At 39.1% G+C, this 72,089-nt stretch overlaps 1 long non-coding RNA gene across 1 annotated transcript; it reads left to right on the top strand.

The window, feature by feature from the left end:
* The first annotated feature begins 21,564 nt into the window (after positions 1 to 21,564).
* LOC135312679 (uncharacterized) lies at positions 21,565 to 52,903 on the top strand. Its single transcript, XR_010372372.1, has 3 exons — positions 21,565 to 21,669; positions 48,095 to 48,329; positions 51,280 to 52,903. It is a non-coding gene; the product is annotated as an uncharacterized LOC135312679 (long non-coding RNA).
* The last annotated feature ends 19,186 nt before the right edge of the window (positions 52,904 to 72,089 follow it).

Genomic DNA, 72,089 nt, shown 5'->3' with positions numbered 1-72,089 from the left:
GACTGAGATGTTGTTTGGTTCAATTTTTTAAAAAAAAACCCAAAACAATTCATCATAAGCTCTTTGTAAGATTTTATAACCATCATTGGAAATGGTTATGTACACATAGAAGAAATACTTTACTAATTCTGTTGGCTTACTGTGTCCAGTTCTGATTTAAAGGATGCAGACTTCAAGGCAACAGGTGATGCCTTTTTCTCATGTCAAAAGTGATCTCTTTACTTTTACATCTGTACAGGTCTAAGTTTTAACTCAACCCAGAGTGTATCACTTTGCAACTTAAATGTCTTCTTTGGGACCAATATAGTTTTTAGCTTTAAATATATAGTGTTTGTATCTATCTATATAGACACGCACACACATTGAGCACAATTGCATGTGTGTGTATGTATATGTACAGTTTAATGTACATTTTACAGTCAAAGGCACACAGCACAGAGAACACTTTAATTATTAATATCCACTTCTAGCACCTAAATTAAGCTGTAAATGAAAGAAAGCAGACATAATTCTTTTTCATCAGCAGTTTATGTTTACATATGCACTAGAATCTTTGTGTAAGGTCACTGTGATTGGTCCCATAATAATCTTCTGCTTTGAGTTCCTTTGAGGCCATCAAGTCCAACCTCCTGCTCAGAGCTGGTCACATTAGATCACTAACAAATACTGGAAGAAAAAAAAAAATTTCCAAGGCTCAAAACTGATTATAGTCTTTAAAACTCTGAGCTATGTGTTCTCTTGATAGAAAGTGCTACCACAGGAAATGTTCTTTTAACAGGAATTAAAACTTAATCTCTTTAGTACTCTAAATCACAAAGTAAAAAGGCCAGTGACCAATGTAAATACTTCAGTCAGATTATTCTAATAGAGAAATACTTATTGCTGTTTTATTACAAGCTACATTTAAAAATCTGTGTTAATAGCAACTCTAGAGCACTTTTCAAAACCTTAATTTATTCAACTACATCAAAGGAAAATAACATTTTCTGCTTTAAATTTCTCTTGTTTGGCATGTAATAATGTAGGGATGCATTAGATTCTAACATCTGATTAAAGAAATCAAGGGATAAAATATTCAGAATAAATTGCTCTGCTGTAGCTTGCTATTTATCTTTTTCTAGAACAATCCAGCTTATTCTTTTATTTGTACAGGCATCTTTGGAAATATCAGCCACTGTGGAAAGTATTCTGGCTCTCTCACGTTTACACACACAGAGTCCATGTTCAGCTGCAGTGTTACCTGTATCCTCATGCTGCTGCATTCTTGATCTTTTAATGTTTTCAAAGGGCACATCTATTTCCAAGGTCCAAGTAAAGTAAACATTTCAGACCATGCTCAGAAATACTAGCACTGCTATTTTTTGTCGTCTGGCTATGCTCTTAGCATGTAATCTGGTCATGTCTTTGGCACTCTGTTGCGCTGCAGACCCTCTGTTCTGCCAGTCTTTGCAGAGACAGAAGTCTTTGCAGGAGGCAGGAAAACCCCACTGAATGTTTTTATTCATGGGAACACTGGTGTACAGCTGATGAACATGTAGACCTCAGTGGCTCCAGAGGACAAGAGTGGATTTTTGGATGCTATCCTGTGTGCTTGCTTCAAAGGTGGGTGATCTTTTCAAGATTCCTTGAAGAGATTTGATCTACAAAAAACATATCCCATGTGAACAAGGCTTTTTTTTGAACTGGACATTCATACTAGCAATCAGTAATTATCTTTCTCAATGGATGCTTGAAGCAAGGACCTCATATAAAAATAGAGTATTTTTTTTTTTGACAGTTGTCCCTTCCTGGTTGGTGGATCACAAAACCAGAAAAATCAAAGTGCTAGTTAATAGACTTCAGGAGTTGTACTACAGTTTTTGGGCAGAATGTGATACATTTTCTATTCTCTTTAATCACTTAAAAAACCTGTCCTTTTCCAGGACAGTAGAAATCCTGGAAGATATTCTTATGAAAGAAACATGACCTGCCTAGCTGAACATAATTTTTGTCCTTCATAATTTCTTTAAGCAAGAGCCATTGGCCCAGATTGTCATATGCCTAAATCTGCATATGAAGAAAATGTTCAGCATAAACCTCTTTCTAAAAGGAGCAATAAGGGGATGGAAACTTGAAGCTATCTATATTATTTGTTAGTACAGCATCTTGCACTTCTCCTCCTAGAATTGTCAGAAACCTGCAGTGGGTGTCCAGAGTTCCATGCAGGGTATAGAGGAGAGAGAAGGGTGGAGAGAGAAATGAGCTAGATATACTTTAGGGAAGGGAAGATCATGTCTTTCTCATGTCCCTCCACCATCATGAAACATGTCAGGAAAAAAGTCTCAGATACTAATTTGGTTTCCTTTTCTGTAGAATATATTAAAGGTTGTGAAGAAGCTGTATTTATCCTTGCTATAGCCTTGTGAGACTGACTAGTCTGTAATCACATAGGAAGCCTGTGGCAAAACATAATTTGAACTTGTGCCTTCTGGTTTCTAGTTCAACCATTGGCTTTGCCTTTTTTCCTCTTTTTCTGTGGGGCTCCTTGGGGGCAAGGGAGAGGGATCAACTGGTGGTACAGAGCTGTAAAGCGATAGACAGTCAGTTCAGAGGCAATGTGCCTGAATCAGCTTTGCATTTGATAAAGTCTCAGATCTGTTATAACTTCAGATCTTTTTGTGGGGGTAAGCCTACTTCTCTACAGTAGACCAACACTGAAAATGGGGTTAGCAGGTTCCCAAAGAATACATTCTAGGCTAATATATTTAGAGTGGGCTTTGTGCACTCACAAACTCAGTCTGCTTTCTTCTCCTCCAGGACCAGCGTATAGTCTTCAGTTGTTTTTGTTTAAGTTAACAACTGGAAGAAACGCCCTTCCTCTGAGATCATTGATGGCTTACAAACTTTGTCATAATGTTCTAACTTTCCCCTTTAGAGCAGCATTTGCTGCATCAGCAGTTAAGCTGAGTATGGTAATTTAATTATAACTCTATCAAATGTGAATCATCACAATCCAAACCTAAAAAGGCTCTTGTTACCCTTTTTAACAAAATACCAGTTCTAAATAACAACAGTAAGATTCATAGGGAATATAAAAGTTATAAAAAAATCTTTTGGTATGGTTTTCATGCTACAATAAAGGTTCTTCCTTTGATAATCCCAAGCACAAACAGTCAATAAAGGCTTTGTGCAAAATGTCTTATTTATAGTGGCTAGAATCCTTTTTATTACATCAATAATACCATACATCATCCTGACATTTATCAGTCATTTAATCTAGGTAAACTTATTATGTCTGATGTAATTGCACTGAGGTAAATCTTTGAGGCTGTATGCTTTTTGTGCTACTTCTAGCATGGAAGGGGCTTAGAACCATGTTAATTGGAAGTAGGAATACTTTTTTGGTACTAATTAGCCCACTATTATTTTGAAACCATGAACTGTATTCTCATTGCACAATTTCCTAAGGAGATTCTTCTATTGTTTAGAGGAAAAAGTTATAGAAAACTACTTATGACTCATCTCTTCTATTTCAGTGTGATGTATGGCATATTGCTTTCTCAGTTTCAGCAAAAAAAATCCTTCATATTTTTTAACTTTCCTACTAAAAGTCAGAATCCCATGAAATTTCAGAATGAAATGGCAAACACAGGGTGTGCTCCTGAATTTTCTAAATTAATACACAGTTGTTCATATCCAATGTAGCAAATATTTCTCCAGGTGAGTTATTCGCTGTGAAGTTTTTTTATAAATACAGTGATGCCAGACTCAGGAAATGCTACAATTCTTTTAGTTTTCCTGGTCTCCACATAACCAATCTCACTCAGTCACATAGACTCATAAAATAATTTAGGCTAAAAAAGACCTTTGGAGATCAGCTGATCTAGTCCCTGCTTAAAACAGGGCCAACTTTTAAGTTAGGTTCGAATATTGCTTAGGGTCATATGCAGTCAGGTTTGGAATATCACTCTGGATGGAGAAGCTAAAACCTCCCCAAGTAACCTGTTCCAGCATTTGATTGCTCTCATAGTGAAAAAATTTTCCCAGGAAGGAGTGGCTGAAGATACAGAATTTGCACAAAAACTTTCGGCACAATATCAGTTGTTTCAGAGAAGGAGAGAAACTGAGACCGACTCTGTGAGGTGATTTATGGTTTGGTATTTTGCAGTTATTCTAAAGGACGCTACCACTGGATGCTCAGCAATAAAAAGTGGAAAGTTCCGTTTTCATGGGGTAGCTATTTAAAACTTGACTTACACTGGCTGAAACCACTGCCCAGAACTCCTCCCTCCAGCACACACAGTAAAACCCAAAACCACATTTTATAAGTGCTTGGGATAAGAAAGCAGTTCTCCATCCATCATCTGAAATCAGAGTGTGGAAAGGTGTCTCTGAGCAGCAAAGCAATGCCAGACTCAAAAGAAGTCAAAGCTGGGGCTAGGCTGTAGCTGAGACCCCCAGTCCAGAGCAGCAGCCTAGGTGGAGGATTTGGGTGAGACCCCTTTCTTCCCACATCTGTGTATTTTTATTGCTGCTCTAGGTACTGAGTTTCCGTTTTATCACCTGGGGCTGTTCCCATTCCTGTCCTACCTTTTGAATGCTACGGACATCAAATTAAAACTAATGCTTCTTTTTGTTCGCTATTGTGCTATTGATGTCATTCCTATCTCCCTGTTGCCATGCAGGAACTGATTGCGGGTCCATGCTCCTGCCTGTGCAGAGTTAGTCAGCTGTGTTGGGCATTTCTTCCCTTCTCCTGTGGGAAAGATTACATGATCCAGCAGGGTTTTATATACTCTGTGCTGAGAAATCACATATAGTGATAATAAACTTGTAGCCAATCTGGCTTTTTCTGAGAGACTATTTACAGAGAGGAAAGAGGTTGTAGCCTTAGGCAGAGAGATCAACTTTGTGGTGACAGTTTAAGATTTATTCCCTCCTGTTCTACAAAGCTACCCCTAGTAGTCAGAGAAAGGAGTAGACATGCAGGGAAGGCATATGTGATTCATCCCTCTCCCATCCCAGAAGAGCGCAGCAGGACAGACCCCAGAGTCTGTCTCGTCTTCAGGGAACTTCCTTGTCATCCATAGCTTCTTTCTTCCCACCCTCATAGCTTTTACTGGGGCTGGGTAACAGTCCCAAGTCAGCAAACACTCAGGGTTTTTTTTCTGTCTTACAGCATTCCCTAAATCTGTACAACCCCTTAGTCTATAAATTAATGAGTAGCACCCTATTTACCTATCTGTGCTAATAATGTTGCTTTACATTAAAATGGACATACTAAAGAAAACATTGTATTGCTGTTGCTTAAACACTCAACTGTACCCACAGCAAAATGGTAAAGTACAGCATCAGACTGTCTTTCAGGATGAAGAGCATCTTCTGTCTAAAAAGGAAGCAGAAACTGTAAGCAAAAAAAGGAATGGGAAGGGGCTCCTTTTCTGTGATTTGAGTCAGTAAAGCACAGGGTTAATACTTTGCCTTTCAGGTACTGAATGTGCTCCTTGAATACTTCCTCTGATGACCTAAACATGGCCTACAATAGTCCTCATAGTTTCCTATCTTAAATAACTAGCAGCTTGATTGTGATTTTATCTTCTTTTTTACTGAGACAGTTATATGAGAGTGCTGACCTTCAGTTAACTGCCTGTTTCCTCTGCACAGGGTACACAGGACGTGGGAGCTTGGTTTAATTAGGCACGTTGAGCTGCATGTAAGTGGAGGCCTTGATTTCCACAAGTGATAGAATTGTTTTAGTTCACATGTTATGGTATCTTTGTGGTCTGCTTGTTACAACAGGGCAGTCCCTGACTCATTTCTACCTTGCCAGTGTACATACAATGATTGATATGGTAAAAATAAGGCCATGCTTTCCAGTGTGGCTAGAAACAACCACAATTTAAATGTGTTAACAGCTCTTCGGCATCTCAGGCTGTACTGATATTTAGCTATTTAAAACAATTTGTACACAACTTGAACAACTGAAAATGCCATGACAGGTTATTTCCTTTAGGAGAAGGAAAGGTTGGAGCCTACCAAGATAATTTTTTTCTAGCTGAGGGTCCATCAGGAGATTCTGCACAGTGTGAAACGAACATAGCTTTTATGTGGCACTGGGAGATAACATGGAATGAGATAGGGATTTTTTAAAGTACTATTATACATGCAGCTGAGCCAGCATAAGGCAACCAATGTTGTAAAGACAAGAGTTTGGATGAACTGTAAACTCAGGACTTAACATTGTCCTCTCTATCAAACAGACGGTTGGACTTGGAGGTTCATATCCACAACTAGGCTTTAGGTTTTGATGGGTTGCATTTTGGAATATTTAATTTCCCCCAAATATTGTGCAGGAGCACAGGTCCCTAAGCTGGAATAATAGATCCCACCAGACAGCTGCCTAAAAATTAGCTAATATAGTGCTTGAAGTTTCAGTGTTTACTTTACTTTTGCATCCGGACTGCAAGACCTACTACACCTGTGAGGCTGGAAGGGAAACAGCTAGATAAGTTCACCTCTGTGTCGTGGCCTAGAAGGGTATCTCTGCACTTTTGGAAAGAAACACAGCCCTTGGTACATTTACCAGGTGGGGAAGGAGAGAACAAATTTGGCCCACAGCTCTGATGATTAAATCACTTCTCAGGGGTGGAGTATGCATTATAAAGAAAAAATATTTTTTACAATCTTCCAACTTGCCCCTTAATTCTGCTACATCAATTTCTTAAGGTTGGTTCCCCAATGTTTTAGATTGCTTACACAATGCTTTGTGATAGGTCAGTGGGGAAAGAGGCAAGACAACAGAAGCTACATAAGCAGCTATTCATTAATTCTGTCATTATGGCATAAATCGGTCAGTCTGGCTGATTGAGAGGGAATGGTCATTCCTTATCAAATTATATATTTTTGCTTTCATTGCTTCCATGGTCATTTTTAATTAAAGTAAAATATTCCTCAAAAACACTTCTAAACATGGTATTCTGTAGCTTTCTAGTGTCTCTTAAAATGAGAATTGACACACTTTGTTAGTAGATTGTGTGATGTGACAGTTAAGGTAAGAAGGGACTCATCTTATCTAGTCATATTGCCTCATCTTACAGCAATGCAGACAGGCGGATGCTATAGTAACTTCAGCAACCACTGCCCACTCTGTCCTAGAGGACTTAATAGATCAATACCAAAAAAGGAAACTCTCATGTGCTCTGAAGATAACTGTTGAATGAATGGAAATCAGCAAAAATGATGGAAAGTCCCTGTCTTTCTGTACAGTTTTAGCATAGCTTTTAATGGTAAAACCGGCTTAATTTATAGGGGTTAGCTGAAAAATTATCTGACATCTATAAAGTACTTCAAACTTCTTTAAAATAAGGTGTGCCAGGGGCACTGTGTATTAATATTATTTAGTTGCTGTAAAAAGGCAGTCACAGTGTTTCATCGTTATCTTGCTCCTTGTCTCACTCTTTTCCCAATTCCTCAGGCTAATAGCATTCCTCAGTAGCATCAGATATTAATATCTTTCAATATCAGATATTAGCAGTAAAATGATTTCACCTAAAGGGTTTTTCCCGGACTGGGGTCTCCATTTGCTACCACTGCAATGACACAGAAGAAGCTGACGAGCCATGACTTACAGAGCTCAGGACTGGAATCACGTTGCTTAATTTTAATTTGCCTGTTCAGTCCTGTAATCAATGGAGAGGAATAATTACTTCCAAAGAGCAATGATCCCATTTACAGTCTGAATCAGGGTCTGAAAATGACCATCTTCTTTGACAGTGCAGAAATCTGGGATGATTAGGCTTCTATTTTATGTTACTAACTAAATGCTTATACGGGGAAGGAATGAATTTATAAAGCCTTACCCATAAATGCTAGACGGACCTAGATACAGGAGAGTAATTGGAAGGTCTTGGAAGAATTAACAGGAAAACAATATTGTGAATGTATTCAGAAGCATTTTTGTGCTCTGTTTATAACTGTTGAACATATGATACTGGCCCATTGCAGGAAACCTTTTTTTGCCTTATCTCACTGTTAATTCTGTTTCTGCCCTTTCAGATCAGTAAATGGCTGACACATATTCCTGTTTCTCACTATCAAATCTTCCAGACTGAGCTATTGTGCTTTATATGAACGCTGTTGCTGTGAGAGTTGGGATTAACTTCCCAAGCTAATGCCAAATGCATCAGTGAATATTGATGGAAACCTGCATTCACTAGTACAAAAGAACTAGCAGTAGGTAAAAAGCCTATTTTAGCCTCCTGCAGGACGTCAGATCACCTGTAACTAAACTGTGTCTTTTAAGCTTTCCTTGTCTGCCATGTGTCGTCTTAATTACTGTACAGTGTGTATCACACACTTTTGCAACAGCATTTTACCTTACACTTCCTTACAGTGGCAAAAAGTATTGATATAATAGATCCTAATGTCTTAGCAGGAAATTAGAGAATTCAAGTGGTATATTCTTATCTTTATAAGACTGATTTATCATTATCTAACTAGTTTATCTTTCACTCATGAGAACTGTGGTTGAATTATTTGGTGATATGATTTTCCCCTGTATGACTACGCACATGTGACTGTGGTTTCCTTTTAACTCTGCTTAGCTATATCCAAAAGAAAGCATGAAAGGAAGACAATAATTTAACTGGGGGAAAGAAGGAGAATATGTAAGAAAAAAAAGCAACAGAAAGACTAGCTGGTCTTCTGAATTCGACTTGCCTGAGCATACCTGTAAACACTGTTTCTATATCCTCAGATTGTATACTGGTAATCTTGCCAGCATATACATAGAGCTGCAATGTTACTAGCATGGACTCAGATTAGCTACTGTAATATGTTTATTCCTTTCATTTCTCTATGCTATAGGTTATACCCACTTATTAATTCAAACTGCCTAGGGAAGGTGGCAGGAGACCTCACACAACTAAGAGATATAATTAGACTAGTAAAATGTAAGTGTAAGCTTGGGGCTTGGGTTGGACAGTGACTTTCAGGAGGGAATGGGCAGCAGCGCTATGTGATCATGTGGTTCAACCCTTATGTTTTGGTAACATACCACATCAAATTGCATTATAGAAGGAGGTGATGAAAGGGCCATGGGGAGACACCTTTGCCCCATGCTCCACCAGAAGTTCTTATAGATAACACAGTGCAGAATTTGCCATAGGGCACAACAGTGCTCCCAGATGTGTCCTGCAGAGTAAATGGGATTGGTGTTAGATCAGCTAGTAGCCAGTAACAGGTCAGCTCTGAATAGCCACTGAGATAAATCTCACTGTAGTGCTGTCCCGTCAAGAACATGAGGCGTGGATTGGTTTTCTTTTTGTTGAGGTTTTTTTTTTCTTCTCCTTAAGGCTACTCTTTGGTTTAAATTCACTTTGGAATACTTGTGCTCACCAGTTACCCAGAAATTCATTCCAGCATTGCAGAATGAATTATCACATACCTAATGTGATTAATGTGTATATGAAAATAAGCTTTCCTAGAAGTGAAGAAATATAAAAGTAAACTTCCCGTGGCCATTTGTGATTACAAAGACTACATCCATCTTATTCAGGAAATCCATGTAATTTCACATTCAAATAAAATTTAGTGTGTGTGTGCATCACATTTAACAAAGGTAATATGAAAATCACTTTGTCATATCTACAGTGAACCAGTGTTACTATGTATTATGATTGTCAAAATCAATATGCATGCTAAATATTGCAGTATAGCTTTAAGTACCCACATTTTTCATATTCCATTGAAGAAATCATATTTTCAAAATGCATTTGCTTGTCATCATAAAGATATATATATATATATAAAATGTTGTTGGATTGTTTCCAGCTGAGACTATTGCTTTACTGTGTTAGGTGCTGCACACTTTTAGGAGGTAAAATAGAACTGTTGCTATGAAGTACTGGTAGTATAGGGACATAAGGAATATTTTCTCTCCTTGTTCTTTGTCTAAAGTAGTCTTACCTGTATATTTGGATGGTAACTAGGGAACGCGGGCTAGATCTTCACAGCTGTAGAGTTCACTGTAATTTCTAACTTTAGCACTTTCACCTACTGGAGCCATCCCCAAAGCACTCGTGAAAGTTAAACACCCCTGAAACACATCCTCAGAATCTGACTAAGCTAGCCAGGAGGCAAAGATAAGATATATTTGTCTGATAGGACCAAATAAAGTAGGATCCTTCTGCTCAGGGTTATGAATGATATCTGAATGTCCTCCTAAGCTGGACAACTAAGCTTCATTGCTGAAGGGGAGGAGAGACTGATCCCATGACACTCACTAAGCTAGGGGTTAGACCCTGCCTTACAGGAAGCAGAAAATCAGAATTAAAACCTAAATCAGGTTGGAGGCCCAAACTCACATCCTACCCTAGCTGTAGGAAGCAGCTTCTGGGATGTATTTACACACAAACCTTCTCACCCCTCTGTGGAGCCACCACTTCTTCTGGCAGGTGGCTCCAGGGCTATTCTCACCCCTGTGAACTGAGGGACTGCAAAGACGACTCTGTCTAACCTCAACTTCCATCTCTAAAGTTCCTGTTATTAATTTGTCTGCAGAATAATTCTTTGCTTTCAGTTCATTCTGCCACATCAAAGTACCCTACATACAAATGAACAAGTTTTTCCTTCACTCAGCCTTTTCTTTGAATAGCTGAGTTGACTGAGCTCCTCACAAGCCTCTGAAAAAAATTTTGTGACTCTTTCAAAACTTCCTGAAGATTCCCAGACTTTTTCAGACACTAGTACTGGGTACAATATTCTGGTAAAAGTCTTCCCAGCTCCGTGTGCAGAGGGAAGGTCATTTCCCTAATTTCTAGATATCGCTATTTATGCATCCAAAAATTGCATTAGGCTTCCTAGCTTCCACACAGCACTTGAGAGCCCATGCTGAGGTGATTATCTGTGAAGATGATTTCTGCTTTAGCTGGAGATCTTGCTGTGATATGCTGCACTACTGCCTTTTCCTACCATTATTTCTAACTTATGTTTGTTACTTGCTTTTAAAAAGAGTTGTGCCTACATTGAATTTGCTTCTATTCCTTACACTTTCGGAATCCAGAATCAGATGAAACAAATATGTCATATAGGTTTTAATATTTTGTATTATCTTAAATACCCAGTCCAGCATTTCTGGTATAAGCCTGTTCTGTAAGAATTTTTCCAGATTTTTTTCAGAATGTCAATGAGGTCAGCATGTTCAAAAAGAGGATTTTAAGTTACTTATGCACCAATGTGTGAATCAAGAGAGATCAGATCTAATTCAAGCCACTCCCACTAATTTAGATGGGCTTTAGATAAAGGGTGAAACAGCAAGATTTTTCAGAACTCCAAGCACACAAAACACATCTGCAATGGTACGTGGGGTGAACAAAATAGTATATCACCCATTGGACTATTTCAGTTCACTTGGCAGACTTTGCCCAAAGATGTGCACAGTATGGTTGGTTATTACCATCCCGTAGTTAAAGATTTCATTTTCTCAGAATTAATTTTAGCTGAAAGCCTTGCTCAAATTACTAGGACCTGATTTTCAGACCCACTAGAAAGCAGCTTTATAGGCTTTTATGGATTTAAACCTACCTTACATTTGATAGATTTGGCAAGTACATGATCTCTCCCTCGCTCTCTTAAGTACTTAGGAGCCAACAATTGTGAGAGTTAAGCCCTGTATGCTCTCCCTCGTTCTTAACCCAATTCAAAAGAGAGACACACAATATATCTTGGATATTCTTGTAGTGGAGATAGCCCTGTTTGAAGTCTGGTTCTAGGCTTGGGGTGAACAGTAAAGATAATTTTTTTTAATGTCTTTATCCTGGCTTTTTGCAAAGCTCTGTGTGGCAGCTTCGCATCTCCCACGTACAGCAATGTGATTAGGTTGGTTGATGTGTTTTGAGGTTATTCAAGGGCACATGGGTTTTTGTGTGCAATTATGGCAAATGATTGAATTAGTTCAATCTAATAGGAATTACCTAATTACAGTAAGAATTGGTACAAATTTTGTATACCCTATCACAAACAGAGTAATCACATTCTACACAGAGATCTTAATAATATAGAACTAGTTGAAAAAGGGATGTTGAATTATTTGCAGCAGAAGAAAGCTCTGCAGTTTTATCTGTTTCAGCCTTACATATCAAGTCAAGATTTGGAACTCAACAAGTATCTGGTCATTTTGGATCAGATCCAAAATGTTTTACATATTCTGAAAATCCTGGGGATGAAAGAACAGTTCAATCCTATAATGTGATACCAGTAATAAAGAGCTCTGTTAAGAAAGAGTAGGCAATTTTAAATAGACAATCTAAGCAAAAGGGTAATTATTGCCTCCTATTAAATTTCAGAAACCAACACATGGAACCCTGTTTTGGAAAGAGTTGGTCAACTTAAGTTGAATAAGTTTCAGTTCTTCATAGTATCCTATCAACAGACTAAATCCCTGGCAAGTTCAGACTTGCTTAGGCAGAAAAAAATAGTATCACTCTGAATGCACAGACTTGAATGACAATGCTGAGTCCCAGCTCTCAGCCTTTGACACAACAGCAAATTCCTTACCAGAATTGATACTGTTAAGTGACATGTTGCTGACTGATTAATGCTCTAGCACCATCTCCAATTGCACCACAGAAGTGATATTTTCTGAAGAGGTTCAACAGCATTGCACATCAATACCCAAGAAAATACAGTTATATAAAGTTGGTCTATAGAAGTTCTGTTTGCAGCAGTGTGGTCAGAAGTTTTGCGGCGCATTTAAGTGTCAAAAAAAATAGGAGGCCCATTTTGCATATATAGCCCTTAAAAAGTGAAAATATATGTTAAAAAGTATTCTTCTTTCATACACGGGGATACTGAGGGACTGAGCTTTGCAAAAGGTTGCAGATGTTACAAAAGAGACTGGACCTCAAGTTGCCTGCCATAAACTGTTCTCCAGCCACTGTGCCATGAAAACATTTTTGATTCACAGAAGTGAGACCACATTTCATGTTCTTACTTCAATTGTATCAGTAGTCTCGGAGTCAGAATGATAATGTTCTTCAGTTTCATCTTTCTAAAATTCTAAATGCTAGGAAGCTGTCTTTCAAGAATTTAATAACTTTAGTTTTATGGCACTATTATTTTTGTATGCTGCCTTGTTATACTAAGGCTTAGCCTCCAGTACACATTTCTCTTCCTCATTTTCAGTGCAACATGAGCTGTACTCATTCTAATGTTTCCTACCAGAAGTATTTATTCCTCTACTTTTAATCTTTAGGAGTAATTTTAGAGGTCTGCTTTTTCTTTGTCTGTATTTGTTTTCCTATCTCCATGCAAATCTAATTTAGCTTGTAAATCCTTGAGGACTTCATGTTTATTTTAACCTTATTTATATTTAATAATAATAATGGACTGATACCAGAAACAGCAGATCTAGACACTCTGGCGGTATAAGAATCCCTCCTTTCATTTTTATTTACACTTTGTTTTACTTTGTTAAAAACGTAGAATTCCGTTTCTGTGATTCCAGCAAGTAACCTTCTTGGAGCTTCTGACATCTTCTTTCAAACATAAAAAAAAAAAGGTAAGCTTTCCAGCATTAGGGCATGCAGTGTGATATGCTCTTCTGCTGTTCCAAATATTCTTAAAAATATCAGGCAATATCCAGGTGCCTTTCAGGGGGTGCTACCAAAACTAAGTAAAAAAGCCCTGTTGAGCCCATGATCAATTTTGTTCCCTTATTTAAAAATCTGAATTTAGTCTTGATGAGTGGTAAGACCTCCCTATGTCACTATGGGACAGGATCCATCTGTTAGAAGTGAACATCCTACCATTCCTGACCTACCGCTTTGAAGTCCTGCCAGTTCTCTTAGCACTTTTATCTAAAACCCTTAGATCATATGTGTAAAAACTTCCTCTGGAAAGGCAAAAAGTTCCACAGTACTATGACTAAAACATAACTGTGAGAGAGATAAAGGTAAATTAACACTTAATAGCTGGAAAATGTAGAAACTACCTGTTTTGTTAAAATATTTCACATCAGATTAATACATCCTGTGGGTAATAATAACAGAAAGTCTTACTATACAAAAATCTTATGACCCCAGAGAGGAAAGAATTACATAACCATGAAGTGGTCAAATCACTGCTATAGCCCCTTGCTTTTTTTGCTTTAGTCATTCTACAAGTTGCATATCAAACACTCTTCTCAGGTTTTGTAACTGGCACAACTGTGCAGTTAGCAGAAAGAACATTTTACATGGATACCCATCCTTCATCAGGTCCTCCAGCACGATCTTCTTAGTTTAGTCCCATCACAGTGTATAAGTAAAAGTGAGAATGGAGAGACACTAAAAGTAGACCAAAGCCTAAATCTTTGTTTCAGGTCTCAGTCAGACCGATGATAAGTAATAGAAGTACAAAGGTAGGGCGGATACTGGAAATGAGAATATGGATTATCGTGCTTAAATGACAGCAGAATTTGGATGTCTGCTGAAGTCAAGGCAACCGGTCACCGTGCCATGACACACACAAAAAAAATCAGACATAAACAAAATCACAGTCACAACAGCAAGGTTATAATTTGGCTCTCTGAGGAGAGTTCTTGCTCACACTGCACAACTATAGGAAAGAATAACGTATCTCTGATTTACACAAACTAGGATAAATATTTATAAAATACTTTGAGCCTCAAGTTTCATGACATAAAACATGCAAAACTAATCCCATGTTCGGAAAAGCTGACACCTTCCTCTGGAACACCTAGCATGGATTCACAACAGTGAATAACAATGACTATTGATCTGATTCACAACAAATATTTCTGTGACTTCAATGGATCATGTGAATGCAAAGCAAAAGTGTGGTTCAGAGGCTTAAAAATTGCATTGTTATAGCAGAAAATGAGGAAGAAAAATCTCAGTGCCAAACACTGGAAATCAAACATGTTCAATGATCTGATTTTCCTCTTTGTTTTTAAAGTATATGTAGCTTTAAATTCAAGTACAAATCACCATGTCTGCTCCTGCCAACATAGCTAATGGGGAAGTGTTGTGTGATTTCTGACAACATCAGAGTAGAATAACAATCATTTCAGAGCTGGACTTGAAGCCTCTTTTTGAAATCAAGTGCAGCAGAGGACATCCTGTAAGAAGTGTCCCCCTCCTGTCCTTGTGCAAAAGTATTCCTAATGACAACGAATATTCACAAGCGCTGACTACCATCAGCTAAGCTGGGCTCCAGCTCATTTAATAACCAAGTGATACTTAAGATTTCCTCCTCCTGTGCTTGAAAAGGTGTTGCCAGTAGCAGATAGGTACTGGACCTCAGAAAAAACCAGTTGGGATCTTGCGTCTGCCACTTGTTGAGTGATTGCGATTTTCTTTATGCATATTTTGAGCTCTTCTGAACAGGAATTGTCTTAATACTGTACTATGGGATGGCTCTTTTCTAAGTTGAAACACTGCTAAAATATAATAAAAGGAGACAATTCTGCTTTATGTATATCAACACGCCTTGATGTGTTTTATTGTTTTGGTTCTTTACAATGTTTTTCCTTTGTTCTTCACTGTGGATTCTTATACTGTATCCTGATCTCATTGCAATACAAAACCAACATGATATTTGCAGTGATCCAAGATAAATATTCATTGTTTCAATTACTTGGTACAGAAATAGTAAACAGAATAGTGAACAGGAACATCTGGAGCAGTCTTTGGACCAAATTACTGCAGTAATTTGACCTGTGTATTCTAAACTTGCCTGTGTCGCTTGTATTTCAAACTGTTCTTATGCCAGATCTCTATGAAGGTGAGACAATCCATCTCAACAGGACTGACTCACTGGGAAATAAAAGATCACTTTAATCACTTTAAGTTATCAGGAGACTTTATAATAAAAGATGCACTTTCTTGATTATACATCCTTGTCAGAAATAACAGGAGAGTGACTGAGTTTTGTGTGGCTTGCATATCTGCTTTAAGGCTGCTGTGACAGCAAATCTTGGCAGAATTAAATATGAATCTTTGCATGTGGTTTCTATAAATCCGACATTTTCCACTTTACAATCCAGAAAAGATGATTGAGCAGATGGTAATGCAAGCCACTGGATTTATGCAATTTTTTTGCTAAAACTGGGAGTTTTCACTCTCAAGAGCAGCTTATATATGAGGGACTGAAAAGGATGAATACTAATTTTTTGGCAAAGCACCATGTTCACATAACCTGGGTACACAAATACTAGTTATAAATAAGTTGACTGTAGAAGGTACAGAAAACAAATTCTTTCTGTGTCAATGAATTATCTCTCAAGTCACCTTCATATATGCATATATATGTGTGCAATCTTTTAATCCATTTATAAAAAAAACCCAAACCAATTTCTGCCTGCATTTAAGTAATCTAAATAAAACATGTTAAAACCAAAAAATCTAAGGACCAGAATGCATGAAGCATGTGGAAGAACATAATAATGAATGCATTTTTATTTTAGGAATTCTTCTCAGGAGCTGCTGTAATCAGTGACTCAGTGCATAACTTATTAATAATGCTTCATGAGATGCTCTTTCAGCAGGTTTTCAACTTTCCTACTGGGGCCCCATGCAAACTAAAAACAAAGCCCTGCATTTTATTATTGCTGTGTTATTCTTCCAAGTTTTCCCTGAAGGCTGAAGTGCCTCTGCTCTGCCTGGGAACCGTGTGCAGATCGAGGAGGTCCCAAAATGTTTTCAATGACTGTGCTCTCACATTTGTCACTGGATGATCCTTTTTGTCATAGCATCTTTCCAGGGTATCTGTCATGCTTATCCAAGATTTCAGTCAAAAACACTGTATTAACCTTACCATAAGTCCTCGGAAGGAAAATCCATCTCTCCTACTATCAGGTACAGCAGCAATGATGTTAAGCCTGTGCTCATGCTCAGGCACCTCTGTAGTCAGTAGGAAGCGTGGGGACCTTCCGGAAAGTAATTCAGCCAATTTAAGACCAGAGTGACTGTCCAGCAGTGCCTTTCACTCAGTCTTTAACACAGATTCCATGGGCCATCAAGTGTCCCACCAGGACCTATGGTTTTACCATGTCTGTCACCAATGTTCTTGTGTTGACAGTCTTGCTGTGGATGGACTTCTGTGCCCTATGAGAGTTAACCAGCCTTTGCATAGACACAGCAGGGGTATTTAGGACCAGCATCCTAGACTGAAAATCTTCCAGCAGGGATTGTCTTTATTTGCAACTCATACAGAGTTGAGCACATATTTTGGCTCTTTACACTGAGCAATAATTCTTAATAACAGCACTGACTGCAGGCCAGAAATGCTCTGATTCATCTCAGCTTGTAATTCTGCAGCCTGTATTAATGTTTCTACATCAGCTTTCTTCTGAATGGATTCTACATACTTTCATACCAATCAGGGTGTGATTTTTATTCTTTTTTTTTAATTGTGGCTTCCAGCCTCCCCTATCCTTTACAAATGCCTTTTAGATTTCCCATTGCCTGCTTGATGCTGCAAAAACCCAATGCACTAAAATGCCCACTAGCCTTGGAACGCTTCCTGGTAGTACTTTGCGGCATAAATCCTTGCAGAACAGTCTCAGGACTTCAGCTGTCTCCTGAAGTCTGTTGACCATTGCAAGAGTTTTGTGATTCACTTCTGCCATTCTCATGAATTTCCCCAAAGAACCGTTAAAGGATGTTGTATGGGTAGAATATTATAACTTCATAATCACATGCAGGTAATTTAAATGAAGGGCACAGCGCTTTCCCTTGCCATCAAAAACATGTCTGTTGTCTATTACCTCTGAAAGTTCCCCCCTCCCCTTCAGCCTTTACTCAGAGAGTCCACATTTCTGATCAGTAGCAGATGGAAGAAAATGATTAAACTTACACATAAGGACCAGATACTGCAGTCCTAGCTCCTTTCTTATTCTGGCAGTTTTCCCATTGACTTCAGTGCCAGAGTAATAAACGTAGAAGGACAGCTGGATCTGTAGCAAAGACATTATTGTCAGCTTCCTCTATGTATCTCCGAATATTTTTCACAGACTGATTACTGAGACGTAGGGAAGAATATTTTCCCTACCCAATTTCTTGTTTGTATTCACTATGTCTAATGAGATTCAACTGTGCCAAAGTAATGTATTTTAAATTTAACATTCAAATTGTAATTCACAATAGCTATGCTGCAAAGGGGGCAACACCATCCAAAAGACTTGATATTGGTCTGGTACAGGTGAATACTCTTTTCTGGGGGCTATCTGTGGGATCATGGGTAAATCCTTTGACTATTTTGTCCTTCTGTTTCAAGATAATAATCGTTTTCAAATATTTTTTAGTATCTGGGTAAAATGAGATTTGCAGGTAGTAAGGAGCATTGTGAATGCCATAAAGCATATTGTCCTGGTTTTAGCTGGGATAGAGTTAAATTTTTTTCCTAGTAGCTGGTACAGTGCTGTGTTTTAGATTTAGGATGAGAATAATGTTGATAGCACACTGATGTTTTAGTTGTTGCTAAGCAGTGCTTACACTAGTCAAGGACTTTTCAGCTTCTCATGCCCTGCCAGCAAGAAGCTGGGAGAGGGCACAGCCAGGACAGCTGATCCAAACTGGCCAAAGCGATATTCCATACCATATGATGTCATGCTCAGCATATAAACTGGGAGGAGTTGGCCAGGGGGTGGACCACTGCATAGGGACTGTCTGGGCATTGGTTGGTGGGTGGTGAGCAATTGCATTGTGTGTCACTTGTTCTGTATATTCTATTATTATTATTATTATCTCTTCCTTCTCTGTCCTATTAAACTGTCTTTATCTCAACCCATGATTTTTTGTTTTGTTTTGTTTTCCCAGTGCTCTCCCCCATCCCACTGTGAGGGGGAGTGAGCTGTGTGGTGTTTAGCTGCCTGCCAGGTTAAACCACAACACATATATAGATCCCATTGGCCACCCAATGGAATGTAGTTTACATCAAAGAACAATCACAGTGAATCATTCCACATGGACTTGCCTACTTTAAAAGGAGCTGATTTGTTTCCAGGGTCTAATAAACAATTCAAGTGAGTCATTATTTTAACATTGTATACCTTTCCTGTTTATAAGCAGTAGCAAGAACAATCTGGAAATTATTTCAGAAGGCATTTTCATTTTTTGCAAATCATACTCCCAGACTTTGTCTTCTACACCATGCTCTTCTGTTATACTGCAGTTTGTTTGGGGATTTGGGTTTTCTTTTACATATCATTCTAAACCCTTGGGGACAGAAATCTTGTTAAATTTCTGCATGTAAATAAGGAATGACAGCATATCCATTAACAAATATGCAATTGCTAAGTATAAATAATCAGAATTCCAGTAAACTCAGTAGAAGGCTGATCCCATGGTTAGGTTATTCGGGCAGAGTTTCCTTCTCTGTCCATATGTTTCCTGCATGACTTTGAACATCTAAGTCTCATCCTACTTCCCTTTTACTTACTTAATTGAAGCATCTAATTTTCTAGGCTCTCTCTGTTATCAATGGAGAAAAATAGGCACCTCCAGTGAGCCTACCCATTATCTGTATCTACCCTTGAAATGCGATGGGGTTGAGCTGGATTCGGCTGTTTGATTTTGATAGGTGCCTAACCACCTTCGTGAGTCCGGTCCTTACTTTCTCTCTATCTTGTCTTCATTTTTAAAATAGAAATAATTTTAATACACTCCTAAGGTTATCTTGGTGCTAACACCTAAAGAAATTATTAATAATGTATCAGTGAACTGAAACCAATGAAGTGCAGGAAGATCAGTCAACAGCTTCTTAACACAGCTTTTAAGACTGGTAAACACAACAGAGGATTTCAACATAGATGTAGCAGGGGCAAGAATTTAGCACCCACAGTGTGAGAGCATGGGAAAGATCTAGCAAAATAAATTGTACTGTGCCTTGCTGGTTTGGGCATAACTAGTGTAGATTGGATGTAATGAAACAGCTCAAGTAAGCATGACTGAGGTCCAAGCATTTCTCCTAGAGGCAAAATAAGAGGATTAGGTCACTGTAATAGTCTCAGTGCTACTGTAGATTACCCCAGACATATTCGTGAGTACGTAATTTTATTCTACTTTAAAGCCAAAGTTTCCCTCTTAGGCTTTTTTGTAAATTCATTGAACTGGTTTCACAATCAAAAGTACATGGAGTTTTTCTAAGTGTTTATGGTATTATTCATTGTTATGATTCACCATTTGCATATAGTGTCATATGTACTCATGGTTTCCACCCCACTATATGCAGATGTACTCGTTGGTCTGCAGTTTTTCAAATTGCTGCCTCCTGAAATCCAGGGGAGTTTCAATCCCTGTAAAGTAGAAATGCTTGTGAGAGGCAGAAGTAAGAGGGAATAACAAAAATAACAAAAAATATTAGCCTAAACAGGAACAATCAGATGGTATGTGAATAGTGAGGAGTAAAGGCAATTTAGCATAAGTTATTAGCTGTAATAAAATAATGAGATGAAACTAAGCAAAAGAAAATTTAGGTTGAAAACCTGGAAACTTTTCCTAATAGTGAGCTTTATTACAGTAGAAATAGTCTTCTGGGGAAGTCAGTGGAAACAGTGTCAGGTGAATCAATTCGTTACAGAATGGAAAAACTTTGAGTACAGGGAGAAATCTTCAACTAGAAATGGGTGAGTGTGTTTACCTAGTGTTTCCTTTCTTCACTGTGCAGCTGAGGGATATCTAAGAACTAGGAAACAATATGAATTGGGATGGAGAAATACAGGTTTGATTCCCAGACTTGCTACATATTTTCTGTGAGAACTTGATTAAATCACTAAAGTTCTCATTTAGAGCTGACTGCGAAATGAATTTCACTACTATGTAGAATGTCAAGGTTCAGGGAGAAAAAAATTGTCCTTAACCAGGATGAACTTTGGCATATTGCACCACAATGAAATTCTGTGGGAATAAGAAAGGCAATGACCTCCCATTCCTTGGTACTGCTGAGCTCCCTGGCTGTTCACTTGACAACCATCTGGAGCCAGCGCACCAAAGCATCCTTCCAGCAGGTGCGATTTCTGCTTACAGTGTTTCCTCTATGGCAATCCAGGTAAAGCACAAATAAGAACATGTGCCAACAGGGTTAGATGTTTGGCCTAGTCTCGCCTTGCTCTGCCTTTCTTAGATACTGGGCTGACACAGAACAAGCTTTTCCTCATGACTGCCTCCGGGAGGGCTACTTCAGATTTCACAGTGGAAGCTGGTTGGGCCTTTGTTGGCTGCTGAGAGAGGAGAGAGAGCAGCGGCATTTACATTTGCAGCTTTGCTCCCTTCTGACTTTGTGCCACTGGGAACTCTGTATCCACAGCAGCTGCCAGGATAAGGATAACTGCAGCATTGGAGCTCTCCCTGAGCTCCTTTGTGGAACAACATACAGTTGTCATATAGAAAACCCACGCCGTGATCTGCTTCTTTGGTAAATGAAGATCCAACACATTTCGCCATTACTTGCACTGTCACAGTTGCTGAGTCTTTGCTGCCTTATGGGCAATCTGTGAAACGAATGCTCCTCACAGCCCGCAGTCACTTGCACAACAAACAGCCACTAAACATTTTGCTGCCTTAGGCAACCAGGGTTTGACTGATATGTGTGAACTGGCTCTGCCTGCTTGTTCCTCCATTTGCTGTTCCAAGCTATTCGGGTTCCTTGTTCACTGCTCTGTTTGCTGTCTGAGAGCCCAGGATGAAGCAGGTATGAGGAAGAGGGGCAAAGAAACTGATAGTTCTTAGAATTTTACTAACCCTCCAGCCTCCTGCTAGGCAATGGCATTTTTGAACATACAATTTTAATTTTCCTTCCCAAAGATTTTTCTTTAACTGCCTGCCTGCGCACACTGCATTTTCTTTCCCCATCAATCACTGCCCTTACAAAATTAACTGCTTTAACTGGTCTGTGCTGTGGTTGCAGGCAACCCACTATGGGAGCATCGCTATCAGTGACTGTGCCTCTGTAACACGGATTATTTTATACCCTGGAAATGGCACAGATCTGTTCAGTTGTCAATACTAAGTCCTATGGCTTATATGGCTTATTAGAAATATATTATTAGAGTGCAAAATTTCTCTAAGATGATCACCCACAACTGGAAATTAGTAAAATATGAAGAGAACCATAGTTAGCTATATTATGTAATCTTCTGCTTATTACCCATAAGATATTAATAATAGTTGTGCCCAGAATCTCATGTGCAAAGAGGTGATATTGCATTAGGGGATGTGTTCAGATGGCATAAGTGGGCAGGACAGAGAATGGAAGAAGTGTTTGCTCATGTAAAGGTGAGTAGCAACACAGTGACAGCACATTTGACATGAGAAACAGTTAAATCTTATCTCAGTGCTTTTACAAGTCCTTCTTCTGCTCCAGTCTCATTATAGTATTTTATTCAGTTGTGTTCAAGCAGGATTTATACATGCATAATATGTATAGCTGCCAGCAACAAAGGTGACCTGCAAGAAGAATTCTTAATATCTTACTGTAGTGAGCTATATCTGTAAAATAAACCTGAAATTCAATTTGTAAATCACTACCTAAAGCTCTCTGCTACCTTCCAGTTTGGCTGATACTTGGCAAAAAAGCTTTTATTCATATCTACTAATTTTTGGACTGCAGATAATGTGATAATAGAAGCAGATATCAGGAGATGACTGGACATACATGTTAAAAATTTTGATCTGCTGCATCGACTTCTTGTATATGGGCCCATTTTTTCTTGATGAATCCCAGCACCTCTAGTCAGCCGGTACAAGGCGCCTCACACCAGCCTTCTTTTGGTAGTGGTAGCAGACATTTGACTCCCTGTGTATAGAAAGTGTCTTCAACCACAGCTACAGTCAAGAGCTCAGTATACCAAAGTACTCCTGTCTTAAGCATCTGCAGAAACAGACTCCAAGAGAAAACATCAAGGAACAGCAGTATGTGCCTTGAATGTGTCCCCTGCAACTCCAGGGTTATTAAATAACAGACAGAGGCAGGAACTGCAGTTAACTAAAGCAGAACTTGGTGCATTGCCATAACATAATAAAGGTCACTTCCATGTAGTAAGAAGAATTGCTTTTGCTCTGAGTCCGTATATCTCACCAGGATACATGGTAAATGGGGTGTGCAGTGTCAAACAGAATCCTCTTTTCAGACCACTAAATAGCAACACTGTCAATGCACTATGCCAAACATACCACCTCCAGGATTTCTGTAGGGAATGTACTATCCAATGAAATTTGGTTGGCAAAGACATATATTTTGAGTCTACTAACCCATCTTCCTGTTCAATATTTCCTGGTGTGCTGGGTTTTTCAATTAACTTTTACTGCCAGCAAAGTGAAGCAAAATACAACCAAAGTTCTCCATCCTCTTAACTGCAGCACAGATAATTTGTAATTCATTGTAAACATGCATGTATCCTCTGCAGAACAGAAGCCAAAGTAAAGAGTTCAATTTAGATCCCACATTCAGAACTCCTTAAGCATTAAGTAAAACATGACCAGTTTATTTTCTCTTTACTTTGGATTTATGCAAATTAGCTTGAATAATTTCCAAATCTCAATTTTCACCAATAGGTGGCACCAACATTTTCGACTTTCTTCATGACATGTTTCCAGTAGCTAGCTTTAAAGTCTACCCAAGTGCTAAATTATCTGTTAAATCATGACAAGTCCTGTTCTGTTCTTCTTCCTGCAGATTGTGGCTGATCACTATGCACTGGTACATGGTTTGTTCTCTGATCATTTCACAAACTTTGTGTGGGTTATTTTACTAGATACATTACCAATAATTCTGACTCCTGGTTTCTTTCATGTTGTCAGAGCCATTTTAACAATGCTTTATTGGAGTCTGGGTTCAGGATAATTTTTGGGTTTTTTATGTTTGATGTCTTTCTTCAGCCTTTCACACAAAAATTTTACTGTATGAATCAACTTTTTTTTAAAATGATCTTTCCCTCCCTTCTCCGCAGGTAATAAAATATTGAAAAGTAGGCTTGTAAAAAAAAGTCAAGCAGTATTTTTTCCTGCTTCATGAATGTATGATTGCAGCCTTTACAGCCAGGATTCTACTGAAAGTAATTTAATAGCTGTTCCCTGAAAAGTTTCAATCATGTGAATTTTATAGTTGTTTTGGAGAGTATGGTACTAAAACTCTGTCAGAGGAAAAGTCATTCGAACCAAAAGCAAGCACAGCTGCAGCAAACTCAATTAATTGATTCAGAGAATATTCACTGCCCTTTTTCAGAGGGAAGATCCTTATTCCCAGTGGACATATCCACTGCAAGTAACCAGTAACTCTGCATTAGTCCAATGGGGTTTTTTTTCAAATCATAATTTGCCAGTTCCAGATTAATTCTCCACGGCCAAAAGACTTTAGTTTTCCAACTGAGATTCACAGACAAGATTGTTTTCTTAGTCTTTTCATTTGAGGTTACAGCCATTGTTACAAGAATGTGTTTTCAGAATTATAATAGTCATTCTGTGAATCATAATCCCAAGCTTTATAACGCTCATATTTTAGAGATGTGAGGTTTGATTTGCAGACTATTCACCTGAATTTATGGCACTTCTGGTCAGGAGACAAGAATGCGGTTTCATCTACAATTTAAAGTTTAAAGCCAGCCTACATGCAAAAAACATTTCAAAGTGTTTATTCAGTTTGCTGTTCTGAGGAATGTCGTGAAAACAGAACCTATTGCATGGATGACTGCTAAGATTAATGAAAGTTTGGGCATCCAAGTGCCAATTACATAGCAGTTAGTCTCCTAACATAATTTATACACCTGACTTGTCATCTTTATGTCTTGCTTTTTCATGAATCAAACCAAACCTCTTTATTGATTCTGCACCACCTTGTTGCATTGTGAAAATTCACTTCCCCAAGCTTCATATTCAGAGACTTGTCAGGTGCTTAGGGTAATTTCTCGAACTGAACATCATGTTTGCATTTACAACATGAGCACATGAGCTGAAGGAACTCCTAAGACACACAAAAAATTAACCAGCAGTATTCTTTACATTTCTGGGAACCTTGCAGTCAAGTTTTGTTCACACGATACTAGTCAACAGGTTTGCCTAAAATCCATTGGCAACATCTGAAAATGTCCTTTGATTTGAACGTAAGTTCTTAAATTACTCTAATTACTTCAGTGGTGTGGATATGCCCTAAAATGAGAGACATTGCCTTACCCAAACTTTTCAGGAAACTCAATGCATTTAAAATAGTCATTATCCCACTCCTCAAATAATTTACAATTTTGCTGACCCTTATACAGTCTTAGTTAACCTCTCCCTTTTTTATGCTGAACATTCTGGAGTTTTCTATTTCTCTACAACTGAATGATTCCAAAACACACACCTATGGCTGAAACTTGTTTAATTTGGGATTTTAGGTGTCCACCCTGCATTGCAAAAGTAGCCTGTGTGACGCAATACTGTTTTCAGCGGCAGACTTTGTAAAACAAGTATTGACTAATCAGAATGTATCTTTATCCTTGTGTGTGCTTAGCAACCTTACAGGTCTGGATGACAAAAAGAATTTGCCCTTGGACAGCAATTTAGCAAGACACCAAACAGTCAGGAGGAAAAATAAAAGTTTTGTTTATATTTCGCAATGAACAGAGAATGAATATAGAACCTCACAGTCGCATTGTTTTATATTAGGGCAGCATTTGAAACCTTTCACTTTTAGACATGAGCAGATGCTCTAGGGAGGTCTGGAAGCGGAAACAAGAAACTCTCTTTTTGCATCCTATGGAGTAACTGTCAGAAGAACAGCTGTACAGGCACAAGATATTTCTTGACCTTGTCATTGGTACTAAACAGATATTGTTCAATAATGATTAGATTTAAAATACAATACAAGGATAAAATAAAATAAAATAAAATAAAATAAAATAAAATAAAATAAAATAAAATAAAATAAAATAAAATAAAATAAAATAACATTAAGAACATAAGTGCTACTTAATATGCTTCAGTTTCCTTCTCAAATACATCATAAAAAATAGTGTCATGAATATGGTATAGAAACCTAAGGGGATCAGATTAAGACTTGTCCAAGCAGTGATGCTTTCAAAAGAAATCCATTAGAAAAGGGCTTATTAATATCTCTCAAGTCTCACACTGTGCCCCAGAGTCCAACGAGAAGATATCATGTGGTTGAGTACTGTGTCCATTTTTGGGCCCCCCAGTTTAAGAAGCACAGGGAACTGCTTGAGCAAGTCCAGCAGAGAGCTACAAAGATGATCAAGGGACTGGAGCATCTCCCTTATGTGGAAAGGCTGAGAGACTTGGGTTTGTTCAGTCTGGAGAAGACTGAGGGGGGATCTCATCAATACCTATAAATATCTAAAGGGAAGGTGTCAGGATGATGGGACTAGGCTCTTTTCAATAGTGCCCAATGACAGGACAAGGGTCAATGGGCACAAGTTGGAACACAGGAAGTTCCAGCTAAACATGAGAAAAAAACTTCTTTCCTGTGAGGGTGCCAGAGCAGTGGGAGGTTGTGGAGTCTCCTTCCCTGGAGACATTCAAAATCTGGCTGAACACATTCCTGTGCCCCCTGCTCTGGGTGTGCCTGCTCAAGCAGGGGGTTGGACAAGGTGATCTCCAGAGGTCCCTTCCAACCCCCACCATTCTGTGATTCTGTGATACATAGTCCATATAGGAAGTAGATCAGAGCCGGAGCTACTTGTAGCTGTCTAATTATAGTCAGGCTACAGCTGGTGCTGAGGTGACTATGTTTAGGGAGTTTCCATACTCAGGAGCAGAAGAGTAAGATGTAGTCTCTTGCAGAGTACCACAACCTGAGTCTTCCTTTGCTGATGGGCACCCAAATACAGTTGGTTGAAGGAGTTATGACTAGATTTAACTGATCTCACTGGTCTGAGGCGGCACCTGAAGACAGAATTGTTGCTGACCTTGTCCTTGTTGACTGCCTTGCACTTACCCTTTATTCAGACTGCAGGCGACTCCTGCCCTCTTGCAGCAAGCAACGTTAGGAAGGACTGATTTGTCAGCCCACTAGTTTTGTAGGAGAAAAAGGGGCACATGAGGTCTTCTGAGCCAGGAAGAGTGTACACCTTACAGCTCATTATGTCCTGGAGCAGACACACTGCAGAGAAGGGAAACCCAGTTTTTCAAAAGCATATCCCCTGCTCAATCTCTTGAATATTACAAAGTGCAAGAAATGGGAAGGGCTTGCAGGTCCCATCTCAAGCTCAATGCTCAGGGTCACATCTGCCTTCCGAGCTAATGTAACTGTTGGGCAAAGGCTTCCGACTCACCCTGACTCATGCTTCTCTGTGCTCTGAAAGGAGAAAGTTTCTAAAAGAATTAAGCACACAGAGATGCAGTTTGGCACTTGGTAGGAAGAAAGTATTGCTGAAATTAGGTTCATACCCAATTTTGGAAGACAAATGCCTCCAAAAATCTGCTGCCTGTGGCTAAATAGAGCACGGTTCATGCAATCCATCTCCTCTGACTCTCACCATCTACAGTCTAGGTGTCTACGCTGGAACTAGTGACTTTAGGCTCAATAGAGGGAAAAAGATGCTTTTAAAGAGTGAGTCATCGGACCTATTTTAGATATCTCTGTTAAGATGAGAAAAATGAAGGTCTGGAAGTGCCTGGTTTTTTTCCACTGACACTTAAAGAAATCCAGATAACTAGATCAGAAACTATCCATGTAGGTGAATCTGACCTCGTGTGTCCTGGAGCACCCACTGCTAAGTTGCAATTCACATTATCCAATTTAGGCAGTGACTGACAATGCGATGCTAACATTTATAGTTTAACTAATAATCTGTGTAGAGGTGGTACAGCTGGTTGGGAAGGAACAAACAAGCAATTAAAGGAGTACATTTCCTTCCCCTGAATTCAGTCTGTGTAGTTTTGTTTTTATGACTTTGTCAGAGAAGCAGCAGTCTTTGCTAACCTAAGTCTCGCAGCAGACAGAAATGTCTACATGAGGGAAAGAAATAAAAAAATACATACTTAGTTTCTGGGGAGAAGGGGAGGAATGACAACTTTCTTTTTGACAAAGTGACCATTAAGGTAGGAACCCAGCAACTAAATTTGATTGCTGATGAACTAGTCCTTCTCAGGTAAAAGCCTAAGTTTTCAATGTGGAGTGGAGTGAGATAAGCTTGCTGAAGACATGCATAATTTAGGTACCTCTTTCTTTCCACTGACTAGAAACCTCTCAGGGTGATCCAGCTAAGTCAGATGTCAATCCACCAGAGAGCAAGGAAGCCACCAGGAGTTCCTGGGGGCATCCGCTCATAGTGAGCCTCCATCACCACATCTTCTCTCTAGTGACTGCCAGGGCCAGCTCACTCCTTGCTTAATCTGGATGGCAGTGGCACTCTTCCATGACAGATTAATGCTTATCTCCCCTTACTTCTGGGCAAGTACAGATGACTCAGTTAAGCACCTGTGAATTTTTGAGGTTAAGAAGGGAGTCATTTCAGGACTATAAGATCCTAAAGCACTAGAAAAGAGCAGACTGGACCTTTGTTTGGATCTTCACTATGTTTTACATAGCTCAGATCTCACCAGATGTAATTACGATGTTCATTACAATGCTTCAGCATAGATCGCAACTTCAGCTGCTGTTTCCCAGGGTCTGTTACATCAAGTTTTCACAATGAACTCACAGCTGTACATATATTATTCTTTCTTTTTATGTTTTTTAAGTATTTCAGTTGATCATTTTTAAATTACATTATTGCATTAGCTCATGTCAGTCTGCAATTTCTGTGTTTTCAAACAACCTTGAAAACCACAAATGCAACTGCTTTAGTTTTTATTAATGTTGCATTAATATATGTGAGGATATTCTTGTAACATCTGATCTATCACAGTTATTGCATATTTAAGACACTGTACCTTGGACTATTTTGATATTGCTTTCCCTTGTCCATCTTTGTTTTCAACAATACAGGGTGAAATTGAATGTATTCATATCTTAAGTTCCTAAAAATGAAAGTCATCTTTGTATAGGATCTAAAGTAGTGATGTCTTGGGTGACTGTACAAATACTTAATTCATACAAAAGTTTTATTATTGACGCAACATTGTTGCTAAAGATAGAAAGTCAGCTGCACTCACAGTCATCATATATACTCTAAAGATGGTCTGGCACAAACTTTTACATATCTTAGGTTTCTCCAACGAATGTCTCATCTGGTGTCAGGTTGCTGTTATACCACTTTAAGACATGTAACAAGAAGTAAGGACATGGAAACTTCTGAAATCTATCCTCCAATTTCTTCCACTGGAAAGAATATTAAAGAATACTTTAGGAATATTCTGCCTTGTAGCATTTACCAAAATCTGCCCTTTTTCATTTATATGCTGGTCTTAACTTTGTGCTTCATCTATATGCTGGTCTTAACTATTTGCTAAGAATAACCCTAGGTAATTTGTTTTCACCTTCTATGCTGTTTGTGAATGACTCAAACTCTATTAAGTATTCACTACAAAGTTTTTAGTCTAAGAACTGGTTCAATCCATCGGACTCCCTGTGTTAAACTGCCATTAAACTGTTTCCATTTCCTCCTGCACCAAGCCATGGCACACTGCTTACTGTATCTCCAACAGGGAATTTGTTCATGATATGAGGAGGTACTGAACTGAACGCTCCATCATTTCCCTCAATAGTCTACTTGAACAACATTAGTATCCCTCACAGTTAAAAACGTGTGCTTTATTTCTAATTTGTACTGTATGGTTTTATCTTCCAGTTGTTCATTCTTATTATGGCATCTGGGGTTTGTCTGTAAGCTGGTTTACATGACTTAACGACTTACCCACGTGTGACATAGCCATTTGTTTAGCTCCTGCATACTGTCAGCTCTTAAAGAAGCATTAACCTCAATTGGACGTGGTATGGGGAGCTAAGGGTACAGGGAACTGAGATTGTTTCCACCTCTTTTTAACACTGTGTGTGGAAGCTCATCCTCGAGCTGCGTTTGCAGTTGGTAGCCAACATATTCAGAGCAGGACTGGGTCCACTCCCTATATCTTCCAGGTTCTCTCTCTTTCATTACAAAATGCTGTCAGTAACCTCTAAACACAGAGGTGGAAGTCGAAAAAGTCAAAAAGCATAGCTGCTTTTACACAGCCACTTTCAGTCTGGCTTGGGCACATCGAGAGCCTGCTGTGTACAGGCACACCTGGATAGTTTGCAGCGCTTTGCATGCAAAATGTCGCCTGCTCTGTTTCCATAACTCCGACTTCTATGAACTATGACTCATGCCAGCCAGTCTGCACTAGACTAGGGGTTTTAAAAGGCAGCACTATTGATCTACCACTGTGTTACTGATAAGTGTGAAAGATTTTTTTAAAAAGTCATGTAGCAAATGTAAAACTAAACACTCCTTGGCCCGGCTGCCTTTGAACCCACTGATAAGGCACCTCCCATGGAAAGCAATGGAGGTGAAGTTTCCATTCCACCCACCCTTGTGCAATTCACCTGCTGGGACAAGGGATTTCAGTATTCCTGAATAAATTTTTACTTGCTTATGATTGACAGCAATCAAATTGCTTACAGAGGAAGAATGAGAGGGGAAAAAACCAAGAAGGATCTTCTGAAAATGTTGATATATTACGTGGGATAATCCAAGGTTAGTTTAAGTAGAGAAAAAATTTGAAAATATTCAGGGAAGAAAGAGTGTGAAAATTATATACAAACATCAGATTGACTGAAAGATCATTAAATTATACTTAAGCTAGGGCTAGCATTAGGTAGCAAAGGAATGGATATGATAGCTATGATACTGCATTGGATCTATACTTCACTTATATATAGAACTCTTACTTGAGAAACATACAGTTTTTACAGAGAAAGACAAATGTTATTATCACCATTATACTTTGGGGAAACTACAGGATCATAAACTGAGACTGTACAAATTATATGCTGAAGAACAGAGAGAACTGCTAACAGAACTAGGTCTCTTGACTCCCACTCTGTGTTCTTTCCATTGGACCTTGAATGAAGGATAAATCACAAGCACAGATCTTAAGGAATCCTTTTCTTTTGTCTTTATCAGATATTGCACTTTCTATTGTTTGCATAAATGGAAAAGAGGAACCCTTTCTATGGTGTGAATATCTTTTTTTCCACAGAGATTTAGGAAGTTTATTAGAAGTAGTTAGAGGCACTAAGGGACCAGGTGGAGTACTAATATCTGTGAGTAGTTCATATTTGTGAAATATTTTTAAATTTGAGTTCTGAGCTTCAACAAAAGCAATGATGCAATAAAGAGGGAATCCAGAGTGGGCTGTATCTTAATGAGAGATGCAGAGCATCCTTAATGTGCACATAGATAGCCTTGCTGCCCTGAGCAATGGGATTACATTACATTAAGATGGCACCTGTCTGTTGGCTTGCCTTCCTCCAAGCCTTGCTGGTCATATCTTTGCTCCTCAGACTGTCAGCTTTTTGTTTGGCTTTATGAGTCTCTATTCTGTCTGATTATAGCCTGAGCCTCAGCTGTCCCAGAGCTGCCTCTCCCAAACTTTACATTTGTGTCTGAAAGCTGCCATTCCCTCTCACCAGCTGCTTGCCCCAGCTAATAGTTCTTTTGTTTCATGCTTGCTTCTTTTGTCTATTTGCGTATACATTAATGCATGTAATTTTAGAATATACTTGTAATGTTTTTGACCAGAAGAAAAGCATCTTAATTTTGAACCTCTTACATCTATAACTTGCCTCTTCCTTGGCACTAGTTGAACCTAGTTTAATTTTCTTTCATGCTGTAAAGAAAGGGCAATTTTTTAAAAGTCTCTGTGGAGCTGTTTCTTTTCTCTGCGGAGGCTTTCGTGGTGTACCTATCTCAGCACAGTACAAATCTCAGTGAGGTTCATTTCCCCTCCGCCCACTGTTGTGCAAGCATTTGGAGCCAGGGATAGGCATATTTTATAAATTAAAAAGAAATCAGTCAGTACATTGAAGCAATTAGTGTAAATGAGTTCAACAGACAAACAGGCAGACAGAGTTCACTGTGCTGTTTGTCTTTTCCTACCCCCACAGCCTTAAGTGTAGTACAAGAGCTAAATGAACAGAGTGAAAAATGAACACATATCATGGGCCAGGTTCCAGCCACAGTGACAGAGTTGTAAATCCAGAATAAGAACATAAAACCTTCTGTCCTGGTTGAGTGTGAAAGTCCTTTTAGTCCTTTTAGCTCAGGCCTGGACAACAGTGGGAAAAAGCAGAGGCCCAGGACAAGAATAAAGCAGATAAAAGGATATTTCTCCTGCTGTAACCTGTGAACTGGAGGCTGATTTAATGGATTGTAGTCAATGATAGAGTTTAATAGCCACTAATAGACCTCTGCTTCATCTAATCCCTTCTTAAATCTGCATATGTTTTGGGGCCCCAAAACATGCCAGTGCAGTGAACTCTATAACTCAATATGTTTTAAGTGAAAAAGCTCTTGCTTTCAACCAACTGCCTGATCATTTCACTGGATGCTCCTTCTTGTCTTGTGAGAAACAGAGACTGCACTTTCCTGATTGCTGTTTCTGTGGCATTTGTAATTTTATGGTAATTCCACTGATGCCACTGGAGGCCCTTTCAACTGACATTGCTATAAGGCAAGGTCAGAGCCTTGTTTTTAAGGAATCCGATTAATTCAAAAGTCCAGCTGCTACTTTTGTCAGGATAGTCTCCCTAAACATGTCTGTCTGAGAGATGAGAGCCCTTAGGAGCATGCAATGTGCAGGGAGAAGGGAAGGAGGTTAGGGGTAGATAAGCTGGGCGGTGCCAGGAAACGCTATGCATTTCAAACACACCACTCTTCAAGACATCCAGATGGCACAAAGTGAGGAGCCTGTTCCACACATATATCCAGGGCCAGAGCAACCCTTAAGGGACAGGAAGGTTTCTGCTTTACAGAAGCCGGGAATTAAGTTGTGCCTGACTCCTCGAGTTTAGGACAACTGCTGCCTTGCTGTCTCCACACTAGTCTTTGTAGTCCTCAGAAAGCATGACTATCCACATTGTCACAGCCATACATGATGCTCTGGGTCACTTCCATTTGTTGTTAGACTAACCCCACATTTAGGATTTCTCCAGCCTGAAGTAGCCTGTGTTTTCCAATGCCTATTCAAAAGGCCATGTGGTATGACCAGCATCACTGTATTCTTATGTATGACCAGCTGTAAACTAGCATATTCTTATGCTAGATCCCTGTGGCTCTATCTCTTCATGTACACAGTTCAAATATCATCAAATAGGCTGCACACACAGCCAATGTTGCCCAGAGCTTTGACGCGAAGGAAACGAGCTTGTTTCCAGGAGGTGAACCATAAATTTTTGGTCATATCATCAGAGTGCACATGGCATTTTAGCTGTGATGACCACTAACTACCTGGTTGTTCTAGGCACTTTGTAAATGTTAAATTAGGCTGACAGGAAGACCACTGGACTCATTTCTTCATGGTCACCAACAGGTACAGTATTGCCAGTTGTGAAAACTTTCTACTAGTAGCATGCAAGTGGATCCATTCAACAGCTAGGCTTTGTTCGTTCTGTTCCAACACTACTTGTCAAGAATGTTAATCAGAAGACACGGGGCTGACTTTGCAGCAGCCAGATCATATCTTCTTCTGTGGAGTTCCTTGGGCTGTCCAGTCTTTGCTGCAGCAACCTCCCAGACTTAATTCCTACCCTGATGTGAAAAGCTGACTATTCTGTGTAGCTATGCAAATGTTTAGGAGAAATCAGTCTCCTTGGATATGTGCTGTAGAAGTTGACTCCAGAAGTATCTAGCTCCCCTCCAACAGCAGGTGATTATAAGCAAGATATGAGTGAGTCTATGGGTATTCCTGAAAACAAAGATGGAGGGGCCCACAGTGGAGCATCTCTTGACAGGATGTAGGTGGAGAATGTTGAAGCAGTAAATGTATACACACGAATACATATGCATCCTCAACTTCATGATACTCTCTTTTCTCTTAGAAGACCTTTTGTTATGAATAGGACATGTTTGTGTTACTTAACAACCTTCAATTCACAGCACTTGCAACATATTCACAGGGGTTAAAATATACAGGCAAACATATTCAGCCCAGCTGCCTACTGTACCTCTTCACTCAGACAGAGAAGATGGACCACTGCATGTAGGAGCAATGAGCTCATCTCATGCTTTCTCCACAGAATAATTGCAAAATGGTCTCACAGGTTTTTGAATGCTACCAGTTGAACACAGTGTTTAACTGCAGAAACTGCCACAATGATGGACTGAGGTGGACCCATCAGTGTTAAGCAGCATGGGTACGGATCAAAAGGAATCTACAGTGGTATCTTTGAGAGGGTGGTAGTCTCTTTCTTCTGTAAATGAAGTCCTGGAGACAATTGTACTAATTCTCCAGAATTGATATTAACTCCTCAAATAAGGCTGTGAATGCATCCTTCTGCATCCTGAGGGGCCCCACTATAGGTCACAACATCAAAATAACAGTGTGGTCCTTGTGGAGACTGTTCATAACCATCATGGTGCCCTGGGCACTTTTCAGCAATTCAGGTGTACTTGTCAGCTATTGAAGTTTGCTTCTTTTCCTGTTTTCTGAAGTCCCTTTTTTGAATGTATGTTTAAGCTGTTAGTTCCCATTTTGGAGACAACATGATATAAGCTCTTAGTAACTAACATAAACACAGTCTGGAAAGAGCAGTGGACAATTTCTTCCTCCACCCTGTCTAATTGCACATCAACATTACATTAAGTAATCTTTTATCACTCATTTGTCAGCTAGAAGAAAGCAGAGGCAGTATTACAGAGATACCCATGGCCCATCTAATTCTTGCACCTTACTGCTGTCTGGGAATCTACTTTGTAGGTTCTTAAAACCGGTTCTCTTTTAAGCCTTTCAGGGAATATAATTCTGGTACATGGAAAAGAATGAGAAAAAATAAAAACTACTGCAAAATATTTAAATACATGAAAATGAATTTATAGAATTTTAATCAATATGTTCTGATCCAAAGGAAATTAGTCTATTGCTATTGAAGGAGTTAGGATTTGGGGAGTACTTTCTGCTCTCCTTGCAGACAAATTCTTGAGACTGGTGTGAGAATAAGGGAGGGGAAGTGTGCATCTGTATGTGTGTGTCTGAGAGACTGTTTTGTCTTTGATTCCTCCTTAACTCCACTAATCCAGTGTCTTCCCTTTTATCTGTCATGAAACTGTGTCTCCAAAGAGTTTAGTGCCTGAGAACAGACAGGTCAACAACTCTTTGGTTTAGTGCTTAATACATACAAATTGAATCAACACGCCAGGAAATCCTAATTCCCAGTGAAAAAGTTTCAGAAAAAATGGCAGTTTCTTGTACCCAAGATAACATAGAGTGACACATCATCAGAGACAGTGACTCACAGCTAGGGCTTCAATTGTTGGGGGGGATTATCTTATCTGTTAGCTGTATCAAGCTAAGAAAGATGGAGGTGCAACACCGAATGTCTTATTAACTGCCAAAATAATTACATCATGGGCAAAAAGTAGAGGTGAAAAGTACTTACATCAATTTCTACTCCTAGTCAGTTTATGTGTTCTGGAAAAAAAGTCTGTATCTTATATCAAAGGTCTCAGGCAAGTTTCATACTTTACAGTCTGACAGCTTCTGCCCTTTCAATGTAAAATATGTATTTTGATAAAATATACTGGTGCTGTTTTTATTTTCTCATCCTCTCATTCAGCTATTTTTGTTGTTTAAATATCTTCACAGGATATTTCTTCCTTTGTATATTTTGTTCACTTTTAGAGTTTTACAATGAAAGGTGGCACAGTTAATGTGGCATTCTCCATGCATTCATCTTTCTCCAGGGCAATGGTCATTTCTAGCAGTTGGGCTGCTCCTGTGGCTATGAGTAAACACAGATATTTATGGAATCAGCATCCAACTGACAGGTAATATTAAAAAAAAAAAATTAAATCAGAAGTAGAGAGTGCAGCCAGGGCTGTCCTTAGTGGAGAAGGTGGACAGAATATGTGAGCTTGCTCTAAACCCTGAGGTCAGCAGTTTCCCTACTGTGGTTACCTGGACTGCATTTTTCGTTCTTAAACTAAAGAAAAATGTTATTGTCAGAACCACAGTGTGAGCCAGGAAAGGCTGCCACTGTGGGAGGCAGTGAGAGTCCCAGCTCCCAGCAATCTCAAAATAAGGAGGAGGCAGGATGTACCTCTGTGTGGGGTTCAGCACCCAAGCTCAGGCGTGACAGGATGCAGGGCTGGACACTGCTTTCACTGAGAGAGGCTTTGCGGGGTGCTGTGGCTCCACTCTGCCCTCCATGTGCCAGCTCTGCTGTGCACCCCTTGAAATCCTCCCACAAAATGTCTTTGGTGCCACAAAATAGATGAGCAAGTGCCCCACTGAGCAGGTACAAAACTGAAAATTTGCAATACAAAGCAGACACAATTTCCTTATTGTATCAGGTCCATTCAAAATATTTTATCCTCTCCCTTGCAAACAGTCAAAGCAGAAGCAATTGTCTATAAAGGGCTAAATCCTTCAGTTACAGCCCTCCCAAAAGTCATTAACCCTGCAACAGGGTTTGGACGTGGTTTGCAGCCTACCACTTTTCCTCCCATAGGAGTAGTGGTTGGGGCATTACTCAGAAACACTAGAGGGAGAAAGATTTTAAGAAAGAAGTAGGAAGGAGTCTCCTCCTGGGAGAGGCCAGCATGGAAATTGTGGTTGGCAGGAACATAATGCCTCTGTGCAGGAGAGGTGATGAGAGACTCTGTAAGTCAGCAGATGGGGAAAGCTCAAACTCAAAGAAAGCTGTTTGACTGTTTTAGAAAGCAGTCATGGTGGGAATTACAGAAGAGTAAAGGCAGGTTTGATATTTTGAGAGAAGGGCTGGGGACTCATTGGCTGCCACCCTGATTTCCTTGTGAACATCAGAAATGACAGTGTCCACCTAATGATGTCTGAAATAATTTTTCAAGAGGGGAATGTCTGATTGCCCTTCCCAACACTTATTTTGAGCATCAGCTGCTGTTGCAGTAAAATATCAGCCATCCCCTTAGCTTCTATATAAAGAGGAGGAGAAAAAGCGTTGAAAATTTAACCTTTTATTCCCCAGGACTCCTCTGCTCTTTCACCGAGACTTTTATTTTATGCTTTCTGACTTTCTTTTTTCCTTTTATTGTTTCTTCTATTTCATCCAGAAAAATTCATCACACATCTAAATTTTTGAAACTCCCTACACATGCTGCTTTAAAGTGTTCTGTTGTATGAAGATACACTTTTAAAAGCAATGACTGACAGGTGACAATGCTTTGCTAGGTGTGGATCTGCACAGTGGAAAGACAAGTTGTCAACTGCTAGTGACAGACATAGAAAAAAGGAAGAAGACAAAAACTGCCAGAATATTGCAAAGGACAGATATCCTCAGGCCATTCTTTGTGTTGGAGAAGCAAGTTTTAGCTCTGAGGGAATGAAAGATTCTTTCCCTGAATGTTTCATAGTTAAATCTTCACTACACGGTGGTTCAGCTGTTGGCATTTCACTGTCTAAACTCACTTGTCTTCAGTGATTTTATTTGGGGGGGGGTGTGTGCAGATATATGTGTGTGTATATATATATGTACCTGTAGACCTCTTTTGTGAATAACCACTGTCCTGCACAGTCTTTTAAAGAAAAAAATGTACATTACTGTAACTACTATACTAAAAATTCTGGCACATTCAGACTGACCAAGTGTCTGACACTGAAGTGTTAACACCAGAACATTTCTTTGCTGTTGTAACTTGATGTCTGCTTTCCTCCTGTCACAGCTGGCCATTACTGGTAGCTAACAGCCAGGAGGAAAACAAGTACCTCTCTGCACGTGTGTTTGGTCCTCCCAGGGGTATAAATACACAAGAGAAAAGCTACAGCAGGAGGGGCCAATTCTGATAATAGTTTTACAGTACAGAGGTCAGAAGGCTGGAGACATGGAAAGGGAGAAAGGGAATTATTTTCATTAGATCTGAGAAAAAGAATCAGAATGGCTGATACAAGTCTAATTAATTTTAGGATGGACTTTCAGAAAAAGCTTTCTGAGTGATGAGGTCCCTGAAAATAAGAAACAGCTGTGTTTTGTGGGTTGTTGTGTGGGTTGTGTGATGCCATTTGAAATGTAAGTGGACAAAGAGCTCAAGTACGTAGTCTAGAAAACAATCATTTGGCACTAGGATGGAATAAATGACTTAATAACATGTCTTTTTCCTTGTCTAATTTCTGTGGCTCCATGATTGATTAACAGTCTTCTGCCTGCTAGTGTTACATTCACTGTTATAAAATCCTGTGGCATAAAATTAATCTAAGTCTGACTCAAGTTCAATTAGGAGTGTGTGCAAGTAATGGCAGTGATGCAGCAGCAACTGGCCATGAAATGTGAAAATGAAACTTTAAGATAGAAAGTGAAACAAGGTTTTATAAGAAGCAAGTTCTTTCTCCCTGTAGTGCAGTCAATGCTGTCAGTACTCTGCACCTTAAGTTCTTTAAATCCTGTATCCTAATTCCATGTTCCTACAAACATCCAGACACAGATGAATCTTGGCTCCCTTGAGGAGATTCATTGACCTGATTGGGACTACTCGTATGTAATGGTATACCCTTTCTGTCATAAAGCTGGAAGACCTTGTACAGACATTAACTATGCTGCTACAAATCAGAGAGATGTGCCCAGTGAGTCATTGGCATAGCATGGCATAGAGCTCAGGTCTAGTAAATCAAATTTTCCCTTCAGGAATACAATGCTTTAGGTGTTTTTACACAGTGCTTTAGATGTTCCTTTTATTTCCAATGAAATTACAAAAAAATCTAAAAATTTAAACATTCATCCCAGAACCTGACTTTTCAGACACTTGTTTAAATCAGCTTTACTGGTGTAAGTAATATATGTGTGTTTATGCATATTGATCTGTGAGGTCTAACAGAAACAATTTTATGCCAATAATCTGCTAGTATACAAAATGTATGCTAGGAAAGGCACAAGAGTCCAAAAGTTGAAACTCTGTACAGCCAGTCTTTAAGAGATTTTTGGTAGAAAAGTAGAAACCTTAAGCTGATTGTCTAGGTTTAAGATTATTTAAGGCTATTATTTCCACTGATGGCCAACGTACGCTGCTACCCAGATAGCTTCAGAAATGGCTTTAGCTATCACAGTACCAGAAGCAAGCCTGAAACTCAAGTCTAACATTCCTCTATTGTGTCTTGTTTTCAGCCTGGTAGGAAAGCAAGCCCCCTCTATGTGGCCTCCTCCCTGCTTGCAGCAGAACCCTGTTCGCACCCACAGATTCACCACTACAGCTTATAGAGTTTAACAGGAGGCTTTCATCAGTGGCCTATGCTCAGTACAAACAATTTCACCTGAAGACAGGGCTATGCCTAATAATGCAAAAAGGTCGATTTAGCCACTGCCTTCACACTTTCAGACAGTCTTTGTGCCTGCCAGTCACACGCGTGTCCTGTCCTTACTAGGGGACAGAGTAGTTATGCAGTTAGGCCTCTGAAGTACTGTTGATGAACACCTCCCATTGACATCATGACAGTTGGTCAATAAAACAAAGACAAAAGGAGAGTTTTCTCACACTTCACAGCTATGAGTCTTACCTTTGGAATCTGGAACAATAAGGGTTGTTGTTACAGTCACCCACTGCCCTGGGCAGCAGCAAGTCAGAAATGACAGTGCTCATCCTGCCAGACCTCCTTTGGAAACAGATTGCACAACAGCACTGATAGCATTTATAATGGTAATAACAACACAGATACTTCTTTGTGCAACAGTAAGAATTAAGAAAAACTTAAGCGTTTTCTGCAGTGTCAGAACACTTTGAGTCAGCAAGAAAAATGAAAATGGCTCCTCTATGGAGGTCTCTGGAGAGAAACAAAAAACCCAACCTCTAAGTGCCACAGCTGCCAATGCTTCTCTGTTCTATTCTCTCTTAATGACAGGTTTTAACCTTAAGAAGGAAGGAGGAGAAGCTTTTACTTTCCAGTTTACCTCAGCCTAAATTATCTTATTTTTTTTTATTTGGATGACTTAAAATGTTCTTTTACAATAAAAGGACTCTCCTTGGAAAGTCCCAATTTTAGCCAGTTTCCCATGATAAGTATGAAATACTTTTTACTGTGCTCCCCTTCAGCTGCCCTAACTGCCCAATAAAAGGCCAAGAAAATTAGATTAATTATTCTACCCTATTTATAAATTTTCACAGGAAACAATTACTGTCATAAATAATGAATGTTTCATATTTACAAACTCATTGTTGGTCCCTTCCCTCCCCACCCTTTTCTTACTAGAGAAGACACATTTGCTTTGCTTATCCATAGAACTGGCTTTTCTTTCATAAAATCTGGCCAGATCTACGGTAGGCACATTTTCCAGCACAGCAGTATCAACTAAGTTTATTTTTATTTTAATCATTTTTTTATATTGTCAAAAACTTGGTTTAGATATGGTTACACTAGGATGGAAAGTGGTTTTGCCAGTATAACTTATTCCACTTGGGAACCAGTATTTTCTGTACCAGCAAAATGACTTCTTTTTCTTTCTGGCCAGTAGAAGCTGCACCCACACAAGGATGGCTTGCCAGGACAGTTATATTGGTAAACTTTTCCTCATGCTGACCAAGTCTCCAAAACAGCATTGCATAAATAATAGAGGCAGGTGGGAGCAATCATAAGTGAATGCCAAAAAAATACAGCTGAGTTCATTCTTATGTCAGAAGCACTGTGGTGGTGTGGTTCTGTTAAGGGTCAACTATTTTAGGCCGGGTGGAGAAAAGTGCAGAAGGAGATGACACACTTCAACACTGCTTAAATTCTGCCTTTGGAAATAACTTTACAGTTAAAGCAGTTTTGAAAAAGAGTAGGGACAGATTATGGCATGACTCCAGTTCCCAGGTGGTCAGGACCAGAAGCTAGAAGAGATGAAACAAGAGGAGAAGCTCTCATGGGAGTAGCTGAAGAAGAGGAGAGTCCTTTTTAGTCAAGCCAGGGAAGAAAAGGAGATAAGTGTGGGGTGCTGGCTGAGGGAGACAGGAGCTTAGGTGGGCTAGGCCAGTATGAACACACAGCTCTTGAACACGTATTTCTGTACTGGCTCCCAGCGTTTGTTGGATGAAAATCAAGGCATTGGTTATAATTTAAAAGGCATGGCTGGCTCTGTTCCTGGTGGTCTCCAGCACTTTTTCATCCTTTCTGGTTCTCTTTCACTGCAGCTTCACTGCTGGTCCCAAAGGCTGGGCTCCAGCAAGGAAATAGTATGTGTTCTCCTTGGGAAAGGACTTCTTGTCGGGAATTTGCTAGTTTCTGTAGTACAATAGCAGCCAAAATGGATCAGTTTTTTAGTTTTTAATTGTTTCATGTCCTGTTATATGTTCATTTTTGTATGTGTTGTATTCATGCGTATTGGCCATGTGGGTTCATTTTCAAAGGATGTGTCTGGCATAGCCAGGGATGATCTCTGCTCTGAAACAACTTTTTTGAACTACACCAGTTGTTAACAGATGTTTCTCTGAGCAGCTGTAAGGCACCTGGATATCGTGATGAATGTCACAGTCTAACCAAACTAAATAATGCCTATATAGTACATAACAGATAACCTGAGTATCTACTGCTGGTTATGACATTTGTAAATTTAGTCCCTGCTTTATGTAAATAAGGGGTGTTGTAAATATTTAGATATGTCCTTCTCTGTATGAAAGTATATAAAGCAAAATGTATACTGAAAATGTCAGAGTAGCCTTTTATAACACAAAAAAATTGCCAAATGGTCCCAATTTTTACCTTTCTTATTTAAACTAAACCACCAGACTTAACCAACTGTTTTTCACAGGTCTTCCGTGATTTTCTGGTTTTATAGACTTATACTTTAATAACGGTCAACAAAGAACTATATAGGGAATTTGTAGTGTGCCAGTGTACCTTGTCTTAATTTTATATGAAGACAGATATTACCTTTACTACAGCAAAGGAAATTAATCCAGAATGAGCTTGAACCCTTTGCTATTAATGCTTAGTGCCTGAAAAATGTTTATTTCCATGTGTTTCTCCCTGCATCCTGTTGGACTCATTTTACAGTCTGACAATGGCTTTATGGATTGCTTAATCTTTTATTTTTGTAAAGAAAAGTCAAGACTTGCCTTCCTACTAGAACAGTGTTTCTTTTGTCAACAGGGGTTAATGAATAAAATTGTTTTCAAGGTCAGATTGGCAAGTCAGGCTTATAAAAAACATCACCTCATGCTTCAGCAGTGATAAAACAATAATTGCAACTCAGGTTTTGCTTCTTTCTCTTAAAAACATCTGATTAAAATAATAGTAATAACAGAACACTCTGACATGCATCATAGGTTCAAAAACTAATTCATACTCTTCCATACTCTTGCATTAGTGACTAACTTCCTCTATCTGCAGAATAATGTAAGGACACAAAAATCCCTCTGCAACAAATGATAAACTTCTATTCAATATCAGGATCAGTTTAGGTGGTTTAACAAAAGGCTTGTGTAATAGAAAAAGATTTTATCTTGGTATATCATTTCCTTTCTATTTTCTTGCTGTTTGGTCTCAATAATTGGAATTACTGTATCCTTTTAACTCCTTGTAATTCCTATTTAATTTAGAGTTGGTTCTGTGTTCAGAATCAGAATTGGTCAGTTATGCAATACCTGGTAAAGCACCAGTTACTGATGGCTTCTGTAGATACTTTTGCTGTTTGGCCAGAAAGACCCTTAAAAGCTTTTTAAAATGGCATATGAGGATTAAATTGCACGTTGCGAAAATCTAAGTTCCACTCCCCCCACCCTGCCGTTGGTATGCTTGAAATAATGTATATCTCAACCAGTACTTCAGATTATGCTTAATGGTAAATTTAGTCAGGAATGCGTTTTTACACTCGTAGGGCCATTCTCCGTTATTACATTCATGTGCCAAACTGCCTCAGCACAGCGGCAAGTAAACAGCAGTAACAATCCCAGTAACAGCCTTGTTAATAAGCTGAGGAACCTGAACAGAGAATCCATTTCTAATTTTGCATATTTTTTTCCCAGCTACTTTTTTCCAAGCAGGACTGAATTTGTTGTTTGGTTTTCCCCAGCCCTCACCATGTAACTCATCTACTTACACCTACCAAACTGAGTGCACAAAGGTGATGGGCATATTTTGATATCTGAATATTAAGGAAGGAAGATTTCACTTTTGCCAGTAAAACTGAGAATCAGTTAAGTTGTTCTGTTGTTTTTAAGCCACTTTCACCATTGTGTAGGTTGATCCACATACTTGTGTGGTGATGTAGCAATAGTCTAAAAACCAGAATTAAGCTAAGCAATAAGTAAACTTGAAGAAGTGGGGGAAAATCACATTGATTTCAAAGGTTTATGAATTGGAAAATAGGAAAATTTTCAGGAAATAATGTGGCAAAATTACATTTGATATAAATTGAAATTAGAAGAGCTAAGTTAGAAATACACATACTCAGGCCTCTTTTTTGTGTTATTATCCTTCATCAAAAAACTTCTGACTCCAGAAGTACTCCAGACTGAAGCACCTCCATTGCTCTTGCTTGTTATACTGTGTGTAGGAAAAAGAGTCTGCTTTTTTGTAGACAATGACTCATATTATGAAGAACCTTAAATAACATTCTTCAAGCCATAATTTTCCCCTAGAAGTTAATGGAGACTCATCAATTTCCCCTCTCTTCTCACTGTTGTAAAGCTAACGGTATAGATAAATCATATGAGTATTTGAAGCACACCATATAGTTTTGTCTTATTCTGCTCTTTGCATGGTATATTAAGATGCATCTGAGGAAAATGGCATTCCTTTGAGTGGATTGGGGTAAACCTGGTCATCTGTCATCTTCTAGCTAAGTTTAGATTACAATAAGGATCTGAGAGTACAAGATACTATGTATAGCAAGGGATAAATACTTGAGAACGGTAACTAAATCCTGCATTTTGGAATTATCGCTGTGACCAACTGCCCATGAAATGCTTTTCATTTTAATGTATAGTGTGTCTGTATATAATTCTAGATCTGTATTTATATCTGCAGCCATATGCTGCTAGATTTCCATCTCCTGTTCAGACAAATTACTTGAGCTGCAGTTGCCAAAGCAAACAGAGCTCTTTTTTTCCTCAGAAGCACCGAACATATAACACATGATGCACTTCATTCTTTCTTATGTGATAACTTTTAAAATAACAAGCTACTAATATGCATGGTGTGTAAATGGGCAGCAAAGTTAAAATGAGAGGGGGAAGTAAGAGTTGTACATTTGTTACTGGAGGTTTGTTAATCGGAGAAGCTGTTTGGGGAGCACTTCTCAGAGAAAGCAAAAGACACATGTGAGTGTTCTGTCATAATTCAGTATGTTTTCCTGCACCCCAGATTAGTCTGGAAGATGTAATTGCTCACCTCAGACTGGTTAGTGGCAGAGTCTGTTAGAAAGTTTTCTCTAAATCACTGGAGGTTAATGTCTTGCAATATGAGGATCGCCGGGGGCTGATTTGTTGGTTTTATTCATTTTGCTGTGATCTGCTTATTGGAGTGGGATACCAGATGTGGAGCCTAACTCTTGAAAAAGAAGTTACCAGTTTAATCAAGAATGTAACAAATTCAGAGATTAATTGCAAGGCAGGGAATAGCAATAGGCTCATTGATAATACTGTCAATATATCACTAGACAAAGCTCCAGAAAGGTGTGTGCCTTATCTCATTGAAATCTTGTGTTCATCTGCAGATTTGACAGCAAGCCTTTTTCAGTGGAGCAAATCTATACATATTTTCCAGCCAAGAGTTATGAGTGGGAGTTTTGCCTGATTTCAACAACTTAGTAATCTCTCTTTTGGCTGACAATGAAGCAATATGAATATTTTTTTGCAAATATTTGTCTGGCAGGGGCTTATTCATATTCCACTGTACAAAAATGTTTGAGTATAAATTAAGCAGCAGTGTCAGCTACCCTGTCATCAACATGCTCTTTGCAGACTTACCTAAGTTTTCAAGAAAAAGCATGATCACCTCCTGTTTACTGCATGCCCTTTGACATTTGTCAGCTGCTTCCATATGCCAGCTAGCATTCAGTATGGAAAATGACATTTTGTATCAAAAAATATCAAAAACTACTCAGAACTGTAATAATCAATCTGTTTCTAGGGTGAGATTTACCTCCGGTAACTGTAATGGTGTAACAATTGGAGATTTAGTCTACCATACTTCTTTAGACTCAGTAGGATGATAGTAGTAATGTAATAGTTTTTAATATAGACTATAGGAATTTGTACACAGCACTGCCCCCTGTCACAAATTGTTACCACTTTTACAGCTTAAGACCAAACTCAGTGCTTTCTCTTGTTTTTCAAAATATTTGTGGTAGGTAGTTTTCTGCTGAGGAACGAAGCAAAGGACAGTACAGTAAATCTCAAAAGTTGTGCTATTCTGTGAATTCTACTGGACTCTAAAAAGAGATGCTCAGTATCTTACAGGGCGGATATGGAATTGAGACTTCTAACTGAAGTGTTCTCACCCTCTTTCACTCTTTATGGGGAATAAGGAAAAATGAGGCCCCCTGTTTGATCCTGCTCAACTGAACGAGGTCCAAGAAAACACCCATTAGTGAGAAGGTGCCCCTTGCTGTTAGCTCTTCTTTATTCATAGGCCAAAATAACTGAGTTGAGGTGATCAGTGACAGTATGAAAAGTGTATACTTCCCCCTTCCTTTTTCCAGGTCTGGACAGTGGAGGAGGAAGAGCAGTATTCTGAAGAAAGCTTGTCTCGGCTGTGCATGCACAAGATATATTCTCAGAACAAGATTATCTTACCCACCCTGAGTGGTGTAAAAGATTGAGGTCTAATATGATGTGGTCCTGTAGCTCCTTCTGTAGTTGCTAAGAAGAGGTGGGCTGCTCCAGATACTCTCCACACTGCCACAATCATTCCACGTCTCTCAACCACTCACACTACCGTGATCTGACTTGCCTTCTGAGGTGGCTGATTTTCTTTCCTCCTCTGGCTCTAGACAAAAGCAAGACTCCTGTCTTGGTCCAGACAGCTTTATATGATGAAAGTTGGCTCAAACGCACTCTACAGTTTGTTAGTGGAACCTGAATTGTCCAACAAAGAAGAGTTTTCCTGATGGAAACTATATGTAACTATTGCATCCTGTAGTACAGGACAATGCCTCTACTTTCTGTTAATTGCACTGAATAAACAGCAGCAAAACCTTTGCCTTGGCAAGCCTATATTTTCTCTATCCTGTTGAAGTAAGGTTGCCAGCTGTATAAGGAAGTTTGCTAACCATTCAGATAACTCCAATGTTCACATGCAGGATTTCACAACTAGGTTTACTCTCATTTATTTTCCAGTTGATAAAAAGCATAAATGTAACTAAATCAGGTTATAGGCGTCGTCAGAGAAACTACATTGTTCAGCCAATACATGTACACGCTTGAAAAAGAAGGGGCCCTTAACAGAGATAATTGAAAGAGAAAAAAAACCTATGACATTTATTTTTAGCTACTCAGATGTAATTAAGGCTGATGTTTTGATAGTATTAAATAATGAGCTATGTTGATGTAAGAAGGTGCCATCATTCAAACTTAATCATGTGTCTCTATGTTTCTTGTGCCAAGTGAGTCCCTGAATTACTTAGGCAAATGATTGTAGAAAGTGATTCAACTGTTAGCTTAAATGCAGTTCTCACAAAGATTACATGGAAAAAGTGATAATTTCTCAACTTATTTGTTCCTTGTCTTTATGCTCCATCACATGCTTACTGGCATTGAATTACCTCTGACTGTAAGGTACTCAAAATTCTTTAATCAATATGTATGCAAATATATTAATGTTAAAGTTCCCAGATGTCATGGGTTAAATCCTTAACATGTCTTTCAGTTCTATCTTTGTAAATCAAACTGCCACCAGATTTCATCAAATGAGAACAGAGAAGATGCTAAAGGAAGATATTGTTTGTTTCATTGTTGCTGCTTATTAAAAGCATGGTGATAAATGTATGCTAGGCATTTACTTACTACTGGCAAAAATAGATTTGTGCTTTATGTGATGCCACAAAGTTATTGATTCTGTTAGACAGCTGGCGTCTACTTTGCCTGATGCAGTATGAAATAAACAGTTAAATGAGTTAAAGTAGGTAAAGGCAGAGTTCTCTTCAAAGGACTTTGTTATCTGTTGTAATCAGCAGGGTTTGAACAGCAAAAGCACCACACTGCACTGAAAACCTCAGCCAGAATCCTTATTATTTGCAACATTATACTGGGAAGACTTGAGATATAAGGCGAGTTTGTAGAGCTGGCAGTTAGGAGGAGAAAGACATATTTTTTACTTCCCATCCGATTGTATTTGAAAAGTAGCAGAGTCACTGTGTAACCATAATAAAAGCTTCTCGTACAGTCACTTTCCATTCAGTCCTCTATCAAACTTTACGAAGTATAGCAGCACCTTCAGTCTAGCTGAAAAGCTGAATTTTAATATTTTAACTCCCTATTTATTTGGGTTTTCTAAGATTTTTGTGAAATGTTGTTAGTAATATCTTACTAAACACAAAGGGAGTTCTTCTTATGCCCTCATTTTGCCAGTGATTCCAGTGGTAATAGCAAGGAATATTCTTCACTGTTTATTTTGAATCCCTTTTCTCTAATTCTCTCTTGCTTAAAAAACAGATCTTTCAGGAATTATAATTCTGAGAAGTCTTCTAGCCACCAGTTGGGAACCTTGGTTCCTTGAAAAAGTAGGAATCAGCTGTAAAATCATAGAGTCATAGAAATAATTAAGGCTGGAAAAGGGACCTCTGAAGGTCACATGGGCCAACCTCTCACTCGGAGCAGAACTAACTTCAAAGCTGATCAAGATGCTCAGGGCATTGACCATTAAGTTTTGAAAATCTCCAACAGAAACTTAACAGCGATTCTGGCTTATCTACTCCAGTGCTTAACTACTCTCACTGTGAAAAATTTTCCTTGGTTGTTGTCAATATTGTGTCTATTTTCTTTTAACCTTCCATTGTACACCTGTGTACAGCACCAAAGCATTGCACAGCCCTGATCCTCCCACCATCTGGAAAAATAATTTGCTGAAGTCCATCACACCAGCTTTTTTATTTTTACCCTTTATAGAAAGCTGGATGTGAAGGATGAGGCATACTTGAATCTTATCTTGATGTGGATCTCAACAGATAAATCTAGCCCGTGAATCTCTCCAAACTGCACTTCCATCTGGATTACATACAACTGTTTTCAGTCTTGTGGTGACACTCCCAGAAGAGCAGAGTGTGGAAGGATGGAGCATCTGGCAGACACCAACTAACTAGTCCGCTTAGGGATCACATTGCCAGTTTTGAAGGAGCCTGAGGTGAAGCACAGGGTCTAATAAAGCTTCTTCAAGCATTAACGAGAAAGAGTGTGAGGGGGAAGTTATTGGAAGTGATCAAGGGACGGATTAAACCAGTGGTGGAGGCTGAGAGCCTGAAGCTGGGCTGGCCAGAGGGAGATGGTGATGGTGGGAGCTCCCTCAGCAGCTAGAGGGCCTGGAAAGGGAAATAAACTGTGAAGAAGGAAGGAGGGCATTTTATTTTCTAGGGAAGACAAGCATATCCTCAGGGAGGGTTTCTGATCTGGCTATGATTTTGAGGGAAAGAACCATAATTTTTGTTCTTATTTGGGTTTAAACTGAACATTCTTGCTCTCCCCAGCAAACCCATTGGACCTGGTAGATTAGAAACTGCCAGCTCCACAGAAACCACCTTGAACAGGAAAAAATTCTCTGTGGTGAAAGTTCCCCTGAGTAGTCTCGAAAGTTTAGCCTTCCAGTTGCAGGTGTTCAGTGGTGTCAAAGCAAATCAGCCCTTCAGTGACAACAGTGGCAATGGATTTTTATGTAGGGAAAGCAGCCTTTAGTCTTCTGTCCTGCCTGGTGCTACACTGACCAACTCATTCTTTTCTGGTGCGGTGGCCATAACTGCAATGAAATACTGCTCTTCCTGTCTCACATGCACTGTAAGAGCTCTTTGCTAATCAGCCTTTCCAAAATAGATGATTTAAAAACTTCTGTGTCTCCAGACCTTGTCATTACGGGTCCAGAAAGAAGAATGCATATCTGAGAGTACTGACAGGAAACCTTTGACCATTCAGGACTATCTAAAACTGGCCCAGTACAGTAATGACTGACGACTGTTAGTGCTTTGTGTAAAAATTACTAAATAGCCTCAGGCTTTGTTGGAGATTACTGCCCAGATAAAGGAGCCACAACAGGTCTTTAATTGTCGGTCTCACTGCTTCTAGTAATTTTCACTGGAATAAAAAGCAACTGATAGACTCTGTGGATAGAAAATCCATCAATCTTATTTAACATGAAACAATCCAGCAGTTCTGAGTCTTTTAACGATAAGTAAAACATATTCTTTCTTCAGGTGGCATTATGGCTGTTAATAGGAGCGTATCTACTTTTCTACCACCTCTAAACATGTCTTTTCAGCTGCTGTTGGTTAATCATAGTACAGTTTTACTGCTACAAGTCCCTTTGCAGTCCCCACAGGACATTCTCAATTGGAGACCTCTTACTGCATTGCTTCAGGTTTTTTTTTTTCTTTTTTTTTTTTCCTGATAAATGTATAACCCTGAATGAGTTGCTGCCGGCTTCTTTACGAGATCCTTTTAAATGCTTTCCCTAGTGCTGGGAGCACATCTTTCTTTTTCTTTGTACAGTTTTTGCCCTTGACAACCAAAAACAACAATAATAAAAAGTGCCCAAGAGCTATTTTAATTCTTTATAGTTATTATAATTGCAGTTTTCATGGGATTTCCCTGCTGTTCCTTGGAAGCAGACAACGGTTTCCATATTGAAGCAAGTCTGTGGTACACAGTAAGAGAGTGTGAAATAGAATGGTGATGTTTTAGGTATAACCTCCATATTTATAAAAAATTATCACTTTATTGTGTTAAAATTAATGCCCTCCAATAACAGTTATGGCCTCCTATTGAGAATTTCATTTCCACTTAAATTCACAGTACCAAGCACAAGGTAATACTCATCTGAAGTATAAAGAGGTCAATGCCTACTGAATTTTTTAATAGAAATATCTATCACCCTTTTCAAACCTATGTTTCTTTAAAAATCTAAGTGTGTTCAAAAAATCCTTCTGGAGACCATCCTGCTTGTTTAGGCTGCTAAATGCCTTTTAAAAGATACTCAGCAGCAAAAGCAAGAATTAAAATTTCACACAAGGCCTGCTGTGTAATGTTTTGGTGGAAGTATTTAAGAATGGAAGAGGACTCAGGTTGTTGTTATAGAGGACTTGAGAAAGAAATTCAGAACAGTAACTCAACAGATTTATTAAGATGTCACTTTTGGGTTTCTTGGTCATTGAGTTACTGAAGCTTAGAAAGTCATAGCAAAAATATTTTAGTTCATATCACTGTAATACAACTGAAATGTATTATTACTAGCAACATCTTAATATGACAATTATTAATAGCTACCTTTTTAAAGAGGTAGCATTTGACCGAAAAGCAAAGTTTTAACAATGAATACTTCAATCTGTTTGTATTCTGATCGATTTTAAAATAATTTACTTGTCATAAATATTCTGTTATAATTCTCCACCAAACATCTGCTGGTTTTTTTTGTAAAAGCTATCAGCACAAAAGACCAAACTGTGATTCTGTTGTCTGTGAATAGCGGTACTATGGTAAATAACAAAAGTGGTAAATACACCTGTTGGGCAAGCTCACCTGTTTTGCTATAGAATTGGTTATTACCCCTGTTGCCCAAATCAGATCACGATGCCTGTGTTTACCTTCAGTTGTACCGCACTGTAGCATCTTACTTTGCTGTTCCATGGTTGCTACTCATGGAAAATTGCTGTTCATTAAGAAAGGCAGCAAAATTTGGCCTCAGGGACTGAAATATTGTTATGCATTTTCAAAGGAGCCTATACTAACCTCTGAATTGGCCCTGAGTTATTTTCAGGTGTGAAACTGCATTCACCAAAAGCCAGGGCTAGCCTCATTTGGTGCATAGGAATAGTTATATATGTTTAATTTGGTGTCGTTCTGTGAAGTACATAAGCACAGAGATTTTGTGGGTTGTGAAACACTGGCACAGGTTGCCTAGAGAGGTTGTGGAGGCCCCATCCCTGAAAACATTCCAGATCAGGTTGGACGGGGCTCTGAGCAACCTGATCTAGTTGAAGATGTCCCTGCTCATTGCAGGGGGGTTGGACTAGATGACCTTTAAAGGTCCCTTCTCTCCCAAACCATTCCATGATTCTGTTATTTTCATCCTTCTCTTTTTTTTTTTATAGGCAGCAGGAAAGTCACCTTCATTTCTGTGGTACAAGAAGAGCACGCTGACATTACTCACAACTCTGGAATTGGTCATCTTTCTGAACAGTGGATCTGAGCCTCGGTCCCTATGCAGGCCAAATACCAAGACAGGAACAATTCCTCTTGAATAAGTACATCTCAAAGAAAGAAAAAGTCTTGTTCTCCAAACATTTCTATAATTGATATTTATGTGTTTATATGTGAGCTTTTATGGCCATCCTGAAAAGAATTATTGGGTATTTTTCTACAGATATTTTCATACATGTCTGGAAGTCAGACACTTTCAGAGTGGGTGGTAGATGAGATTTAATGGAGCATGGCAAGAAAAGACAGAAAGCAAAGAATACCAGATAAGCTGTAAATTATGGGGATAAGAAATGTATATTTATTCCAGATTGACTCAACAACTATATAATTTTAGATGATATATTGAGTTTGAGCTGACTATCTCCCAAATGAAAGGAGTAAGTCTCTATGGCTTGAGCTCAAAACTGTAGGCTCCTTTACTGGGACAGTAATAGGATCATATCCTTTGTGGTTCAGGCATGGGGGAGAAGAAGAGGGAAACTGATCTCTACAAATGTTCTGTGCAAAAGATTATTCCACACAGTGTTTGCTGGAAACAGCCTACGGGCTGGAGCTGCTGGGGAGGTCATACGGGTTTCCAATTCAATGTTTCTGCTCCAGATTGCCAAAGCAGTTGAGTGACTGAGCTTTAACTTGGATCCGTGAATAATAGTCTCCAAAGGACTTTATATTGCCTGGGGATGCCAGGGTCCTTGGCACCTGGAGACTTATATTCTTCTGTCCCAGTGCACCCTATGGACATTAGGAGGGGACAGTTTTACCATTGGTCTGCTGGAGACTCTTTCATATGAGGAACAGAAGTTACCCTTGGAAGCTGGAACCATCACTACTAAATACCAAACCATCTAAAGAGCTACAATAGAGAGCTTCTCTGAACAGACGTATTTTTAGCTGTTCATTCCAACTGTGGTGAAATTATGCTATGCAGAAGCATTACTTAATCAGGTTTGATTGTAGCCACAGCACAATTTAGTCTCTTTCATATACTGCCGCCTAGTCTAGACTACTAGCTCACACAATATTAATGCGATACAGATTAAAAGAATGTTGTTGGAAAATACTGAAAGCAATCCTTGTTTATGTTCCACTCCTACTAAAACTGAAATTAAAATGTCTATTCTTCATCTACTGAATAGTCACTTCAATAGTATTCATTTAAAGTCGCCTAAAAATTCTTAGATTAACATTCTGCAGTTGTAGGTTAAAGAGAAAGGGATTTAATTATGCTATTTTCCTGAACTGAGAAACTACTGCATGAAATTTCTGTTGGGATAGAAGGGAAAGAAATTAATAGATTCCCTTGTGTTTATTATGGGTTTTGTTCTCTTTCCATGAATATTCTAGGAAGCAAGATAACAGAAAGTGACTTTCATATAAATCTTGAGTAATATTCATGAGAAACTGATTTTGAATTCTGAACAGCAAATATCCATACAAGGAACATGATTCTGTAAGAAAAGAGCCCTCTTTCCAGTGCATTTTATTCTGTGAGACAGATTATGTATTTGTGCTTATCTGAAGGCTGAAGGCCTCTTTGCCAGAACAAATTATTCATTGAAATAGTTGCATTTAGTCTTCCAGGGCTTTGGCCTAAAAGAATGAATCTAGCTCCCATAGGAATCAATGAGTCCGAATTATGCCCACAGTCTGATGTTCCTGAAACTAATATTGCATGAAAGTGCAGAGGAGCTTCTTTTGGGGACACACAAAAAAAAAAAAAAAGCTATGACAAAATTTTTGGAGGGATACAGAAAAGAATAAAAATCATTCTGTGAGTTCTGTAGGGTTGTAGGATTTTTTTGTTTATTTACTTTTCTTTAGGGTAAACAATTACTATGTAAATCTTTCTAAGGAGTAAAAATCCCCTTTATTAGATAGTTTTAAGAATACGTGTTATGAATTTTATGAACAGGATCAAATATTCCTCAGCAGCAATTCTGCTGACTCAGCATAGGGGAGGTAGCAAGAGTTTCCCAGACAGTTTCCTTGCAAAGGGAAAGAGAGTTTGGGAAGGCTCATATAACACCAGTTCCTCTAGGTGTCCAGAACAAAAGGCAGTTCTCCAGCCACAAAAATATGGATGATAACAGCATTGGGAAACTGGTCTTGCATTGTTAAAATAAAGAATAAGGTCTTAAAAATATATAAGGTATGGGTCAGTCATCAGAGCATGAGACTTTTTTTAAGATTACTTTTTTCTTTTTTTTTTTTTCATAACTCTTTTACCCGTATGTTCAAAGTTTTCTTTTGCTATGCTGAAGGCTAGAAACTTACTTCTGGAGAACAGAAAGAAAGAAGGTATCAAAACACCTAAATCCAAATAAGAGAATTTTAAAAAGATAAAACAGTCAGTGACACTATTCTGATCACAATACACAATTTCATGTGGTTGTCTTTCTTACATGTAAAGAATAGACTGAAGTAGACTTGGTAGTAGTCTACATTATGTATAACAGAAGATTTCTGATAGCAGACAGCTCTTTAATGACAAAAAAACCCCACCAAACAGTATGGTTAAATAGTTGGAATCTTGAATTATCAAATTCAGTCAAGAAATGACCCTACAATGTGGCAATTTCTCTGCAATGTGAAACCTGATAATACCTGGGTCTTTAGTATATATGATAATGGAAAGTTAAGTTTAAGGGCTTAACTCTGTAACTAGCTAGTGGTGACATTTTTTGCCCTAAAATCTGGACACGCAGCTTCCCTCTGAATATAAAATCTAAGATGATGTGAAAGACCTGAAGACCTCTGTTTCTGAACTGCTTGGACTATCCACCTCTCTGTTGCGGCTGCTCTTCTGATCCAATAAATGAATCATTCTTGTGATTTTTATCACACATCTTTTATACTATTCTTTGATTTTATTCTTAAAACATAGTTTCCCGCAGCATGTGCTTATGCAAGAATATTAGTTTCTGTTAAAATAACTAGTTATTGATTTTTGAAAGAATATGGTTGATAATGAAGAAACAGTCTATATTATACGATGATACATTTTTAAATACCTTATTATTTTTGCCTAAGACAGTTTTTATTGTATAGCACAAGGTTTGTGAAGGCTGTTGATTAGAAGCCATCACAAATTAGAAGGCAAATTTTTAAGCTTACATAATATTTTCTGATTATTCTTTTTTTTAAGTGAAGTATGTTTAATGGAAAACAATATTTGTAATTTTTTCAGCTTACTTCTTTTTTTTCCTCAATACCACCCTGTTATTTCTCCACTCACCCAAGCATTTCTGATTTTCAGTTACATACATGAAATTATAATACATAAGAATAAAAATATACAGACCCCTATTTGTAAGAAAAAGGACACTTCTGAGAAGGGTGATTCAGGAGAGGTGTGCATCAGTCTAGTAGAGATTTTTCACCTATTCTGGCAGTTCATTTGTTGTTTATAGTCTATTTTTCCCTATTCTGTAATATTCAGTGTACACATGAAGGCAGTATTTTCTTCTCTTTAATCCTCTTAGTTCAGCATATATTATCTAGCTTGTGCAATATTTTCTTATTACCATATAGGGTGTTAAAATAAACTGTCCATTTTCCCAGTGTCATTAGAGATTCTAGATTTTTTTCTGAGATTTTTATTAACTGTATTTCTCCTTTCAGTTAATATAAATTAGATCTTCTGCTGGTGTTAGCCAGTATAAACTGATGAAGCTTTGCAGATTTATGCAGCTGAAATTTAAGTTCATTATTTCAATAGGTTACATTTAATGGTAACCTATAAAGTCAGTTGCCTGGGCATCTGAAAATTAATCCCCGCACAATGTGGGTTGAATTATTCCCATCTATGCTGGTACGAAGGGGACAAGAGTGAGTAAATGCACGCACAGATAATCCGTTACTGAAGACCTGTGATGCTGGAACCTCAAATGGGCATTTCCACTGAGGACCACCCTATACCGAGTGAAATAAAACCAGTTCTGCTCCATTGGGCAGAAGCTATAGAGTAGGTCAGATACAGGTACTTGAATGACTATGTCTGATCTTACAGTGTGACGGTTTAACCATGAGGTCCTGCTCTACAATTTCTTCTGCTAGTATTCAGTAATAAAAACCTCTGGGTATAAGTTTGTTATGGAAAATATAGACTAAATAAATCACTTTCATAGCAGAAATTGTGCACATATCTACTCTTAAGGCTTAATACAGTGCTATATTCTGTTGCTTTCTTGAACCAGATGGTTGGTCATACTTCCTTGTTAGAGGTCTTCAAAACCACCTGAACACAGACAACATTCATTATGCTGATCCAGTCCCTCTTTCAGATTTATCCTTTTGTGGCCAGTACACTAATATGGCTTTTCCCATGGCTTCTATCCGTATTTCTTTGCCCTGTTTCTCTTCCCTTGTTCTTGCTGAGATCTGGAGAAAGGGGAAGGACCTTCTTACTGTCTTATTCACCTGTGAGAAAAGACATATAGAAGGAACCTCTCAGAACCCGTAGAAATGGGAGCAACAATTTGATGATTAAAGTGGTTTAATTTCATTCAGGGCAGGTTATTGTTTATGGCTCTACTAACTATCTCCATTTTATAATAGAGAAACCAATAAAGAGATGACTTGTTACTGAGCTTACACCAGCATGTGGGAGACCAAGACTCAGCTAGTGAGGACCTAGTCACTCACTAATTTCAGAAACCAGCACATCTCCAAACTTTTCACGCCAGCTATATTTTTCAAGTGCTGCTTTCCAAAAGACGATGAGAAATGAAACGGACTAGTGAAGGCAAGTGCAATGTTCTTATTGGTCAGAAGTATTAGAATAGAACAGAACAGAAGAATTCCGTTGGAAAGGACCTACAACTATCATCTAGTTTGATCATTTCAGGGCTGACCAAAAGTTAAAGCATGTTATTAAGAGCATTGACTAAATGCCTCTTAAACACTGACAGGCTTGGGGCATTGACCACCTCTCCAGGAAGCCTGTTCCAGCGTTTGACAACCTTCTCAGTTAAGAAATGTTTCCTAACACCAAGTCTGAACCTCACCTGATGCAGCTTTGAACCACTCACATGCCCTGTGGCTGGATGCCAGGGAGAAAAGCTCAGCACCTCCCTTCCCACTTCCTCTCCTGAGGAAGCTGCAGAGAGCAATGAGGTCACCCCTCAGCCTCCTTTTCTCCAGACTAGACAAACCTAAAGTCCTTAGCCACTCCTCACAGGAGTGGCTATTAGTAGTTAGGGATCATAATAAATCCAGGCTATGCTTGTCTGTTCATACTGAAACAGAAAATTAAAAAATAACTGTTACCAGTGAATTGAGAATTAATGTTGAATAAGATGGTTATCCAGTATACAGATTGAGTGAAGAATATTCACATAGCTCAAGCTCAAAAACTGCTACTTACTGTTGTGATACTGGAACACAACACATATAATTACATTTAGTGCCTATTTTAAAAGGAGAAAGAGAAACTACAGTTTTGTGGGCACAATTTATTTCAGGCATAAATGCTGATATTCTGATGGTAGTCAACAAAACAAGCAGTCAGAGGTCTAGAAGATAAAACATTTGAACCTGCAATTTAGTGCAGAGATATGAATGTAGATTCATAATTATTTTCATTTGCAAGGCTACTTGCCCTCATACATCAATCATTAGCTTGTTTATTAAAGCTTTTGGTAATTTAGACAGTTCTGCCACAAACTGATATACGCCTTCATTGTTCTGCAGCCACAGCAACAGAAAATATTACATCATATTATTATAAATTATATTCTTTAATTGTTTTTCTAAAACAAGATCTTGCTAAATTTTTTTCCTTTGGTGAGGTCAAAGCCAAATAAGAAGTGTCAGGCTGCACCAGTTCAGCAGCTGCAGAAATGTACTCGTCAAGTTTTGCATTGCTGAACCAATAGCAGACATTTTCCTATGCACATCTGTCCTTTGATATATATACATTCCTCAACCTAGATCTGTATTTGTATTCACAGCTGTATAATTATTGTCTATTGTACTTAGAAAGGGGACAATTATATCCCAAGTGGAAATCACAAGTATGTCAGCACAAGGCTTTTTCTTTATTTGGTTAAATACTTCACCTGTCAGCAGCCTTCCACATCACTGAAGTCACAGGGACCAGTATGACAACATAGCAGTTGTGACCAGCAAATTTCACCTGCATCCTTGTATCTGCATATAACATCATGTGAGACAAGGCCAGCACTGAGAATAAGGATTATTCTGTTAGCTTTATAGAAGGCTGACAGCATGCAAATGGAGGGATCAGTAAGACAAATGAATTCACAGTGATTAAGCAGACTCCCACCTGCACCTTCAGAGAAATGAGGAATCGACTTTTTAGGCACACACCACCTTGGCACCTGCATGGATTCATGCAGGAGAAGAAGTGAAAGTAAGGAAATGGTGTGCTCCATCGTGTTGTTTTCCTGAACTGTTTCGCAGAGGCTTACCAATGGAAGGAATGGCTGGCTTTGTTGGAGGTGATGGTATCAGAGGGAAAGAACAGCTGAGAGGATGACTGCCAACTGCAGTGGGCTGGTAAAAATTAATTTATAAATATATATTCAATTGTGTACATATGTATATATGAATGTGTTACAAACGCCTAATACAATGAGTTGATCACGCTCGCCGTTACTCAGGTCTATCTAAGACCAGTCTTATAAGAAGCCAGATGCTAATGCAGAATGTGACTAAAACACACTGATATCCGCGATTTCCTTTGGAATACACAATGTGGGATGTCTGCCAGACTGTCCCTTTTTGTATACCAGGATTTTGTATCCAGGGAGAGGCTTATGTGACATGGTAGGAATCTGACACTTGCAAGTCTTTCAGATTGTTGGTTCAAACCAGTATTACCACAAGCTTTTACATTATTTTTGTAACTGCAGCTAATTTATGCTCACAAAGGACAGATATCCTCTCCTCCCTCTGAAACATCAAAGGCAGTCTGGTAATGAGATACTGGTGAGCAGAGCTGTAACTGATTGCTTAAAATTGAGGGTAGCAATAATGACAAGGTGTAATGAGCTGACTGGTAGCCATCCTGAAACAAATTCAATCCCTAGGAGATCAGTAGCATGTACCCCACACAGCTGAACCCTAACAGGCACCCACCGGAGCTTCCTGTTAAGGGAGGCCATGGACAGGTTAGGGAGAATGAGTCATTACTTTTTTCAGATTAGCTCATAACAGGTAACATATCCACTACTTGGAGGACCCCCTAAAATCAATGTGGCGTGGAGGTCAAGCTAGTAGCTTCTGTCACACAGTCAAGAGGGTGACCTTGAAAGACACTGTGATGTTCAGGTGGTGACACAGGGACACTGAGGACAGCAGTGGCAGAAGCCCAGGCAGCAAAGCAGGCAGTCCTGGAGGCAAAAGACAAATGATAGGAGAAGGCAAAAGTAGCTGCAGTAACTCATGAAGAATCAGCTTGCTCTTCACTCCAAAAGCATTAGAAGCCACTGCTTTAGCTGTTGGATATTTTTTTTCCAGGATATGAGCTGTAAACAAGATGCTGCAGCCTGCAAAGTTTTAGTCAGTTCCAAACAGCAATGCAGCTGCTTTAGGGCAGGCGGGAAAAGTGCAGGTGGGTATTAGTAACAAGAGCTTCTGAAGAAACATTATATTGGGGTCTTCAGGCTATTTGCTCTTTATTTTGTGAGCATTTGACAGATAAAGAACACTTAGGAAAGCAACTTACATACCCGTTTTCCAGCTATGCAGCATCTTACAAGCTGGCTTTGTGTCTCTGGATTCTTAAAGTTTTGTTCCTCTGTATCTGTGTGTTTGTTGAATTAATTGAAATACTTTAAACCATAGAATTGTGGAAAACAAGATTTAAAACGGTGTTTTTCTTAGAAAAAAATAGTATAGACTAATAATCATTATCACTCAAAGTTTTGAATTTCACTTTCTTTGAATAAACACAAAATGTTCCTATGAAGGCAGCAAAACAGACGCTGATTCATCCATAGATTCACAGGTTCCTCATCCTTCTCCTGAGCATCACTGATTAAAAGAAAAGAGATTATCAGTATAATATGGATATGATGGATTGGAGATGTCAGAATGAGGTTCTCTGAAAACTCATTATTTCTTTTGAGCTGTTTAAGAGCGTTCTGCAAGCACCCTTGCTTGTTTTGCAATGAAAACAACATATCCATTGTTCAAGTAATAATCAAACTAAGTTTAATGAGAGTTGTGGACCCAGACTTTCCTTTTCAGGATCAATTCAGGACTCTTAGTTAAAGCATATGTGATGTACTGACTTCCATAAGGTTCTCAAAATGATTTGTCCTAATGAGAATGGCAATTCAGTGTTGTATCATTGTACCTGCCAATGTCAGCAATATGTAACAGTTCTGAGTACAGGGGAAACCTTTATTGTGCAAATTATCAGTTTTAATAACAAGCCCTGCACTTCAGGTGACCAGTCTTGTCTCTTCCACCCCTTTTTAATACATCCTTGGCAGCTTAAAGCTCCCGTTATTTGCTTAGTTTTTTCTGAGAGTGCTGAGCATCACTGAAAATGCCAAAATCTGTCATTGTAGTTGCCATAGACTGAACTTTTCTATTAAAGTAGGCATTCAATTCACAGCAGACTTAATAACAGTTGGCCCAACTCCTTCAGATTTCTTGGAGGAGAAGCTGTGATAGCTGGGAATGTCAGTCCCCCTCCACTTTCCAAGTTCTTTCCTCAGAAGTTACTAAATTGTTTCAAGGACTTCTTACTCTGGTGCTTTTACCCGTGGGGGTGTGCAATTCACAGGAGAAATAGCTGTAGACAGAACCCTACAAATCACAGGTGGTTTGGGAAAAATTTTTCAGCTCTGATAAACAAAAAGGGAGACCAATGTTATCTCAAATCCTTTATCTCAAATGGCACAATATCATTACCAGATTATTCATCAGAAATAATGAAGTAAAATTCTATATAACCTTGAGAAAAAGGAGAAACAGCAACATGCTATGTAGCAACCTTCCACCAATGCTGGAAAGAGTGTTGCTGTCTAAGGACCACAGGGCCTAAATCCAGGCACAATGCATAATGCCACATAGGGTTAACCTATGGTAAATATCTGACAGCTTGTCTTTCTTACTCTCTGCCACCACTTGTATAACTTGTCATGCCAGTGAAGTCATACTGAACTAAGCAAAACTAGTTGAAACCAAATATGCAGAGAAACATATTTGTCCTTGCACTTAAGCTGACAGCTGTAGCAATTTTCTCTGAGCAGACATACACAGCTTGATGACAAAGTGGAAGGCTTGTGTGGATTTCTAATTACAGAGTTCTGTTGCAAAGGCCACTGATTTTAAGAACTATTAGTAAACAATTAAAACCAGGTGGTTTGTTTGGATTTAGTATGCATAAAGAATCATTATATAATTATAGAATCATAGAATTGTTTAGGATGGAAAACACCTCTGAGATTATCAAGTCCAATCATTAACCTAGCACTGCCAGTCCACCACTAAACCATGTCCCTAAGCACCATGCCTACATGTCTTTTAAATACCTTCAGGGATGCTGAATCAACCACTTCCCTGGGCAGCCTTTTCAGTGAAGCAATATTTCCTAATATCCAGTCCAAACATCCCCTGGTGCAACTTGAGGCCATTTCTTCTTGTCCTATCACTTGCTACTTGGGAAAAGAGACTGACACTCACCTCTTTACAACCTCCTTTCAGGTAGTTGCAGAGAGCAATAAGGTCTCCCCTCAAGCTCCTTTTCTCCATGCTAAACAACATCAGTTCCCCCAGCTCGTCCTCAAAGTAATTGTTCTCTGGACCCTTCACAAGTTTCATTGCCCTTCTTTGGACACGCTCCAGCAACTCAATGTTCTCCTTGTACTGAGGGGCCCAAAACTGAACATGGTGTTCAAGGTGCAGCCTCACCAGTGCCGAGTACAGGAGGATGATCACTTCACTCGTCCTGCTGGCCACACGGTTCCTAATACAAGCCAGGATGCTGTTGGCCTTCTTGGACACCTGGGCACATTGATGGCTCATATTCAGCTGGCTCTGAACCAGCACCCTCAGGTCCTTCTCTACTGGGAAGCTTTCCAGCCAGTCTTCACCAAGCCTGTAGCACTGCATGGGGTTGTTGTGACCCAAATACAGGACCTGGCACTTTGCCTTGTTGAATCCCATACAATTGGCCTCGTCCCATTGATGCGGCCTGTCCAGGTCCCTCTGTAGGGCCTTCCTGCCCTCCAGCAGATCAACACTTCCACCCAGTTTGGTGTCGTCTGCAAACTTACTGAGGGTGCACTCAATCCCCTCGTCCAGATCATCAGTGAAGACATTGAACAGTACCGGCCCCAAAACTGAACCCTGGGAAGACCACTTGTGACTGACCACCACCTGGATTTAAATCCCTACACGAGCACTCTTTGGGCCTGGCCATCCAGCCAGTTTTTTACTCAGCAAAGAATGTACCCACCCAAGCTATGAGCAGCCACTTTCTCCAGGAGAAGGCTGTGCAAAACGGTGTCAAAGGCTTTACTAAAGTCTAGGTAGGCAACATACACAGACTTCCCCTCATCCACTAAGCAGGTTACTTCGTCATAGAAAGAGATCAGGTTAGTTAAGCAGGACCTGCCTTTCATGAACCCATGCTGACTGGGCCTGATCACCTGGTTCTGCTGTACGTACTGTGTAATGGCACTCCAGATGAACCGCTCCATAACCTTCCCCAGCACCGAGATCAGGCTGAGAGGCCTGCAGTTCCCCGGATCCTCCTTCCGACCCTTCCTGTAGACGGGCATCACATCTGCTAACCTCCAGTCAACTGGCACCTCCCCAGTTATCCAGGACTGCTGAAAAATGGTAGAAAGTGGCTTTGTGAGCACTTCTGCCAGGTCCTTCAGTACCCTTGGGTGGTTCCGGCTCCATAGACTTGTGTGTGTCTAAGCGGTGTGGCAGGTCACTAACCATTTCCCCTTGGATTATGGGGGCTTCATTCTGCTCCCCACCCCTGTTCTCCAGCTCAGGGGACTCAGTGCCCAGAGGTCAACCGGTCTTACTATTAAAGACTGAGGCAAAGAAGGTATTAAGTACCTCAGTCTTTTCCTCATCCTTTGTCACTATGCTTCCCCCTTGCATCCAAGAAAGGATCAAGATTGTCCTCAGCCCTCCTGTTGTTGCCAATGTGTTTATAGAAGCTTGCTTTATTTTCTTTTACTGCAGTAGCCAGGTTAAGTTCTAGCTGGGCTTTGGCCTTTCTAATTTTCTCCCTGCATAACCTCACAAAATCCCGGTAGTCCTCCTGAGTGGCCTGCTCTTTCTTCCAAAGTTCATCAAGTCTCCTTTTTTTTTCCTGCATTCCAGCCAAAGCTCTCCATTCAACCAGGCCAGTCTTCTTCCTTGCCAGCTTGCCTTTGAGCATGTGGGGACAGCCTGCTCCTGTGCCTTTAAGATTTCCTTCCTGAAGAATGTCAAGTCTTTCTGGACTTCTTTGGCCTTCAGGACTGCCTCCCAAGGGACTCTGTCAACCAGTCTCCCAATCGGGCCAAAGTCTGCCCCACAGAATCCCAAAATAGCAGTTCTGCTGACCCCCCCCTTTACTTCTCCATACACCCAAGACAGCTGCCAACCACCACATCACCCATATGTCCTACACTGTTCACAAACAACAGGTCCAGCAGGTTGCCTTCCCCAGTTGGCTCCTCACCAGCCAGCTGTGTCAGGAATTTATCTTCCACACATTCTGGGAAACTCCTAGACTGTTTCCTCTCTGCTGTATTTTATTGCCAGCAGACTTCTGCTAAGTTGAATTCCCCCATGAGAACAAGGTGTAATGATAATGAACCTTTTCCCAGCTGCTTACAGAATATTTTGTCTGCCTCTTCATCCTGGTTGGGTGGTCTGTAACATACTCCCACCATGATATCTGCCTTGTGGGCCTTCCCCCTGATTCTTACCTATAAACGCTCAACCCTACCGTCACCATCATCAAGCTCTAGACAATCAAAATGCTTGTAACATAGAGGGCTACCCTACTGCCTCTCCTCCTTGTCTGTCTTTTCTGAAGAGTTTACAGCCATCCATTACAGCACTCCAGCTGTGCAAGTCATGCCACCATGTTTCCGTGAAGGAAACTATATCAATTTTCCTGCTGCACAATGGCTTCCAGCTCTTCCCGTTTGTTGCTCATGTTGTGTGCATTGGTGCAGATGAACTTCATTTGGGCTACTGATTCCACCATCTTTTTGGCAGGGAGAAGCCCTAATTACTACATGACCATCCTCAGGCACTTCCATAGTTTCTAACACATCAGTATCCCTTGTGTCATTAGTGTTTCCTAACTGAATCAGGAATAAGCTTTTCAGATTTTTCAAGAGGAAGCAGAAACTGTTATGGGATTCAATGTAGGATAGAAGTAGCATGATAATCAAAAATGGGTCACTACTTTACAAATAGTATAGGGAGAATTAATTAAAATCAGTAGTAACACCCATGGGAGGAGGTCTTCATTTTCACCACTATTTAGCTGATCACTGTGACACTGACAGCAGTATTAAAGGTCAGTTACTGAATTAAAAGAGTTATTCTGATCTACTTGTATGACTTCACACTGAAAACTCACACTGTTAAAAGCATTGCAAAAGTATAACTATCCATGTAGGTGCCTTCAAGTCCACAGCAAACACTAGGCAAATCAAATTAACTTAGCTAATGACAAAGAAGTACTGAACTAACTCATATGACTTGGTATTTACTGTTTTAAGAGTGGCCCTGGACTGTTATCACAGCTCAGTTTAACACGTCAACTGGCCATTCAGTGTAACGTGTGTATGTCTAAACGACGAGGTTAAAATGGTTGGCTGAAAATGTTTATATCTAAGCGTTACTGAAAGCACAGTGAAAATCCCTACCTAGTCTTCACTTTACTGTCAGCAGAAATTATTTCTAAAGTATAGCTTTAGTTATAATTAAAACACATGTATAGAAATTATCTTTGATAAGTCAATAAGTAACTTCATTTTATTTGTGATACTAGTATATGTATGGTCTCAGTTTCATTTAAACCGCAGCTATCATGGGGTGCCTTTACTTCTCAGAGCTTACTACTAATTCCCACAATCCGTTACTAGACATTTGTCTTGTTTCTCTTCACCTTTAAATTCATCCAGGGATTTAGAGCAATTTCTTTTCTTTCACTCCTTGCTAAAGCTCTCCCATTTTGACTTCCACTGCAGTGACACTGCCGTTCCACTCTTTTTTAGTAAGCTTTTTATTCAGTTGTCTTGCAGAACCGCAGCCTTGTTTTGACAGTGTCACTGATGGTAATGCACTTTCAAAGTCATTTCCTCTTGTACCTTTTACAGGTCTCCACTGCCTCCTCTCCCTATTTCTAACTCTCCAATTGCTCCTTTAGGGGGTCTACATCATTCTCTCTTTGTTGCACAGTGCACTCCCAGTGTAGCCTCCCTGGGGAAAATCAGCCTATGACATATTTTCACCTTCCATTTCTCTGCTGATGAATGAAAAGCCTACTTTTCCAATCTCATACCATGACTTGTCATCATGACATTCCCTCTGCTTGTCTGCTGTAATATAAAATTTAGTAAGACAAAACTGAACTCCTAGTTCAGGTACTGAGGATGGATATTTTTCCCCCATTTTGAAATATCTTGGAAGATTCTGGGCTCCCTCCACCCTGCAGGTGACAGCTCTTGGACTGAAAAGCCTTTCTTTAATGTCTGCAATTGAAATCTGAGAGGATGCCTTGCATATTGTCAGGATCCAGGGTTGTACTATGCACCTGCTCTTCCCACACAGAGGTGTCAGAGATGCAAGAGGTTTTCCAGCTGTAGCCCAGACAGAGAAAAACATGAAGTAATAGGAAAATTAAATACAACTCCCAGCCTTTTGGGAATAAAACCACAATTTTCTGTCCAGCAATCACAAAAGCTTTGTTACCAAGAATTTAATCTTCTGCAGTCTTGGTTAGAGTGATCATTTCACCTTCACTTCCCCTTAGAGCACACAGATTATCCCAAGTCCCAATGTCGCTCAGTTCTCTTATTTAGTATATTCACCACACAAACATCAGTTTCACAAATGAATTTCAAGCTGTCTGTGAAACTTTTAAGGGCCTCTTACTTGTGAATTTAGGTTTCCAAATGTCTCTTGGTTTGGTTAGTTATGCTGTCATGTGGGCATGGCACATCATCCCTAATGGATCCGTGAGCCCACCCTCCAAACACATGTTGTTTAACAGGAACACAGACTAAGCACTGCTGTCTTCTTTTTCCCTTCCCCTTCCCCTTCCCCTTCCCCTTCCTTTCCTGGGCATAAGATATAACACGCCTGTAAAACAGTAAGAATTACCCATCAAATACTGTTTGGATATAAGGAAGGCAGAATGTGACCCAAAGAAACAGATACATAGTCAGAGAGTAGAGAGTAATGGCTGTGTTGAGTAAGAAGGTGTTCTTATTATATAAGCAGTTTTAATACTCAAACCTCATTTTAATATAATAATAGCAATACTTGAAAGTCATTACCAGAATTTATGATGATTGATTCAGATCTTTTATAAAGAATATGTTTGTACTACAAACTGGCAAAGTCACAGTAGAATAAGTCCATTACAGGAAATCAATGTGCTTTATTTAGGCATCATTTCAGTCTTATTTGTGTGTTTTCTCTAGTATCTTCAATAAATTAAATTTTTAAAAAATCACTCTGAATTTTTTTTCCCTACAGATACTAAGCTAGAGTAGTCTGTAATGAATTGAACAATGCTGGATAAAAGCAAAGCAGGAAGAAAGCTGACACTAAAAACAAGCTTCAAATGAATAGATCATTAATACAGCATATCCATCTAACATTAGCTTTACACAACCTGTCAGCTTTCAGTTTGATGCATTTTCCAGAAACATCAAACTCACAGAACATGAATCTTCTGTAAAACCTAAATTAAGACAGCAATATGTGACATAATAGCTTTGGTAAATTGTTTCTCGTTCCCAGGGTAGTTTCTGGAATTGTAAGGATTAGTCTATCGCATCAAACATCAGAAGGGTTGGCACAGAAAAGATAAACTCTGCCCCTTGTAAGCTTGTTCACATCACTTCTACCCACTTAAATTCCAGTTATGTTGATCAGAAGCAAGACAGAAAAGCTTTAAATTGCGTTATTAACAATAGGTTAAATCTTAGACTGCTGATTAAATAATTTCTCACAGGTAAAATCATAATAGGCATTGGCTGTATTTGTCTGACAGGAAACATGTCATTGGTAATGCTTTGTGTTGTCTTTAATGAGTCTGATTGTCATCTTCCAGCAGGGAGAGCACAAAAGGCACCTGCAGGCCTGGGTGAATGGGATCACTTATCGATCAAGTTGTCAAGCCTGTCAAGCATTCAGGAACAACTGAACAAGTACATAAAATCAATGCAATCTTGTATTTATATGGAGGCTCCCCCAGATTAGTCAGCTGATTGAAAATTTTGACTTAGTTACACGCTAAATATAATTTCCAAAAATGTCTAGCTCACAATCATAGAATCATAAAATCATAGAATCATCAAGGTTGGAAAAGACCCTTAAGATGATCATGCTTTAAAAATATCAAGTTGTTGAAGTGACTGTGTGATTTTTTGTTTTTGAAGAAAATAAGAGGTTTTTTTACATAATTTTGGCCAGCTTTATCTCTGGGTAGAACTGCAGCCTACCTAACTTTTTTTTCTCCCTACAGGAATATTACTTCTTAACTTCTATTTATTACTTATATTTCGTTCCTGCTCCCCATTCACTAAGAGGCAGCTCCATTTTACCGATGATCTTTGCTACTGTTTAGCTGTAAAGATGAGGCTGTTCTAGAAAGACAGAAAGCAGACAAGTAGAGTGCCTCATCTTCCCTAAGAAAGCTGCATACTTTCATGTGAGTTCTTTGTGGTCCAAATTACCTTCCTGAGAATGGAGCAAGGAGGAAGGAAGGAGATCAACACCAGTGAAGAGGTACCCTCTGCTACCTCCAGTTCATCCTGCTCCAGCAGCTGAGGGAAGGTTCTAGGCTGACGAATGCACAGTTGAGCCCTAAGCCTGTGAGAGGTTTTGGAGATACTGGGAATGGAATAAATAACATGAAAGTGCAGCTCTGTGTCACACCCTGAAGCAGGCTTCTTTACAACGAACAATTAACAGGGTCACTTTTGTGTATGATGCAACACATTTCCATTTCTAGTCTTTTGTTTACTGTTATCTTTTCTGTTTTCCCTCTGTCACTCCACACCCATGTTTTATAATTCATTCACTGGATTTCCGTTCACATCCTACCCTTCCCTCACTCCATTATTCATTCTCCCCAGGGAGTCACTTTCTCCTTACTACCTTCCACCTCTACATTCTTTCTCATTTGTTTGCCTTATTTGTAGTCCCTAAACTCACAGAGGAATAAAACTAATCTAATTCAAGCCTATGTAAAAAAAAAGAAATGGCTTATTCAATTCAAATATATTCTTTCTGCTATTTTTGACACATGGGATTTTTTCTTGTAGATGGATAGAATTCATGCTCGGACAAGAAATGTATTACCAAGTTTGAAAGGCATAGTTTTTTTAAAATCTTCTTCAAGTTTTTATCAGTGAGTCAGTCATTCCTGCACTTTTACTGTACAAGCTTGTTCCACTGTTGTGCCTTTGGAATCAGATTAGTTCTCAATCACATTCAGTAGGAGTTAATCGGTTAAAACTTTGCCATAGCTATAGCAGCACAAACACCACAATGGGCAAGTTCACTGTAATTGAAAGTAATAACATAAAATGTTAGCACCAGTTCTCGTATCAGGTGGGGATAATAAGCATACTGCTAGGGGAAATATCCTTCCAGCCTACATGTTGCTTGCAGAGTCCCTCCCCAGAAGCCTCCTGGATTAGCCCTTCTTCCTCCCGGCTGTGAAATGGAAGTTCAGGAGATCTTCAAGTCTTCTTACTCTACAAAACCAGAAACCCCTAAGTTCTGCCCTCTTCGTGCATGGACATGGCTAATGCTCTGATTCAGGGAGGTATCTTCATGCATATAAGACTGAAGTTGTTTCAAGTCCTAGATGTCTGAATTTTAGAAGATAATACAGTATTTAACAGAATGATGTGTGTCTAAAGGCTGCAGATGTCATTGTAAATGTTGTTTGAAATTTAGGCTGGATTGATAGTAATACAACTGTGGCTGATTTAAACTTTTTAAAATAAATTTGGAGAGCTCACAAGATGTTCTTGACGATGATGAGGCTGTGACTGTAGAGTTCTTATGTGATGATTAATGAGAACTCTAAATTTAAACTCTTAATTACACATCTTTATTATAACAGGTAGATGAATGCACAGTAGAAGTAGTTGGTGGAGGAGGAAAAGCAATCTCTAAGAATGCTTACATGAACTCACGGGCAATTGTTTAGAATCAGAATGTTCCAGGGCACATTACTCCACAGCCATTACTGGAAGTAGTAACAGGGAAACAGCTGAATATTCCTCAAACAACACATTTCACTTAAATTAGTGAGAATTTTGCTTGTTTGGCAAAAGCAGGAATGAGATCTTGGGTTTTAGGTTGTTGTGGCCAATATAAAAAGCAGCATCTAACTGCAGATGCATAGTCAGGTTTCTGATAAAATGTGTGCAGTCTAATGTTAGTACAAAGGAAAACACTTGTCACTGGTGTCATTGATTTGCTGAAGTACAGCATAAGTGCTTTTCTTCCTTCCTTGTTCTTTCCTACCCAGTGGCGTTATATCTGTAACATCCTCTTCCCCTGTATTTTCTGATTACTACATATGACTTTTTGAGAGAGTTTCCATGACTTCTTACCCATAATGAGTCTCCTCTAATCTAGGCTACTATCGTTTTGAAACTGAACTGATACATTGATCCTAAACAGTAAGCATGTAAATCTACTGGGGAAAAAATCGTTTAAACATAGTCACGGCTTTTTAGCTTATTTCATCTTTGTTAGCATTTCAGAGAACCAGGCAACAAGAGTTGTACACAAGCAGAAAGTTCTTGCCCTCACATCTGTGGTCTGTACATTTACACCCAGTGCATTACCTTTACTCTCCCTCAGCGTACCTTTAGACATAGTATTTCTGTTCATCAGCTTTTCTTCAACAGTTCCATTAAATGGTGGGACCAGAAATGGAGCATAGCAGCTGTGAAAGGTGATGCCCTCTCTGTCCCAGTTTCACACACAGTCTTACAGGGCAGCGCATAGAGTGCCATCAGCTCCTGGCTGGTTTGCTCACCCTTCTCCCTCCTGCAGGAGATAGCTGTAAATTGGGGAATGGCTGTGCTCTTTATTTCCTCTCAGTAGGTGTCTGTAAATCAAACTCAGCAGGTATCTCCCCTATTTTCATATGACCCCAACAGTTGGATCGGTTAATAGCCCTAATCACTCCAGATCCTCTTTAAATGACTGAAAAAAAATGAGGAAATATTTTAATTTTCATGTACTATAAATAGACTGTAATTACCAGATACCCAGATTAGGAATGTGATTCCTGAAAGACTGCTAACAAACTCCATTTCTTACAAAGCTGGGACTTTCATGTTAACATTAGGATCCTGTTTGCTATGACTTTGAAATTCTGTTGTTAAAATGCTTTATCTTCCAACAAATTTGTAAATTATTTTTTAATGTATTCTATTTATTTCTCTAAGGTTCCCATAGCTATGTTAAGGAATCAGAATTTATGACTTTACAGAATGTGAGCTACCATTTGAATTTTAAAACAGCTTTTGATTATCAAAACAGTTTCAAACTAAGTGAAAAAATAGAGTCTAGCAGACACTGTCATACAGACTGTGAGTTCCTACGTATTTTAAAATGCATGAATTGTGACATGATCTAGGGAACTTTGAAACGATATCAATTATTTTGCATCTGGCACTGTGCACCACCTGCATAATGAGAGAGCAGAGGGCTTGATGATTTTTGAAACTCATTTCGGGGAATAGTCACATGAGTGCATCGTATTGTTCTCCAGATAGATGGAAAGCTAGCAATGTCCCAAAATTCAAAAATTACTTGTATTGAATCTTGGCTTATATTTTGCTTTGTTTGTTTGTTTTGTTACTTTGCCATATTCTGATATATCAAAAAGCTGAGGTTTTTTTCTAAAGAGCAACTTATATACAGCTATATCCTTCCTTCTACATGCAGTTGGGCTGCCCCAGGAGAATTGAAAGCAGGATGTGATATATACTGTCTGAAAGGGTACATTTAATAGCTGCAGTTTCATTGTTTATTAGACTTCAAAAAGGCTTTGTAGCCAAGTAAGTTAACGTATGCAAACATTGGCTCTTTCAACACTCTCCAAAGACTTTTATTTGCATCAGAGCAGTGTTTCTAAAAATTTGCCCTGGTACAGAAGATCTGTTTAAGAAAAAAACAAAGGCCAGAGCTGGCACAGTGAAATTAATATTTCTATTGGCAAATGGTGATTCACATGCTGCAAATAACATAAGCTCTTAACAGCAGAGTATCAAAACTCTGCATCACTAAATATACTTGTAGATAACTTAAAGAAATATTTGTGCATCATTTTATAGTTCAAAAAATCATCAAAAATAATACAATATTGATTGACAAAGACTACTTTTGAGCAAATTCATCACAGCCTTGATTTTCTGCTAAGTACTTTGCATAATCATTTACATCACTGTAAGGCAGCTGTTATAATCTGACATCTTGCAGCCTTTTAACATCTGTGTGAAAGTATAATAACCTTTGTGTCTGTAAATATTATGTGCAGGCCAGAAGACACTTGATTCTGAGCTTGTGAAACAGAACCTTCACCTCTGTCAAACCAGATGGGTGCCCACAGAGGAGTCAACTGGAGGCAATGACCAAAAAGGACAACGCTGCCACTGCCTGCTAAAAGGGAAAGGTAAGGCCTCGCTGTGTAGGAGTCTGTGCCATCTCCTGGCAGTTGTAGGTCTGCTAGAGCTACAGACAATTGCCTGCCCTGAGATCTTTTGTCTTTGGTGTTTTCCCAGAATATTTGTACACCTAAGCTCTTTAAAATATTGATTGAATTATGTTACTGCTACGTTACAGGAGACAATAAAATTAACTTCCTCTGGCACCAGCTGCTGAAAAGTTTTGGCCCTCCAATAGGGAAGTGAATGATCATTTCAGTGGAGTTGTACATACAAATGTAAATTTTTAAAAGTAAAAAAGTGGACTCACAGAATCATGTGGGTTTGAAGGGTTCTCCAGACATCATCCAATGCAGCACTCCTCTGCTCTGAGCAGGTCCAGTAAGATCAGATTGCCCAGTCAAATAGTGAATATCTCCAAGGATGGAGTTTGCACAACCTTCTAGGCAAGCTGCTGTAGTGTTTAACCACCCTCATGCTAAAAAACATCCTTCTCATATTAAATCAGAATTTCCCATGTTCCATCTTTTTCTCATTGCCTTTCATCTCTCCACTGTACACCTCCACCTTCTCTACCCTTTCCCAATAGGTGGCTGTAGACAGCAGCAAGACCACCATCAATAATCTGTTCGTAGATCTAAACAAAACCTGTTCCCTCAGCCTCATACACCATGTGCTCCTGTCCCCTGACCAGCTTGATGGTCCTTGCTGGACTAGCTTCAATATTGAAATATCTGTCTTTACTGGGGAGCCCCAGACGGGACACAGTATCCAGATATGGTATCACAGATGCGAAACAGAGGGGAAGGATCTCTTCCCTGAAACTG

The sequence above is a fragment of the Phalacrocorax carbo genome, chromosome 3, assembly GCF_963921805.1.
Source record: "Phalacrocorax carbo chromosome 3, bPhaCar2.1, whole genome shotgun sequence".
NCBI lineage: Eukaryota > Metazoa > Chordata > Aves > Suliformes > Phalacrocoracidae > Phalacrocorax > Phalacrocorax carbo.
Note: the sequence above shows the minus strand (reverse complement) of the source record. Positions and strands in the feature narration are given on the sequence as shown.